Raw genomic sequence first — 72,089 nt, forward strand, 5'->3', positions numbered from 1 at the left:
ACAGATTAAGAAACTTGACTTAGGTCCACAGATGGTAGGACGTTAGTTAGAATTTGAGTCTAACTCCAAAGTTCATACTCTTTTATTTTGCCAACTGTTGCCAAAATAAAAAAAAATGTGGGAAAAAATTTTTATATGCAAAAAGGATACATAAATGCAAACATCATTATTATGTTAAAGGTTCTGGGGATCAGAGAACATAGGCACAGTATTCTTAGAGCTAGCTTTTTCTCACTTCCAGGAATAATAAGGATACCTGTGCTTTTGAAGTACATAACTTTGGGAGTAGGCTGTAAAGAAATTACATATCACTCTTAAGATATTATCGTGTAATGGTCGAATGTGGTTTGATAAAGTCAGGTATTCAGACAAGCTGTCTTTAGAGAGCTTCAATTCTCTCTGAAAAGTAATCACATCAGAGCCGGTAAGAGAACCAAGGTTATATAAAATTAAATTTACCAGATAAAATCATTCATTTCTATTGGAAGAAAGTGCAGAGGAAGGTGTGTTGATCCTTGTGGAGGATACATGCAAGATCTATCATTGTTCTTAACGCAATACTGAAATTAGACTTTTGGTGATGAACACACTGTAGTGTATATAGATAACGAATTACAATGTTGTCCATCTGAAATTCATATAATGTTACAAGCTACCTCAATAAAAAAAGAGAGAGAGAAAATAAAACAGAAGAAACTCTAAGTAAATATGTATCTTATCTCTGAATGGGAATATACTCACTAAATATAAATTAAGTAAAGGACAAAGTAAAAGAAAAAAAAAACAGTTTCTGACTTCAGAAAGCCTGGTGAAATTGACACAACTTCAGTGAAAGTAAACCTGAGCCTCAGACAGGAATTTGAAATTGTGTTACACTTAATTCTAAAAGTTAAAATTTGGTGTTAGTTAAAATCAGATTTTTATAATAAATGAATGTCAGCGTGCTTATACTTTATTAACTCAAATGATCTAAAGGATCGAAAACCTACAACATGCCAGATGGGAGATGGGGAGACAGGGAAGGAGGTGGAGTAAGGACAACATTGGTCTCTAAACAAGAGGGAGGGGGCGTGGGGAACAGATTCCAGTCTGTTCCAGAGGGGACGCCCATGTGGTCAAGACACAGTGTCGCAGGACCCAACTCTCATGACAGAGGTTCTAGAGCGGATTAGCACCATGGTCTCCAACCAGGAAGGTAGGATAGAACACTTGATTGTCAAGCAAAAATAGCTGATTTGTGAGAGATCTATAAATATGAGCTAAGGTCTCTCAAGCAGAAGGATGGTCCAGTCTCAGGGGAACAGGTGCAGCTGGTCAAATGATATATAGTAAGATCAGGACTCTAGTTCCAGAGAGGAGGGGACACCAGGCAGAGATGTGACTCAGACAGAATGAGAAGGGAATATGGGTCAATACCCAGACATGGGGGCTGGACCAAAAAAGTGGGAAGGGGAACACGGGTGACAATGCTTAGTCTTCTGAGTTACTCAGACACCCAGAATTCTTCCCTTGCACCCCAGATCTCAAGTCTATGGGCAGAAAAGAGCATAGTGGGGCATACGAGGGGGTCATAGTGTACAGAGTGAAAGAAGTTGAAATCAAGAACTCAGCAGTCATTACTAGGATGTCAGATTTATTCCAATCTCCAATAAGCCATTTAGAACATGGAAGAGGGCAGAAAAAAGGGAACCTTGATGAAGGCTTTAAAGTCACGTACATATCCTGTGAAAATTAATTCACATTCGTAGGAGAATGAGTCCATAGCCAGAAGTTGTCAGAAGTCTCAGCCTGGAATAGCTGGAAAAGACAGAGGCTGACAACAAATATGTTATACCAAATAAAATGAACACATTTTAAAGCACCTATCTCCCCGTCAGAAATTGCTCATCTTAGATCCTACATTCATTTAAACTAAACTCCATTGTTTTCTTTATTGTTTTAGATATGAAAGTGTCTGAAGAGATTTAAAGGCAACCACTCACATGTACTGTGTTATAAGCAGATGTCACAGACAGCTCAGCGTTCACTAAGAGAGTGTAAATAACCTTACTGTTGCAAAAGCCATGCTCAAAGGCTATGTCGAAGGCCCAGGCTTCAACCAGTTGTCTAGATATGTTCATTACTGGGACCGCTCCCTGTTGTCTATCTTGTTCGAAATGGATTGGCATCTTCGGGACATTGTTATGCCCTTTTTACTTTTTTATTACATTAACTTTCTTCCACAAAAGGAACTCTTGCTGACATAAATGTTTGATTAGAAGCTTTCACATATTCCAATATGAAAAGTTTCCTCTCATCCATGGCTCATGAAATATACATCAAACAAGTTCTTTGTGCAGCATAAAACAAATTTCAACTCCTCTTCAAATAAAATAATAACAGAGTTAGATATTTTCTAATTCTTATAACTGGCTTTCAGAGGTAGTTATTATAGCTTATGGATATACATGCAAATTCATTTTTTTAATAAATCTACTCTACAAGCCCTATGCATTCCAAACACCAATGATAATAATTTTCTTTGGCTTTAGCCCCATTTATCTGACCAAGGAATATTTGACTATGGTATTTTTTAATCATTTTACTAAATAATTCTTCATAATCCTTTTTATTCTTCATAATCCATAAACCTCAACTCTCATTTACATACTAAAAGCTGTGTGGTACGACAGGGTTCAGCCCCTAGATCTTTTTTTTTTTTTTATCTGCATTCATTCTTAGGAAATCATTTCCAGTGTCCAAACATTAAGTATCATCTGTGGGACTATAAGTGGGCATTTCTAGTCCGGACCATCTCTTGAATTCCAGATTCATATATCCAGTCATATACTCATCACTATTTGAGATATCTCCAACTTAATACGTCTAAAACTAAACTTCTGATCTTCTCCTAAGAAACGTCCTCTTTCCTCATTATTCTCTGATTCAGTAAATGGTAACGTTATATTGCAGTTCGAGCCAAATTCCTTGGGGTTGGTTATTCTTGACCCTTGACACTTCTGTTTCTCTAACATCTCACATGCGATTCATCACCATTTCCTGCCAACTCTTACTTGAGCACATTTTCATAAGCTAACCACTTTTTCCCAACTCCACACCAAATCCAAACCAAACATCTCTTCCTAAATTGTAATAATCTCTTGAGCAATTTTCTTGCTTCTACTATTACTTCCATTCAATCTACACTCCACACTGCTGACAGGGTAAACCTTCTAATGTAGGTCAGATCATGTCACCCATTGGCCCAAAACACTCCAGTGGCTCTTGATTACTCTGAGTTAAATTTAAAATCTTCCTGTGGTCAATGTGCTGCAGTATTCGTACCTCACTACTGCTCTTAATTCATCTGCTTCTACTTTTCCCCTTTTCCACTCTGCTTTAGCCACTGGTCTCCCTGCTGTTCCCTGACCAAACTAAGCATCCTCCAACTTCAAGGCTTTTGTACTTGCTATTCTCAGCCTTATTTCATTTAATCCTTACTATAATCCTATGGGATAGGTACTAAAAATCATCCATACTTTACCTAACTTATTTAGAAAAGCAAATTCTCAGGTCTCGTCGGAAGTAGAACCCCAAAATTTCTGATTTAACAAGGCCTTCAGGTGATTCTGATGTGTGCTAAAGTTTGAAAACCCCTGCAATATCTGGAGACCTTTTGGATTGTTACAACTGGAAAGGGAGGAGGGAAATGCTAGTAGCATCTAGTGAATAGAGACTGGGGATGCTGCTACACATCTTATAAATGCACAGGGCAGCCCCCACAACAAAGATTGTCTAGCCCAAAATGTCAATAGTGTTTGGGTTGAGAAACCCTGCTGTAGCATCTAGACCAATGTTTCTCAATCTTTTTCTGTTATCACCTACGTAAGGACCTTCTTAGACACTTTTTCCCTAATCGACCTAACCTCCATGAAATTTTAGCACCACAGATATACCCTATATAAGTTTATGTTTTGTAGTCTCTTAAAGAGTCACAAATAACTGATAATAACTAAGTTTTTTTATACCCTCAAAATCCATTTTACTCTGATTTAGAATGTCCTATGTTACGAAATAGCTTATTCGCCAAACAAGGCTGTAGTACCTGACTAACATAAGAAATAGGGCGTGGATTTGAATAGTTAGGGCGTTGGATTGGGGAAAAGAAATATTATTAATATAAGACTACTTTCCTTTGACGTTATGATGGCCTTAGAGCTTGGATATGATGATGGCTGCACTCATTGAAGGAGAGATACAGACTGCCTTGGTAAAGTACTGAGGATAAGAAGGCTCTGAATGATGAACAAGTCAAATGGAATCAGAGAGCCACCAGCTGACTACGTTTCCTGGGACAGCCTGAATGACAATCCCTTCACTAAAGCAATAAAGAATGTGTCAGTAAGGGGTTACCAACTCCACTGTGATGGAATTCGCAGAATTTAGTGACCTGGAATGTGGGAGGTGACAAGAGAAAAGAATCCATTATGGCTCCATTTTTGTCAATTAGATGGTATCACTCTCTCAGATAAGAAACCCAAAAGAAGGCATGTTTGAGAATAAAGATAATTAATTCATCTTGGGACTTGATGGTTTTGAAGAATCAATGATATGTTATAATAAAAATATCCAACAGAGTACTGAATGTTTGAATCAGGATATCAGGGAAGCATCTGGGCTAGGAATGCATTTCTTAGAGTCATCAGATGACAAAACAATGGCTTTGGTTAAATTAACAGGGAGTTTTGTAGCCTGAAAAGAGAGAAGAGCTGAGGAAAGAGACTTGAAATCACCAGGGATTAAAGGGAGGGCAGAAAAGGAAGCACACTGCTATGGTCTGAATTTTTATGTCCCCCAAAGTTCAAATTTTAAATCTTAACCCCCAAAGGTGATGATATTAGGAGGTGGGACCTTTGAGGGTGAGTAAGTCATGGAGGTGGAGTGCATATTAACAGAATTAGCATTCTTATGACAGACATTCCTGGCCTAGTTCGCCATGTGAGAACTAGGTGGAAAATGCTGGCTATAAACCAGAAAGAGGGCCCTCACCAGAATGTGACCATGCTGGTGCCTTGAACTTGTACTTCTCAGACTCCAGAACCATGAGAAATGTTTATAAGCCATCCACTACATAATATTCTCTTACAGCAGCCTGATTGGACTAAGACAGAAATTGGTACCAAAAAGCGGGATGCGGTTTAAAAAATATCTAACAATGTGGAAGCAGCTTCAGAACTGGTTAACAGGTAGAATTTTAAATTTCATGTTAGAAAAAGTCTGTGTTGCCAGGAATAGTCTATTAAGGACGATTCTGGTGAGAGCTCAGATAGAAGACAGAAGAGCTGTAGAGAAAACCTCGATCTTAGAGAATACCTAAGTCATCCTTGACAAAATGTTGATAGAAATATATGGACCATTAGGCCATTCTCAGATGGAAATGAGGAAGATATTTGTGGAAACTGGAGGAAAGGTAATTCTTGTTATAAACTGGCAAAGAACTCAGCTGAATCGTGTTCATGTCCTAGTGTTCTATAAAAGGTAGAAACTGTGAGCTCTACAATAGTATATTTAGCTGAAGAGATTTCTAAGCAAAGTGTTGAAGGTGTGACTTGGCTCCTCCCAACTGCTTATAGTGAAATGTGAGAAAAGGAAAAATTAGTTAAAGATAGAATTGTTGATCAAAAAGCAAGAACTAGAATTTAAAGATTTGGGAAATTCTCAGACTATCCAAATGGCAAAACAGAACAGCACTAAGAGTGTGGCCAAGTGACCTTTTGATAAGGAGATTAGCATGGGTCAGCCACCTCAACAGAGAAAAGGCTCTGTTCAAAACAATGAAAGAATGACCCTTAAGGCAATTCAGAGATCATCAGCTCTGTCACTCCCATCCAAGGCCCAGAGTGCACAGGTTGGGGGCATGGCTGCCTTTACCTAGGTTTCAAAGAATAAGACACCTGGCAGAGCCGTGGGCATGGGACCCCAACCTGGGAGAGCCACAGGGCCCCAGCAGAGAGCCATGGCCCCTGTCAAATTGTATAAGTGACATCGTCATTCTCTGTAGGTCTGGATGGCAGAACATTGAGTCAAGAGGATTATTTTCTAATCTTATGGGTCAAATGAGATTTGCTCTATTAGGTTTTGCACTTTCTTGGGACCTGTGACTTCTGTCTTCTGTTAAAAGATAAATTCAGGCATATTAAAATTTTTGAGTTTATTTGAATAAAAATCTATTTGAATTAGGCGGTGCCTAACCAGAGATAGTTAGAATCACCCCACCGACAGGGGCTGCAGAAAAACTTTATTTATAAAGAAGATGCAGAACCAAAGTAAGGATATTATTTGATTGTCTATAGCTTAAGCAGTTGCCTTATTTGGGCAAACCTAGTTGGTTGTGTTAGAGAGAAAATTACAGGCCCAAAAATGGTGTCACTTGTGGTAAAGCCCATGATACCAAACCTTTAATACCTAATCAAAATGCATTTTCAACCCCTTTCAGAAATGTAATCTTAATCAATCAGACTGGAATTTTCTGCTCAACACCAATGAAGTAATCTGTCAAGTGAGCCCTCTCCCTTCCCTCATTGGAAGAAGAGGCAACCTGAATGATAAAGCCCTTACTATTCCCTCTCCACACAACCACCCTCCTCCCACAAAAAAAAAAAATATCCAGTCCAGGCCTAAAAATAATCTTCACTTTTCTTTTGTTAATAGCTCCTTTGCTTCACCCTTCTTCGCATAAAAACCTTCCATTTTTATAATCCCTTTCTATTTGCTAGATGGGATGCTGCTCAATTCATGAATCACTTAATAAAGCCAAATACATCTCAGATTTACTCAGTTGAATTTTATTTTATAACAGCCATTTGTGACTTGTCCTTGGGTCTCAGTTTAACATTTCTTTCCTATTTTTCTCATTTGGAATGGGAATGTTAATCCTATGTCTGTCCCGCCAGTACATTTTGGAAGCACTTAACTTGTTTGGTTTCACAGATTTACAGCTGGAAAGGAGTTTTTCCTCAGGATAAATCATACCTCAAGTCTCTGATTTAAATGTTATTTAAAATGAGACTTTGGACTTTAGACTTTAGAGTAAGACTTTGGGGGTTGTTGGAGTGAAATTAATGTATTTTGTATGTAAGAAGAGCCTAACTTTGGGGGGCAGGGACAGAATGCTACAGATGGAATATTTTGTGCCCCCCAATTCATATGTTGAAACCTAATCCCAAATGTGATATTATTTGAAAGTAGGCCCTTGGGAGATGATTAGGATGAGAGATGGAGCTCTCAATTCTTTTTCTCTAAGAGCTTTCTCCATTGCCACAAGAACTTGTTCATCTTGAATGCCAGGTAGCCCCAAATGCCACATAACTGCACCAATGAAGGATGAGAATTGATGATAAATAACCGAATTTCCTCTTCCATTGGTGAGGCAATATTGAAGTATATTCAACATACTTTCTCAAAAGAACCAAGAGGTAATGAGCATCAGTTGTCCACACTGGTAAGCCACTCAATCACTGGCTTTTCTCTTTCTCTCTCTCAATTTCCCCTCACCTTCTCTTGTGCTTTCTGGGATCATATCTCAAATACAATGAACTATTATATAACATTATAAAATAATAAATTATTTTCCTGCCTCATCATCTGATTTTGGGTAAACCCAAACTAAGAAAATGTCCTTCCTTCTTTAATAAACAAGTATTTTTCAGGACTAGAAGTTAGAACTAAGGAAAATCTCCTAGGATGGGTTCAGAAATATGTAAACCTGATAAAGCATCTGAAAGCAGTTAGCTCTAGCGAAAGTTTCATAGAAATCTTTGTATCAGGTGCCTACTTACAGACAAGATCAGTTCTAAGCAGATATAGGGATCTTAATCTTTGACTTTTTGCCTTTGAATTTGTCATGTGTAGGTCACTTAGCATGAAGAAAAACAAAAAGTATTCCAGGAACTAGAGCCATGAATTTGAGAAAAGGCTTGGGTTTGAGGAGCCAGAAGGCTTATCTTGCTTTCTGCATGTCTTTGTTCAATCATTTTAGGAGGCTCATCATTTTCTGTGGGGTGTGTCATTGCTTTCATAAGCTTTTTCCAAGCCAACAGAAAATGGAGACTACTTTAAATTTTCATTAGCTTCATCATGCCTCATCCTGCTTGTCATCCTGCTTGCCTGCGATTAGAAGGCAATTACTTGATGAGTTCTTTTAGAAGAATGAAAATGCTAAATGATGTTCACTTAGCAGCAACTTAAAAATCTGATCTCATTTTAGACCCAGAGTTCCTGCTACAGGAGAAGCCCAGAGAGAGGCTGGAGACACTTCATCAAGATAGAAAAAAGATAATTCCTGCTGAAAGAGAACATCATTAAAAATTCCTAAAAGAATCTTTCTCTCAAAAATTTGACATTTATTATTAGTGTGAGTGATCCTTTCATTGATTTCTACATTATTTGAACAACCTTCTAATGTTAAAGTGACTTTATTTCACAAATTAAAATTTGCTAAAATATATCTTCATTCTATCCCTACTTAAAATAGAGTTACTCTTTAAGTTTATGATGCCCTGTTTGCAACTCATTATTTAGACTTTTCTATGACTTTTTGTGGCTCCTCCAGAATACTACTCACATTATTACTGTTGAATTGTTGTCCCTTACTCTTTTGAAGAGTAATAAAAAGAAATAGCTAAGCCAAATCACAACAGAGAAATCAAACTGAAAACTATAAGAAGACTCCTTGGAATCTGCTCAGCTAGAATGAAAACTCTGCTCCACCAAGTTGAACAGATGCTATGAACCATTAGCATGTTTAAACTTCGGGGAAACCCATTTCGGCATTCACTGCCTGCTTAAACTTGCCTGGAAGACTCAGAATAAAAAGAACATACACAATTAATAGACACTCCAGTTGGAAAATAGGTATTATAGATCCAAAAAAAGGAAGCAAAATTGGAGTCAGACCCATAGAACAAATGTTATGTGCAAGGTGTATGCCATCAGAAGGGAGACTTTCTTATGAAGACGGCACACAGGATTCCGCACAAAGAAAAGAAGTAATATTAACTACATGCCTACCTAATCTGTCTGCTCCCCAGAATTTCCAGTCCATCAAATATAAGAAGGATCATTTTGTTTGGGGCAGGATTTTGAACCAACGTCTTATTCTGAATGTCATTATGTTTTAAGACAGTGATCCAAAAATCAAGTGTTAGGGTAGACTAGTGATTATACTAACAGCTTAATCCAAGCTAAAGAGGAAGAAGTGATTGCACATCTGCTCTGACTTTAATGCCAGCTTTTGTTCCTGACACTAGCCCCCAGAGAGCAGAGAGTGGGAGTGCTTAAACTGCATACCACCTAAATTAATCAGAGTCCGCTAGTCACAAATAAATTCACCCAATTTGATATACCTCCATCTTATTAGGAAATAAAGAATGAAAACAAATTAGCGATGGAGTTCTGCAAAATATTTTGTTCACTCTTAAAAGTCTTTAATATTCTAAATAGTGTATAGATAGAATTCAAATTTTTAAATTTATTTGAAAAATATAATTTCCTCTATTTATTAGATAAATCTACTGCATTAATGGATTAAAGAGGAAAAAAGTTATGTCATTTTTTTTTTTCAAGAATAGCCAAACTGGAGCTCTCTAACTTGCTGTTCTTTAGTTGTGTAATTGTGGGCAAGTTGCTTAACTTCTCTAGGCCTCAGATGTTCTATTTTTTAAAGAGAGGAGATCATCCTAGACCATTTGTATGAGTCCTTCCAGCTCTAACATTCAATGATCAGTCAATGATCATAAGTCTTTCTAATTTGACATCAGATTTTAAGTTATTTCCTTTTATTCCAAGTCAGAGGCAGAAGTTTCTTTATAAAACTGAAAACAGAATTAAATGCTCACCCAGAATTACTCTGCCTAAGATTATCTCCTGAAAGTTTTGACAAAAAACAAGCCATTCAGATTTTTCAGGTAGAATTATAAATCAAGAAGCATAACTCATAGCTATATTTATACTACTATGTGCCCAGCAGCATCCTGCAAAGTGCTTTATACATATTGGCTCATTTACAGTGTGCGACAACTCTGTGAGGAAATCAACTCAGAAAAATCAAAAACTCATCCGTTATCTTGGCTTTAATGTGACTGGGGCAGGAACGGCTGGCTCAAAGCCCACACTCTTCAACACTGTGTTATAGTGACTTAATCAGGGGAAGAAGAAAATGCTTACATTGGGTATGACTTTTCAGTAGGAAAATCCAGATGCTTCTTTGGAAAGGTGTGTGTTAGCATTTCCTGAGCCAGGAAGTACTAACAGTGTACGGTAAAATCAAGACAGACATCCTCGAGATGAACTATTTAGTGCAGTCCCAATTCACAAAGATCTAATGGAAAATTATAAACAATATATTTGAAATAGTCATTTAAGATAAAAATGTAGTCCTGAATTTTTTACACCATACTGAGGAATTTGGACTCCATATGCAGTGAGGAGTCATGGTATTTTAACCAAGAAAAACATAATTAGGTATATAAAAGCATATCATTCTGGTGGTAAGGTTGGCAGTAGGATAGGACCAAAAGTGTAAGTGGAAAGATATAACAGTTAGGAGGATATAACAATTTCCCAACTTAAACTTGTATTATAGTAGTAACAGGGGGTTGAAACAGTAGGTTTAGAGATACTTTGAGTAGAAATTTCTCTTGTAAACTCCCTGGATGGCATTGTCACTATCTCCTCTCTAGTGTCATCACACTTTGTTCACACTACAATGATTATTATGTATTTGATTAGAGGTCAATTTCTATTTCTAGAATGATAATTTCTTCAAGGACAGGAAATATGTCTTGCTTTTCATGCATTGACAGCAGCAAACATAATCTCTGGAACTAACAAGAACTCAGTAAGTTGTTGAGAGATGCTTACTGATACACTCAGAAAATTGTTGAGAAATTGCATATGTATAATGTTTACTTTTGCATATATATTGGTTATATTATCTAGTTATTGAATGGAACTCTAGTCTAATGTTGCTGTAGAGGTATTTTGTAGATTTGGTAAGCATTTACAGTCAGTTGACTTTAATCGACTAAAGCAAAAGAGATTATATCAATAATAGGTGGGCTTTATACGGTCAGTGGAAAAGATCATAAAAGGCTTAAAAACTAATATCCCTGAGGAAGAAAAATTTCTGCCTCAAGATGGCAACATCATGTCCTGCGCAAGAATTTCTGACCTGTAGACTTGCCCTACAAATTTCAGACTTGCCAGCCCCCACAATTGCTAAGCCATTTCCTTGGAATGAATGTCTGTGTGTGTGAGTGTGTGTATACTTACAATTAAATGTTTTGGTTGAAGGAAAGAAGAGACAGAGTGGAACCAGTGTTTCAAACTTAGCAAATGCCACTTATCAAGATAAAGACTTCAAGGAAAAGAGACTAGTTCAGGTAGAAATAATAAACGCTTTCCAAACATGCTGAATATCAGACACTGTGTACGGGAAATTCCAGCAGATATGTAGAGGCAGCAGATGGAAATAGAAGTCTTACATCCATAAAAGAAAGTATTATAGTTAAAATATGTTATTCAACCAGAATAAATAAAGTTTCTGATTGCCTAGAAAGCACATATAACACACATTTATAGTGAGATTAAAATTTACGCACTATAACTCAAGTATAAAAAAGAAATATCTAGTTCTAGTGATTGTCTGAACATTCACTCAAAGTGTAAAACTTGCCTATTCCACCCAAAGTGTAAAACTTGCCTAGTAAATTAACTCAGTGTTTTCTCATTTAAAGCAGTTTTTTCTTGACTAAATATCCTCTCAAGTCAGATTTGAAATTCCCTGTCAGGGCTCTCTCTCTCCTCCACTGACTTTTCTTTCCCTAGAAGCATTTAGATAAAAGCGAAGTTTTCATATCACCAGGGCAGTCAAATGGGGGAAGAGTGAGGGTTATTTCTGTGTCTCACAATCTGTTCTCTAGGATCTCACTGACCTTCATTGAAATGTCCTCTGTCTGCCTAGTTATTGGATACTCTATGCCTGGTGAGCTTATAAGTGAGACCTGATCTACTTGAGACAGATCTGGAGCCAAATATACTAGAATGAATCTCAGGTAAGTCACTTAGTAGCAGCAAGTCTTTGGGAAATATGCTTAACTTGACCGATTTTACTTCACTCATCTGTAAAATACAATTCTTTACTACCTTATAGGGAAATAAGAGAATTAGAAAGCAATTATTCCTAGAAGACCCACTTCCCGCCAGAGACATTTTAGCAATAGCCATACCTAGAGATAAATTCTATGCATTAAACCAAGGGCTCTCCTTATCAGAATCTCAGGTGGTAGTGAATCTTCCAAGAGTTATTTTCCTCAGCTGAGCATCATGCTAAGATTTAGGCACTATATTGTTTAAAATTATACCAGCTGCTTTGTACATCATTTCTTTATACATTCCTATATACAATGATGAAGAAAAGATAAAACTATAAGAAGAGGAATTTATGTCTCCTAGTACACAATATTTTGTCCACAATCCCACAGGCTTAGGCTGAAAGACAGTAGTACTTTTAGAAGACAAACACTTTTGAGATAATAGAAAAAATAAATAAGTAGTCTAACATGTTACATTAAAGGGCTTTGCCTGGGTGTTCTACAGGCAGAGGGAGACCTCAATGGTGCTAAACCTTTAAGTAAACCGTATGAAGAAAATCATATTGTTAATAATAATATGCTCTCTTTCTCTTTGCTTCATAGCTGTTCCGTAGACTAAGCATTCTTTAGATTGCATCCAGGATTCAGCAAGCCATGCAAAAGACATCAATGACATGTGTCACGAACTCACAGCAATGACATCTTCAAAGCAGCCCCCTGGTGCGTCTCAGTGTTTTCTTAAGTCCAGGTCAGGGTTGTCAGCTGAACATATATAGTTTCAAAATTCCTACAAGAGAAAGCAAAGAAATATCACAGAACACAACAAGAAACATTCTCAGAGATATGATTCCTACACGTTGTGGATGAAAAGGAAGTACTGTAATAAACCTGACTGAAAGTAACCTCACAGGGTGATCGGATCATAAATTTCTAATGGGACAGATCTTGGGGTAGTCATGCCCCAGACATATAATTTCTTTAGTAAAAGGCTTATCTTTGCCTTAAGCAAGCCCTGTCCATTCCATCTGTGCATCTGATTAACATACCTTAGAAATGCCTCTTTTTCAGACCCTTCAAAAGCTTAACCACCCTCAAAAGAGTACGTAATCTTGTTAATTATTCCTGTAATCCAATCATAGCGATTTTCCTTCCTGCCTTGCTTTCTTACATGTTCATGTTATCTTCCTTATTTCTCGCCTTAATTCCAAATATATAAAATAAACTGCAAACTGTCTTCTGGGAACCATTTTCTCAGACTGTTGAGATCTGGCTTTCATTGTTTAGCTCAAATAAACTCTAATAAACTCATAAAAATTTTCTACAAGTTTGGACATTCTTACATCAACAATGTAAAAGAAAATGTTTTTTCTAAATGAGCAGAACTATAGTGGTTTAGCTGCTGCTCTCACTGCTGCTTTCTGAGAGAACACCTTGCATAGCATCCATAGCTGCCAAGAAATTTGAGATGACCCGTTTTAGCGGTACGAATGAGAAAGGGACTGGTCCTGGGCTTGAAAGAACCTAAACCCACTGTGAGACACAATTATAATGTCTACTGTGTTGGCAGTGTGTAAGCACTGCCCTAGATTTCCTTGCTCTCACTCCATTCATATTCTTCATACTACAAGCTCCTAAACGCAATTTGGAACCTCCCATTCAAGCTTCTAGAAGGAAGATCTTCTTTAGTGTGAATGCCTTTTTATTTTCATACGTGAAAGCAACCAAACATCTCTCAGAAGAAAATCAACTTTTTTTGCATTTAAAAAAAGAATTTATTCTTGTTCTTTTATTCTCTTTTGCTCCACTGAATGCTCTGAGTTACTTTATCTCCCTTCTGAAGCCATCAGTGTTATCGATTCCCTCATGTGAACATAACACTGTATCTGGCAGAAAGCAAGACAACATAGGGATAGCACAGGGACAGTCAGCTGTCTGATTTAAGCAATTGTATTTAAAGTCCAATTGCATTTGCATTCTCATGTGCTTTTGGACGGCTGCAGATTATAACAATAAGAAATAAGAAAAACAAAATATTCCTATTATAAAGTGAAGAAGGATTTGAGCAAAACAATTAAAATTTATAACATGGCCACAAAGCTATTAATTTTAATCTTCAGTCAGTGATACAATGAGAATTTCGCTTATCAAATTAATAAGAAATGAAATAAAAATTCTCTGCATCGAATACAGTGAAATATGCACACTCACCTTCTTGGGAGTAAGAATTCTCACTTTTCAGAAACCAATTTAGCATCATTGTCATTATTATTCAGTATCATTTTTAGTATTATTAAGGGCCTTAATGTACTCTGATCCTTCACAATTCTTCTCCTAGGAGTTTATTCTAATAATCAAAGACAAAAACTTACTTACATTATTTATTAAAGGAAAAATGTAGAAACAAATGTCTAAAAATGGTTAAGTAAGTTATGGTATATCCATATGATGGGCACTTTTTAAAATCATCTTTAAAAAATAAACATGTAAGAAAATGATCATGATATACTTGGTGAAAATATATAAGCTATAAAACTATATAAAATGCTTACTCTCTTTTGGGAAATAAATTCCTTTCTTGGAAAGCCATCTGTCAATGTCTCATAAAAACTTATATTTATGTACATAGGTAGATATTCATATGCATGCACATATAAATGTAATGCAATATAAAACATATGTACATATATATTTATACCTTTTAATTTGGTAAATCACTTTCTGGTCATCTATCCTAAGCCATTAATCCTAACAGATATAAAGAACTTTATCATATAATTACTAACAATTTAATACCAAAAATATTAGAAAAGAAAGATAAATGCTTAAGCAAACAATGATAGAAAGCAGCTCTTAAAGGGATAATGAAGATAGTGTAATAATATAAAAAGTGTTTGTAATTTAAAGAAAAGCAGACTGCAAAAATGTTTATAGAATATAATTACGAATAAGAAAAACACATATGCAGAGGAAGCATGACAAGTTATAAATAACTCAAAACAACAAAAGTGGTAATGTTAGGGTGAAGCAACCTTTGGGTTTTTCTCTTTTTTTCTATTTTCTTTAGTTTGCTAAATTTTTCTAATAAATATAATAAAATGTTTTAAAAGTATAGAAAAGCAGAAATGACAAGAAGTGTAACTGGCACACAAAGTCTCAGCTTAGGACAACTGAGAAATGAGAACCCAGGAGGGACGATGAAGCTCAGAATGGAATTTCTCTGCTTCTAAGAGGAGTGATTGGATCTGATGCTGAGATGATGAGGAGTGTACCTGGACAGAGGAGGACTCCGATGCCTCAAGAACTTGGGATCCTGAGAGAGTATTAGTTTGGCTTTGAAATGCGATGGTTTATCAGGGAAGAACACTGGGGATGGGTGGAGGGGAGGAGACTGATGTTAATACTTCTAACACGTGCCACTCTGAGTGAAGTTTATTTTAACTTATGTCTAGTATTTATAAAATACACACTGGAAGTTTGCTAATGGCAGGAAAAGAGCTGCCGCTGGAGTACATACCAAGTAGGAGATTGACTAGAGATCTCAAGACATTTAGGAGCCAGAAAAAAAAAAAAAGCAAAAGATAATGTTATGGTAGCCAAGGCTGAAAATTTTGAGCAGAGAGAGGGAAAAAAGTACCAGTGTTGTACCACAAAATACCTATTCCCAAAATGACGCGAAGCAGAACCAAATCTTCCAATTCTTGTGGCTATTGTTGACATGCTTCATTAGAGGGAGCAAATAAAATCACAGCATAGTGGTCTAGTCCCCAGCCAACAGTGGAAACCTGAAGAAAGTATGGAATGAAGTAAAGACTTGACCAGGAACAGCAATAAAATCTTTCACCCAATCATAAAATTTAACTTTGTATTTGTTGAGCTTTCACAGATGGCAAAGGCCTACCTTAGATAATAGGCATGAACCCATCACAATAAAACAGCATTAAAAGTAAAAGTTATGTCACAGAACCAAGCTAAGCAAATTGCAGTTCCATTGAGATGACATGGATTTGGAAGTGCTTCCTTAACTTACTGCTTTACCTTAAGAACTCCAAAACTGAATTAGTTTAATCCCGATATTTTTTCAAATAGAAAAGCATTGTATCCAACCAAGATGACAAAGAAGGAAACATAAAGGCCTCTGGAAGCTGATACATTAAAACTCTACCTATAAGTAGATAGAAATATACATTTAACACAATGTTTACTTTGAACATTAGGTGCTGACAAGAGAGATGACCATACTGAGTCAGATATGCAAGTGCTGAAGGAGAAAGGGAGATGTGGCCATGTCAGCTGGCTGCTTTCCATTCTGTGGAAGCATCATATGTTCTTGATTTCCATACCAGCTTCAATTGCTGTCCCCAGAACTAAGAGGGATATGAGAAATTCCTACGGCTGTCCAAACAGATGCCTGCGATGATAGTGAACACATCTCTGGGATCAGGCGTCCTGGTCTGGACAAGTCCTGCAGACCTTTGCAGAAGTCAGAAGTGTTATGGAGGTCCCAGGCATCAGAGTCTGGCCTGGTCATCTTGAGCCTCACAAACCTCTTAGACACAAAGGACTGGTTCTCTTTCTTCCGCTCATGCTCTAGGAAGGTGATGGCTGCCGAGCCCTGCAACCTTCCCTCCTCAGGACATACAATATGTCAACCACAATTGTGGGAATGATAAGGAAAAATTTACTCTTGGTAGCAAGCCACTGGATGGTTGGGAGATGCTCACAGAGGTTCTAGGGTTCAGGGAGCAGGTAAGGGGTCAGAGCCAACTGAATCTAGAGGCCCTGAGTGTCTTCTCCAGTTGCACCACTTCACGCTGAAGCCAGAGATGAATTATGTTTTTTGGAAAAACTGATCCTTGAAGTTCTCTCTGGAAACCGTCGAGACAAGCTTTCTGGTCCTGTAAGCACACAAAGTGCTCACAAAGACCCCTAAGTCAGAGTCGAACCTCAGGAAACACCCAGGAAGTGTGATGTCAGAGTGGCCAGAGCTTCTGAGGAAACTGATGCACACAGCAGCTTCGTCCTGGGAGCTGAGTGGAGGTGGGTCCTGCTCCAAGCCCACCCTCCACTGGGAACCTTGCAGAGAGAGCTGACACAGGACAACAACCTCAGAAAGTTGCAGGGATCTGGGGATATGTGTGCCCTTAGAGCTCTGCAGCAAATCATGGAGATGGTGGTACAGGTCCAGGTCTGGTTCCTGAAGGTGTCCCACTGAGGGCAGCAGGTTCAGTGGCAGACAGGTAGTCGCACAGGCTAAGTGGACTTCGCCAATGTGAGATGAGGAGGCTGTGGTTGGTGCGGAGCCAGCCAGCGTTACCTTGATGGTGGGCAGCAGCCCTTCTGCAGAGAAGATCTGCAATTTCTTTTGAACAGTCTGGAGATTACTGCAAGACTAGCTGATGGAGGCATTCTGCCCCAAGCAGGAGCGAGGGGGAGGCTCTATCTCAGGAAAGCTTCTCATATTGTCCTCTGTGCCTGGTGTGTTACTGGAGGCAGGGCTCAGCTCAGCTGGAGGCATCAGGATACTATGACTGACGGCAGGAGCCAAATGTCAGCCATGTTTTGCTTGGAGCTTTTGGCTCTATGGGGCTGCCAGGTTAGTGGAAAGAGTTGTTTTCAAGAGCTCTGGGAGACTAATGGGAGGTTTACATGTCTTCAGTTTATCCCTGAGATAGACAACTCTAAATCTGTATTTGGTCCCTCCCTGGCATTGCTTCTGAATTCAGAGAACTGCTCTCTCTTCATCGGTTGTATATGAATAAGAAGTTTCATTACTTGTTTCTGAGTAGACCCATGAGCTTGAGGATGTATTTTCATCTTTGTCTGTCTCATCTGAGTCACAGCAAGAATGAAAACTCACTTACAAGATGTAACACTCACTCGATACATAAGACGACCTATGGCTTTTCTGAGATTTGCCAGGGCCCAAAACAGGGAGCTGCGAAGTCTTCTTGTTTCTCAGTCTCTATCTTCCATTGGTGTCTCTTATCACTGGTAATGGCCACCTCTGGAGTCAGCTTCCCTTTCTAGAGCTCAGCCTGGATTCGGGTATTCACATGTTGAATTAAGTAAGAGAAAGGGGTCGAAGTGAGGATGATCACTGGCCTGTGCTGTTTTGAGCCTGTTTTCCTCAGGCTGTTCATACTCGTGAGGCAAAGAACCACCATGGAAGATGAGAAGATCTGGTAGAGCAAATAGCCTCTTGAGGGCTTCCCCTCTATGGAGACCTGGCTCAAGTCAGATGGGCACGACCATAGGAAAGACAGAGGAAAGTCTTCCAGGACTAAGTGGCACGGGGCCATCAACTTGATCACTCTGAATTTCCTCTGAGGCTGCAAGAGGCTCTGAAGGTAGAGGAAGCTAACCAGTAGCCTTTTGTTTTCCCAGCACCACCTCTGGCTGGGAGACAGCTTCTTCCCCTGATACCTTTTCAGATGGCTGTACCTTTTTCCTGCATGATCGGAGTCATTTGAGATTGGAAGATGCTCTTTTAAAAGGCACTCTGAGTGGAGGCAGTGCTGGTGGAAGTACATGGCTTCAATGTCATAATGCTTACTCCCTCTGAGAGCTCCAGACTGGTCGAAGGGCGTTCCCATGCATGGGGCCTCTGACAGGACTCTGTAATAATATCTCTCTGCCATGTCCTTGGTGGCCAAGATCAGGAACTCACTCTGACAGTGGAACAAGTCACCCAGGTACAGCAGACAGCTATCGCAGGCCATGCACATCCAGGCCACCACTTCCTCTGACATGGGGCCTACCTTATCACAGCCAATTAAGTGGACTGCGCTGTGAGGCCAATTGACATAACTCTGTAACCTCAGCTCATAGTGATCCTGAAAGCACAGGAAGAGATGTTCATAGATTGTGAGGCCACCCTTCAGGTGAGACCACAAAGGGCCTCCTCCGTGTTTGAAGGTGTTCATGCGTTTTCTGTTGGTCTTCGTTAGCAGCATAGCCACATCAGAGTATATTTTCCTCCATAACAGTTCTTCTGCTTTCCTCCCATAATCCACTGTGTACAGGAACATGATTTTAATGCAAACCTGCTGAACCACATCCCTAAGTGGCAGGATGTGAGGCTTGAAAAGCTCTTCATAGGCATTTTCTTTTCAAAGGAAAAGGATCAAGATGCTGCTGGGCTGCTAAGCAAATGTCCTGGTCGAGGAGTTTGGCCTTTGGGGCTCCTGCCTGACTTCTGTTCATTGGGCTAGACTCTTTCCCCATTATGCTTATGTGTGCCTTCTGAGAAAAGACAAAAACTACCTGTTAGTACTCACCCATAGCGATCGAAAATAATAACAATAATAATAACCAGAACAACAGACGGGGGTATATAAAGCCCTCTTACACGAAGCAAGCAACTCCTGCTTGTATTTCAGATCTCAGTTTAAATATCATTTCTTCTAGGAGCCAAATCTAACTCTCTAAGTAGGTTGGAGGATTCCCTTTCACACTGTGATGGCTTCCTTTGGGTTTCTGGGACTCCAACGGTTGTATTTTTCTTGACTATGTTTCTCCTACATAGCATATTTATTATGATTATCTATCATTCTTTCTCTCAAACCACACCACAGCACTAAGAGCAAGGCTGGACTCAGTTAACCATTTAGTGTCTAGTACCTAACAACATCTAGTTCAAAGAGATGCTCAGTAAATAATAACAAATGGATGAGGGTCATTTCAAAAGTCAGTTTCTCAAATTCAATGATGATAATATACAAAAGCACTCCATTTTACTATTTAAGATATATGTCTGAGAATTAAATAAAATTTAATGTAATCTTCATTACTTGCAATACAAAAGAAAGAAAAACTCCCATAACAAAATTTAAATTTAACCAAAGCTGTGGATTTTATTTTTTGGAGAATTTAACCTAAATTCTTGTTTTAAATATGTGTAGTAAAAATATATTTAAATAACAAATATATTTAAATAATATTTATAGAAAAATTATAAAATTCCTTACCTCTGAGTATTTTCTTTTAGGCATTCAGGATGGAGAGAGAAGAGAAATACAACTCATAATATAATATAAAGAAAATTCTTACAGAAGAAAACACAAAGAGTAAATACAAACCGAAAAATGGGAACTCTCTTGCATCCATGCACCAGCTAACATATAAAAAAGTATTCTAAGCAACATCATCTTTAATAGATAAAAACAAAAACAAACAAAGCAAAAACTAGTCTAATTAATTAGACTAGTCAAAAAATAGTCTAATTGTGTGTCAATTAATAAATAAATTATAATATATTCATACAGCAGAAAAAATAAGTGAAACGCACTACATACACCTGTGTAGGTATGTGTAAGACAAACACAGTGTTGAACAAAAGCAGCAAACCATAGAAAAATATATAAAATATGATGGTATTGATACTAAGGCTCCCAATAGGCACAACTAAGCAATATATTGCCTATGGAGACATACTTAAATAGTAAAACCAGAAAAAAAAAGTAAAAGGGTGATTATCACAAAAGCTAAGATTGTATTTCAATGGGACATTTAAGAAAAAAGGTTGAATCAGGAGATGTATACAGTAGGGGAAAGGGGAGCTTGTAAGGTGTTTCTGGCACTATAATGTTGTCTGCTTCTTCAACTGGGTTATATGGGAGATAGGTATAACATATTATACTTGTAAGCAATTTCACAATTTAAAAAATCTTAAAATATAATTCATCATGTAAAAAAGACAAACCACTAAGCATACCACAGAATTTTATTATGACAGCTTCAGGGGATTGCTAGATTGACTCTTGTGGCTAACTTGAATAATAAATGTTATTAAACATTAAGTGATTTTGTTTTCTTTAAATAGACAGATTGATTGAAACTAATCAAGATGTTCAAATGATCAAAACAATTATCTGTGTAGAGTAGGAACTACAAGAAAATAAAACAAAAATGTAAAAAAGTAGAATCACCTCTCAAATAATCTTTCAAAATACAAATGATTCCCAGGTAGTTGAGATAAATTAGGAGTGGTCAGTCACCTGTACAATTAGGAGGGTGTGTTATATAAGATCCCTTTTAGTCTAAGTCTGATATGTTTTATAAATAATTAGACCACAAATTTTCTAGGCACACAACACGGCCTATTTCTAGTTGTTGTGTGTTGATAAATTATTGTTTTGATTTCATGTTCTCCCATTATGGGCTGTGAAATTCAAGCTGCAATTAAAGATTAGCTCTCAGGTATAAATGACAATGTTTTTATCTATTACTATAAACTAAATTTCCTGTTGCAAGCACTGTGGCTTTATGACATAGTCCCAATAAAAAAGCTTAATGTCTACAAATTTTATACCTAACTCTGGTAAATAAGGTGCCATCTCTCAGCAGCTATGTTATAGGATAAGACTGTTGAAAATAACAAGTATCTATAGGTATATCACAGGGAAATCTCACATGATAATAAAATTTGAAAGAAGTCTCTAAGATATTTGTAAAGCAAAATATCTCAAGTCAAGATCACAGCAACGAAAAGTGGTTCCACTGTGTCTATGAGCCACTGTTTTCTGCCATAACCCTTATTTTAAGAACATGGACAAATCAAAAATATCCAAGAAAGTGTTTGAGATGATTATGGATATAGACATCATCATTTTAAAATTTAAAAAAAAAAAAAATCCTGTATAGAATAGGTATATTTATCTTAAAGAAGAGAAAAGAGAAAACTAAGAGGAAACCATAAAGAAGTCTTAAATATTCAAAGAACTATGATAAGGAGAAATACGTCTTTCTCTGTATGGCTCTAAAAGAAGGTCGATGTATCTTTAAGGAGATGTTAAAAGGACAGGTTTCAATTCAAGAAAAAAATAAGAGAATTTTTAATTAAAGCTGTCCAAGAATAAATGGATTCTCTGATAGTAATCTTCTAGCCATGAAAGGGTTTTAATCAAAAACTGATAGGCCATCAGGCACATTATAAATGAGTTTGCTTTTGTGTGGTAGATCAACTTAAATGACTGCTAACATCCTTTTTAAATCAAACTTCCTCCCATGATGATTCACAAAACTATTTTCAGATCTTGCTTACCAAAATGCTATGAGTTTATATAAAAACTAAAGCCATGTTATCTTAACATTCATTTTGGGCAAATAAGTTAGAAAATAAATATTTTTCTTTCATTTGATTATTTTGATTGTACTCAATGGTATAACCATCATTACCAAATTTGAATAGGATTAATCTGGAACACAACCTGTGCTTTTAAATAAGAATTGCCATAATTTAAAAATAGCACAGATGAACAAAGGAAATTGTGATTTCTGTTCAAAGAAGAATTGACACCAGCAAGTATCTGTGTATTGATGGAAGAGTGTGCACGATCATTGTCTGGAGGCAAACGCTTCAGTCAAAGTGAACTACAAGGACAGACTTCTCTCTTTACAGTATGAAATCTGAACTTTCCTGTCAGTGACAAGGTTAGAGCAGTACACCACCCACTCAGAAAATGAATCAGACACAAAGAGCCAGATTCTCCCAGAATTTAAAGTACTTCAGAAAGCTGCCTTGACTCTTTCAGAACACTAGGAAACAACAACAACAAAAAAGGAAAGTATCCAAAAATAGCTTTGTAGCTATAACAATTCAATATATTTAATGTCACTACTAATGTTGGGACAACAGAAAGCATCCCAAATGTCCAATAGTAGGTATTCTATAATCATTAAGCTCATTGTGTCATAATTATGAACCTTAAAATAGAAATAACAGGTGCTAAGTAGACAACAAAACATTACAAAACAATAGATGTGCTATGTTTAAAAAAAAAAAAAACCTATGTAAAAATATTAGGAGGCCAGACAAGATAGCAAACTACCATGGGATGCTGTCTCTGCCCCTGCGTTTGACCCTAGAGAAGCTGCACAAATGAGAGGGACATAAAACTCAAAACATAAAACTGCACAGATGACATCATCTTATATACTAAAGACTAACAAAAACCTGTTAAAACTAATAAATGGATTCGATAAAGTTCAGGATACAAAATCAACATAGAAAAATCAGTTGTGTTTCTATATACCAACAACAAACTATCTGAAAAAGACATTAAGAAAACAATCTCATTTACAATAGCAAAAAACAAAAAAGGAATAAAAATCTTAGAAATAAATTTAAACAAAGAGGTGAAAGATTTATACACTGAAAATTATAAAACATTGATGAAAGAAATTGAAGAAGATAGAAATAAATGAAAAGATATCCTGTGTTCATGGATTTAAAGATTTAATATTATTAAAATGTCTGTTCTACCCAAAGTGATCTACAGATTCAATGCAATCCTTATAAAAATTCCAATGGGATTTTTCATAGAAATAGGAAAAGCAATCCTAAAATTTGTATGAAACCACAAAAGATTCCATATAGCTAAGGAAATCTTGAGGAAGAAAAAGAAAACCAGACTTGTCCTGACTTTAAACTATACTCCAAAACTATAGCAATCAAAATAGTGTGGTACTGACATAAAAACAGGTGTGTAGAGCAATGGAAAAGACTAGAGAGCCCAGATATAAACCCATGTTTACACAATCAAATAATTTTTGACAAATGTGCTAAAAATTTTCAATGGAGAAGAGATAGTTCTTTAATAAATTGTTTTGGGAAAACTGGATATATACATGCAAAATAATGAAATTGGATCCTTATACATCATATACAAAAAACAACTCAAAATTGATTAAAGACTTAACTGTAAGACCTAATAGTATAAAACTCCTAGAAGAAAACATAGGAAATATGCACCTTGACATTGATCTTGGCAATGATATTTTTGGATTTGACACCAAAAGCACAAGCACAAAAGCAAAAATGAACAAGTGGGAATATATCAAACTATAAGACTTATGCGCAGCAAAATAAAAACAAACAAAATGAAAGGGCAACCTACAGAATTGGAGAAATTATTTACCAACCATATATCTGATGAGGAGTTACTATCTAAAATATATAAGGAATTCATACAACTCAATATCAAGAATAAAAATTTTAAAATGTGCAAAGGACCCTGAAGACATACAAAGAAGACACACAAATGGCCAACAGGTATATGCAAATTCTCAACATCACTAATTATCAGGAAAAATGCAAATTAAAATCACAGTGAGATAATATCTCACACCTCTTGGAATGGTTATTATCAAAAAGACAAAAGATGATAAGCATTGGCAAGGACGTGAAGAAAAGGGAACCCTTGTACACTGTTGGTGGGAATGTAGATTGGTACACTGGTACAGGCACTATGGAAAACATTATGGAAGTTCCTCAAAAATAAGACTATCATATGATCCAGGAATCCCACTCTGTTTATAGACAAAGGAAATAACATTCTTATCTCAAAGAGACACCTGCACTCCCATGTTCACTGCAGCATTACTTACAATAGGCAAGATAGGAAACAACCTAACTGTCCAAACAACAGATGAATAGATATAGAAAATACGAACTATATATACGATTAAATATCACTCAGCCTTTAAAAAGAAAGAAATCTTGCCTTTCGTGACAACATGGATGAACCTGGAAAACATTATGCTAAGTGAAATAATCCAGATGCAGAAAGACAAATATTGCATGATTCATGTGTATATGGAAACTTAAAAAAAGAAAAAAATCAAACTCATAATAATAAAGAGTAAAATGGTGGTTACCAGAGGATGGAGGTAGAGAGAAAAGTAGAGATAATGATCAGAAGATACAAACTTTCAGCTACAAGATGAATAAATCTTGGGACCTAATGTACAGCATGGTGACTATAATAATAAGGTGTTGTATACTTGAAAGTAAATCTCAGGTGTTCTCAACACACAAAAATAGTAACTGGAAGGTGATGGATATATTAATTAGTTTATGGTAGTTATTTTACAATCTATACAGATATCAAAACATCATGATGTATACCTTAAATATATATAAATACAATAGTTGAAATTAAAAAAAAACCACACAAAAGGGGAACCAAAGTGCAGAAAGAATAGCGTTATAAAGAAAGCACCTTAAAAATATAGGGTGAGGTGAATGAGTCCTGCGTGACACCATTTATATAAAATAAAAGCACAGATAAATAAAACAGCACAATATATCTTTCCAGAAAATGTATATGCATACATCTCAATGAACATAGTTAAGGAAGAGTGGGGGTGTGAAATTAAAGTGGGGATAAAAATGAAGGAGAAGAAAAAGAAATGAGAAAGGCCTCACGCAAACCTCTGATATACTCTGCTACGACAAAACGTATGATAAACTTAGTTCTCTGCCTCTGAGAGCCAAAATTGTGATTCTTTTTTATAGGACACCATTTTAAAAAACTGTAAAGAAATAAACAAAATAATAATAGTTGGTGTTAATATAAAATAAATTTATGGGTATATGGTTCCATAATTTTAAAATATTGTAATTTTTTATTTTTACAATACTATTTAAGAAAAAAATGAATGCATTCCTCCAGGAAGTAGTTTATATGCTGAGATAACCTGGCATTAATCAATTTATGCACATGCAATATTGAACTGATTTTTTTTTTGTTATGCGTCACATGAAAAACAATGCAATGCCATTTTACAACATTAATCCTCCAGATTACAATACAGACTTTCAGTCAGTAAATGTCATGAGAAAAAAAGAGAAAATTTATCTTCATTTAAATTATCTAAGCTTTTCAATATTGTGTGTCAGTTGCTTTGTTTCATTCATCAAAATTTCCTTTTCTAGTGTTCAACCAGGTTAATGACGAACAACTTTTATATTGTAAGATCAAATTGCCTGACATTTCTCTCTGGATATACGTGAAAATTAGAACTGTCCCAACCTGCATTTTTGACAGCATATGCAACTTTTTTAAATATTATGTTTAAAATTTGTGTTATCATGCCAAAATATTTTCAATTGAGTTTAAATTCACATAACATAAAATTTAAAGTGTACATTGAGTAGCATTAGTATATTCACAATGGTGTGCAACTATCACCTTTATCTAGTTCTAAAATACTTTTATCATCTACAAAGGAGACTCCATACCCATTAAGCAGTTATTTTCTATTTCCACCACCACTACCCAGCCCCTGGCAACGACTAATCTGCTTTTAGTCTCTCTGGATTTACCTATTCTGAACATTTCCTATAATTGGGATCATATAATATGTTTGTGTTGCTTTTTATATCACTTCTGAAGGAAACCTTAATTTTAATGACTTTAATTGCCTGAGTCATTAAAATCTCTGATTGGGACGGCCCTAATGGTTTAATTCATATTTGTTTTCAAATAAGTATCATTGTTCATTTCTATAAACTCCAGACTTAATGGGTTATTGAGAAGCTAAACAATGGAGCAAATACAAATAATATGTACCTGCCTATATCTGGCATCCTCCCTGTCCACTGCCCTTTAAAACCCTATAATCCACTAAGTCAGATTCCTTGAAATGTCCTGAATCTCATGAACACACCATATGTAGTCACCCCTTCATGTCTTTGTACATACTAATCCCTGGAATGCATGTCCCTTCTGAGCACCTGAAGAACCCCTACCCATGACTAAGTTAAAACATCACCGGCTCTTCAAATGCCCCCATTCAAAAGCTCCTCTGACCCTTCTTCCACCACTATATTGTTATTCTGCTTCGTTTGTACCTCTCCTACTGTACCTACCATGTTGCATTATAAACAACATGTTTATATGCAAGTCCTCTACTTACTGGATTTTTTAGTATTCCTAGTGCCGAGAACGGTATCTTTAACTTTCTAAGAAATCAATAAATTGTTGAATGGATAAAAATGAAAAAAAATGGACAAGATGTTCACACATATTCTGTGGATCATAGTTAGACAACCTCTGATTAACAGCAGTGGTTCTCAAATCGTGGTCCCTGGACAAGCAGCATGAGCATCACCTGAGAGCTTGTCCCAAATGCAAATTCTTGAGCCAAACTTGAGACCTACTGAGTCAGAAACTCTGGAAAGTAGGGCCTAACAATCCATGTTTTTAAAAGCCCTCTCGATAATTGTGATACACACTCAGGTACAAGAACCATTGATCCAGAAAATTGAGAACAACAGAATAGCTGTCTTAACTTGGCCCCTAGGAAAATATACTCCCTGGTTTTCCAAGGACCTCAGAGGCTGCTCTTTCTAAGTATCCCCAGTGAACTTTCCTCCTGCCACTCACACTGGATGGCCTGTGGCTTCATGCTTCAGGTGTCCTCTCTGTATATAGACACCCTAGGCCCATGTATACATTCTACATACTGATGACAGCAGATTTATGTCTTCAAGGTCCAGACTCATATCAGTCTGCTTTCTCACTTTTTCTACTTGGATGTCTACTCGGTATCTACTGAACCCTTATGCTGTCCCTTAACCTGTGACTCCCCACTATGCCTTCCATATTATAATACCTTGGACCAAAACCCTCGAAGTCATCTTGATGCCTTTATTTTTATGACACTTTACAATCAACCCTTCAAAACATTTGTTACTGAAACCTTCAAAATATATCCTGTACCATTTCTCATCATCACTGCTAGCCACTGGAATCCAAGCCACCATCATCTTTTGACTGGATTACTTCACTAGACAAATCTCCCTGCTAACATTCCTGCTCCGTCACCACAAACACAAATACATTCAATTATTCACATAGCAGTCAAATATTAGCCAGATTATTTTATTTCCCATCACACATTTTTTTAAATCCAAATTCTTTCTCTCACTTATAAGACACTACCTTATCTTGCCCCTACGACCACCATCCTCCCTGTCATTCTGATATCCTTCCTTTTTTTTCCCTCAAATACTAGGAGATTAACTTTAGGATCTACACTTATACTATTCTCTCTGTTTATAATAGTCTTTCCATGGCTCCCAGGAAGGACCTCAATACCTTCTTTTTCGTTCCTGTCTCTTGAAACTCTTTCTTAAACAACACCTACCCTTACCATTTACCCCATTACTTTGTGTTAGGCTCTGTTTGCACTAGTTACTTATTGTTGCATAACAAATTACCCCAAAACTCAGTGGCTAAAAACAACACATATTACTTATCTCACAATATCTGTGGGTCAGGAGTCCGGTTATGGTAGACATGGGCCCTCTGCTTCAGCGCTGCTCACAAGGCTGCAATCAGGCTTCCACTCGGCAAGGATCCGCTTCCAAACTCACTCCGTGATTGCTGGCAGAATTCAGTTCTTTGAGCGTTGGACTGAGGGCCTCAATTCCTTGCCACATGGGCCTCTGCAACATGTTGTTTGTTCTGACAAAATCAATAAGGGAGAAAGTCTCTCAGCAAGATGGAAGTCACAACATTTCATAACATACTCATGGAAATAACATCCCTTCACCTTTTCCATATTCTTTGATTAGAAGAAGCAAGTCACTAGGTACAGCCCATAGGCAAGGGGGGGAGTTTATACAAGGATATGCATATCAGTAAGTAGGGTCATTCAGGAGCATCTCAAAGGCTGCCTATCACATGATACTAAGCATATTTCATGTGTGTGAATGTATTACTGTAAGAGAGTTATTTTAAGATAAGGATACTGAGATAGGTGAAGTTAAATAATTTCATCAATTTCACATAGCTGGTAAAGATTTGGTCAGAATTTGAACTCAGGTCTGCCAGACTCCACCATTATCTTAATGATGACACTATCCTATAAGGTCTGCAATATGTTGCAATTTTAGAGTTGAACTTTTATAAACAAAGTTGCCCAACTTAATATTTTCCCTATTTGTCAAATATGTGGTGACAGAAAAAAAATCTAACTGTGGGCAATGAACACACAATGCAATATATATATGACATGACATTGTTGAATTGTACTCTTGAAACATTGTATTTTGTTGATCGATGTCACCTCAATAATATTTCATAGTAATAAAATAAATAAACAAATCCAAAAATAAATAAATAATAAAATAAAAATATTTCCCCTATTCAATTTTATTTTTTTTGTTTTCATTAACCTTTTCATTAGCCAACCTCATCGACTTATTACGATTTTTAATATCTAGTTCTGTGACCTCAGCAGAAACGTACCTAGATACTTAGAAACCACAATCTTTTCACTTTCCACTTTCCACTTTCCATATAATAGTAGCTCAGTTTAAATGAGTGTTAATAATTTCCTAAATGGTGAAAATGACACTCATGGATGAAGTAGGAAACATCTGTTTTAGTCTCAGATCTTAACTCCTTTGGGCTTCTTTTCTCTCATCTGTTTAAGAGAATTGTACTAGAAGTCCTCTTAAGGCTCTTATGTCTTAATGATACAGTGTAATGTTGAAGACAGAAATGGATAATAAATTCAAATAACTCCCCACGCCCACCCCAATCCTAACTCTGAATCCATCAAGACTATTCTTGTCCTTCTGTTGAGGGAGGATGAAGAGGATATAGTTAGGCACAGATATACTTCACGATTTTTTGAAATTATTTACCAAATCAACAGAATTTCAAGCAGATGGTGTCTGTGGCCGTATGTCCGATATGAACTGAATAGAGAGATGAAGTTTGACTCTTCTTTTTTATTGTTTCCAATTTTCTATTTTATCTTATTTCCTGGGGAAATTCCCATGTGCTTTTCAATTGACAGAAGCTGGAGACAGAGACCATTACTTCTCAGGTCTGCCTTCGTTTCTATTTTGACCTCTTCTTTTCAGAAATGTTTATAAGTCAAATAAGAAAAAAAAAACACATTATGAAATAAAAGGAGACCACTACTATATATGTCTCTCAATATATCTTCAATTAAATTTTTTAGGACATATAGCTCAGAGATATTATGAATGTATGGTAAGGTCAAAATGGTCTCATTTGCAGTTAAAATAAAATCTAACTTTAATAGACTGAATTCAGCCTGCCTGAAAGTGATACTTTTTTCTGACTTTTCAAATGATCTAGGTCTTCTTTGAATTTAATCAACTATTATTATATATCTTATTTCAAGATTGAAAAATCAGAGGAAAAATACATTTAAGAACACAGATACATTTTAAAGCTAAGATACATTTAAGAGCACAGCATCTCAAAACAAATGCGACTATCACAGTTACCCACTTTCCCCAGAAGTAGTTGAGTTCTAATCAGTATTAAATAACATGCCACAATCAAGCAGATGTTTCTTATGCTTGAATGGTTACCCAACCAAACAATCCAGCAAAAAGAAAACAGTTTGACGAAAGCTGTGTATACAGACCAAGTGAAGTGAAAGGTTTACAATTACAGTATCTTGCACATAGTAAATGCTCAATGAACACTGAATATTTGAAGAAACATGAGAAAAACAACCATCAAGGAATTTATGACCTAAAGAGTCAAGACTATTACATGTTTATTTCCAAAAATGTTTATGGAGTTCCTATTAAATACCAGGAACACTCATGGTGCTGAGAAATTGAAAAGACTTTTTTTTTTTAATCAATAAGACAGGGACCCTGTCCTCAAGTAAAGAGGCTGTACAGAGTACTACGTAAGATGTAATGGAAATATAGAACATTGGTAGCTCACCCTGAATTCAGATACCACGTGAACCAGGTCTTAGAAATTAATTAAAACTAGAACAAGCATAAAAGGAAAATAGAAATTCCAAAATGGTGGAATCTCAGCAGCAAAGCAAAGAAAAACGAGGTGTCTCAAAAACAGGACAGGAGGTAAGGAATAAGAAATGGAAACACCAAAGGCTGGTGCTTTAAAAATCATGACACATTAGACTCCACTTCCTTCAGAATTGGCTGATGTTCAGGCATAAAGTTGTTTACAGGTGAATTCATGACACCTTTGACTCTTCTACTGTCTCAGACCTTACGTAACAAACTTCCAGCTGCTTTTCTAACGAACTGTCAATCGGCAAAAATAAAGGGCTACAGAAACATCCATTTTTATGCTATTCCCTTTTGGGTTTCATGGAAAGACAATTCTGTGTAAATGCACAGTTGACGCTGATTTGGAAATCTTAAAATCAGTCCATTCTTGTTACAAATTTTTTTTTTATAATTATGATTTTATTGATGTTCATATTGTATAAAATAATTCATTTAATAAAGTAGTACTTTGATTTTACAACAAAAATAAATAAATTAAAACCATGACACATTTTGCAAATCTTTATTTATATAATGTGAAATGGATAAAATGCTTATGCCTTTAAGGAAAACAAAAAATAAAAATAAAAAAAGTTTAGATAATATACAAATCTGATGAAAAATATTAGTGTTTTAGATATTATATTAGTTTGCTAGGGCTGCCATGACAAAGTACCACAGACTGGATGACTTAAACAACATTTATTTTCTCACAGTTCTGGAGGCCAGAAGCCCAAGGGCAAGATGCCATCAGGGCTGGTTGCTTCCAAGTCTTCTGGTTTATAGATGGTCATCTTCTCCCTGTGTCATCTATGATCTTTCCTCAGTGCGTGTCTGTGTCCTAATCCCCTCTTCTTATGAGGATACCAGCCATATTGGACAAGAGTCAACCTTAATGATCTCACGTAAATTCAACTACCTTTTAAAAGATCTTATCTCCAAATAATGTCACATTCTGAGGTACTAGGCTTTAAGGCTTCAACATGTAGATGAGAGGTGGGATCCGATTCAGTACATAACATATTCATTTACATTGAGTTTAAGAGTAGAATATCCAAAAAATTGATGACCTTAAATCATCGTAATTGTAAAATAAGAGTACGTCAGAGGTCATATGCATAGATGTAGAGGTGAAGTGTCTCTCCATGGAGATGATAGCTGAAATTATAAAAATGGAAAAGCCCACAGAAAGAAAATCTGCAGATAGGAAGCATCAGCAAGCCAAGAAAAATGTACTAATTTCTCTGTGTTCTTCATTTTAAGTACCTAGAAACAATCTAGATGTAAATCATGAAGTGCTGAAGTTAGGGAAACCTTTTTGGGCTAACCTCCTCTTTATTCCACTGGGGAAAATAAAGACCTAAGGGTTGAGTGCCTCCTCCTTGGATGGTTACTTTAATAACCACTATTCCAGTTATGTTTTTAAGGACTTGGAATTTTGTATGGGCTTGGTGTATGTAATTTCTAAATATATAGCTATAGATGAATTCTGAATATATTATCTAGAACTATGTCACCCAGTTTGGTAGCTATGAGTCACATGTGTCTATTTAAATATAAATACTTAAAATTTAATAAAATAAAAAATTCAGTGCCTCTCTCGCACTTGCCATTTCAAGCACAGATGCGGTTAGTGACTACTCTGTTAGACAGTATAGATATAGAATAGTTTTGTCATTGTATATAGTTCTATTGAACAGTGCCAGTCCAGAATATTCTAGAAATCATGTAGATACTTCTAGAAAGTTTGAGGGAGCTCAGTTTTATAAGTCTCTCAAATTATAAAACATAGCAGGTGGTATTTCAACTACAAATGCCACATGTACTTTTTTGGCAAAAAGAAGCTCCTTTTAAAATTTTCCTTCACATTGTTCATCTTCACATTAATTCAAGTGAAGTTAAACTTAACTTTTGAAAGACCGAAAAATAATAAAGACACATTACTGATTTTAATCAATGAGTAACACTTTTGAACAACCTAAAATGGTCCAGCATAAATTCTAGATTATTCCCCAAATTCTTCTTTCCTGAAGAAACTCTGTAGATTTTTCCTCCATTTCTAAAACGCTGTAGTCAAGTCTGTGAATGGTGGGTGATTATTTACCATTTTATTGAAATGTTGAGTTATCCCTGAGAAATTTCTTCACTCATATGTGAATTTTAAACCAAGAAATTAAAGTCATTAAGGCTGCTCCTAAATTCATAAATACGAATTACATAACAATATGAAATACAATAATGAAATACATAACAATATGAAAACCATAAAAATGAATCACTATGTTTTTGAACTAGCATGTAATTTGATGACGTTTATGTTTGCACAGAAGAGAGTGAACATTATGAGAAGTAGCAGGCATATTGGAACAGTGAGCATTTGAGAGAGATTTGGCTTTCAAGCAGGTTCGAAAGCGCAGAGTGTTTTTCAAAGGGTACTATGAGAATCCCTCAAAACAACAGAAAAGAATGCGGACTCCAGAATCCTACCCCAAACCTACAAAGCCAGAACCTCTACGGAGAGAATACTGGAATTTGCATTTTTAAAATGCCCCTTGGATAATCTTTCTGTCTACTAAAATTTGAGAGGAATATGGAAGTTGAGATCCAATGTCAGGTTCATATGTCTAGTGTAATAACTCAGGAAATAATTAGCTGTTCTGGCCATGAGAGTTTCATATCAAGGCGTGAAAAAGCCCCTCATCAAGCAGATATTATTACATGTCCTTGTTTTTCTTTTTAGAAACAAGAATCATAACTTTAGTTTAATTATAATTAGAAATTCAGAATATCCTACACACTGCTGAAGAGATATATAACCTGCACATCCAATTACGTGATCGTTTGGGATAAATGAAACTGAAATGAACAACATCTGAAGGTCATTTTTAGTGTTATAATCTTGTATCCTCTCATTAATGTGCAATTTTTTTAATTTTAAATATCAGAGTAAAAGGAGACTGGACTAAAAATATGTCTAAAGAATTAAAATCATAAGTAAATACTAACAATCAAAAATGGCATATAATTTTGAAACACTAGTCTGTTATTTAAAAAGAAAAAAAAGTGGTAAGATATATTACTTGAGATAACATGGAAATGTCTAAAATTAGTCCACTAGTTTTATCCAGTGTTTTAGCAAACAATAAAAAGAGGATGAATACATTTAATTTATTCAGTTGATCTTATCCAGCAACTACTATGCAGATATGCAGAGAATGCTTCTGAATTTTGGGAAAGGTGATTAAGTATTTTTTTCAGTAAAAAATTTTTCATAAAAGAGGCTATTACATATATATGTGTGTGTGTGTGTGTGTGTGTGTGTGTGTACTGTTAAAACTTAAACCGAAGTATATTAAAATTTTTAAGAGTTTATTTGAGCAAAAATCAATTTCAATGGTGCAGTGCCAAGCTAGAAGTGGTCAAGAGTGCTCCTACACAGGAGTCGGGAGAAAAACTTATACAGAAAAGGTTCAAAAACAAAGAAAGGAAATTATTTGATAGCTTAAAGCCTAGTTGGCTGCTTAGTAGTTTGATTTCATAATCTTGAGGCATTTATAGGCTTAGATTCTGGTGTGCTTACGTAGGCTACCTCTGCATTACAGCCACCTCAGTCTAATGGCCTCCTTGTTTAATTAATTTAGAAAATATATATGTTTATATCCACTTTAGCTATGCATAGATAGATAGATTTCACACGGCTTATTTTACAAAGGTGTATTCTTAACGACTGAGATCCCACATGATTAGCTTTGCTTCATTTCAACACTCTGTTTTGTTCCAAATGTCACTTTTGTTCTTTTGTGTATCTGCAGTGGTTGAAAAGAGAGCTTAAGGAGATGTGAATGAGGAAATACATGCTATAGCCTTCCATAAGAGCTACCTGAGCACCTACTATGTACCTGGCACTCATCCATGTCCTTTCTTGCACATTTTGGAGCATTTCCAAAAACCCAGCCAAGGCAACACTGGCACTGGACTCCATCTTGTGCCAATGAGCAAGCCAAGAAGAAATACCCAGAGAATCTCATTTACACCCTGAGATACTGCTGGTGTCTGAGTCGTCATCCACTTTCATGGAGAAAGGGGTAGAAACTGCACTTATAAACAACTTTCCACTTGCTAAATCATTTTATTTGGCAAGTGTTCTCAGTGTTGCTGACAGAGCCCGGAGACTGGTGAGTAATAAAGAAACATTTTTTTCCCTTCTTTTTAGAAGCCTGAACCCTATTCTCAGTTGATTGCTGTTCAAACAAAATGAAATGATGACAGCAGTAGGCTAAGAGGGTTCATTCTATTCTCTTTTTTTAATGCTGGCAAGAAGATCTATCACCCACCTAAAAAGCATTCAGTCCCTGAAAACAAGACCTTAATGCCTCGTCAAAGCTTGAGGAAGCGGCTGGACGGTTTTGGAAGTTAGCCGGTTAGGTGTGTCTGCGGGGTCTGATGCTTTCCCCTCTCTTTCACTTCTTTTCTTCTCAACTGTCTGAGTTCTTTTATCCTTGGCTAAACAGCAGCCAGGGAGCCTGAGGCAGTAAATAAGATCTGAAAAATGCCTATTAAATCAACTAGAGGCCAACTCCTTTACATAGGTGACACATCACAGACCTAACCCTGATCCCGGTCGGTCAGTTTATAACTAAACACCATGAAGCACAAACTCAAAGGAAAAATGAGGATTATCAGAGAAAACTTATGTCACTGCAAAGTTGGTTTTCTGTCTCCCTTGGAGGCAAATACATGATCTCATTCATCTCTCAAACTTTAGTAGACACAGGGCACCGTGGCACATGGTAAATGTTCTGAAGCAGCTGCAGGTATAAATGAGAATGAATGAAATCATGCCAGCTTTTTTCTTCTATTACTTTAAAGAATCCCTTTTTGATTTTATTCTGTTTGATTGTGACCTCATAGCCAGAAATGTCATCTTTCATTCCATTTTATCCCTCAGCACCTCAATTAAACTATTATAATTGTTCTCTAGTTAAATGCCCAGAGTTTTTCTAGCCTCATCACTACATACTAGCACTAAATTCATCTTCTTCGATACTGCTTTAATCATGATAATTCTCTGCAGAGAAGCCTGCATGGCTCCTCGTTCTGTGGTAAATGAAGTCCAAAACTCCATACCCAGCATTTAAGACACATAATTCACTCAACCAAATTTCTTGTTTCACCTTTTTTCCCCATTTTAACCAAAGTTCTTCCAAACTTCACATCCATCTGCAAAAGTGCCCTGAATTGTCTGTTTCACTTTATTTATTCAGCAACAAAAGTTTACCCAATGCCTATTATTAGCAAAGAATTGTGCGAAATATTCGTGGTCCCAAAAACTTATATTTAAGTTTTCACCTATAAATTATGTTATATTCACTGTCATTTGATTTAAAGGGGGCTTTCTGTGAGCCCCATTATAGACCAAAGCTTCCTGACATATTTTTCTCTTATTTCTCTCTCTATGTCTCTTCTTTTAAAACTTAATTTTTACCTAATATTTGCTATATAAAAATCATTCTGAGGTGGATTTTATTCATCAAGAGTGTTAGGAAATTAGAATTGTTTCCATACTGGAATCAATCAAAATGGAAATCTATAAAACATAAGGTAGAAACACAAAGATAGTAATAGAGGCGAAATTTCCCAAAAATTTTGCCTTGGGATACGCTACATCAGGTTTCACGATTTGTAATCTTTGGAAACTTTTACGTCCAGTATAAAATTATAATCATGTCAGACATAAAACCTTTTAGAACTCACTCAACAAGCAAGAGGATTTTTCAATATAGTCACTCAATTCTAAAATATAACTATTTATTAGCAAAGGATATCAGATATATCAAACAGCAAAGAAAAATTTCATCTTTCCTTTACTTATAACAAATATTGTCTACTTATCTCTAGATGAAGTAAAATGAGTATACATCTCATTTTAATAATTAAAAGTCCTAACTGCAGTTGTAACCATGTGCAGTAAGAGCAGTAATTTTTACAAAGAAGTATTAGTGATGCCAAGTATTTTTCCGCCAACCAACTTCATTCCCAAATCTGTGACTTTCAGGACTCTTTGTAGGATACAGGAAAACTCTGGATATAGGAATCTATTTTCAAACTATGAATACTGCTGACCAAAATATGTCCAGAAATTCAAAATCTTTTTTTGTGAATTTCAAAAGGATCTAAGGGATGTTCATTTAGCCAATTCATTTAGAAAATATTTATTTAATATGTATTATATCCAGGCGCTAGACTAAAATACAGTTTCCATTTCAAAGAACTTATTATCTAGTGAGATAATTAGACATTGATGAGATAGTATCTATAGTCATATTTGAACAATGAGCTTTTGGCCTGTTGGGAATATCTGTACATCAGAAAACTGTGATTAAAACCATTGACTTCACACTCAGTTGTATGAAGTTCAAATACTGATTCTCAGTCTTACTTTCCACATGACCTAAAGAGGTCACTGTATCTCTCTGGTTTACTAAGTTTCTTCACTTGAAAAATAAGAATTAAGAACGCCTACGTTGTAGAATTGTTGCTATGATGAAACATTCCCCAGCACAAGGTAATTGCTCTGTAAATAATTATTGTTGTTGTTTTTGTTGCGATTGTTAGTAGTGGAAGTGGTCATATTTCAGTAGCGTTAGGCTCTGAAGAACATAAGGGGTTTAAGCTAACCCAGAAGAGGAGAAAATGTATGTCAGATAAAGAGAACAGCAAGTAAAATGAGGTTTGAAAAAGTATGTATGTATTCAAAAAAAAAGGAAAGTAATTCTATATTCTCATATTGGGTCCTGTTAGGACACTGGCCTGAGAAGAGATAAAAGATAAGTTAGAGCAAGGTTGTGAAAATTAGAATTATTAGACCCTCCATCCAATTCAGATTGAGATTTTCAGTTATCAGACTAAGGAGACACTGGTGCCTGGAAGTTTTGCTGAACCAAAATACAAGGAACAGAAAATTTATTGGGGGGAAAAAAGTACATATCAACTGTATTCCCTCTATTCCACAAAGCATGATTTATAGGCACTTGGTATCTCAAATATTTTGAAGGATGACACACAAACCACACACACACACACACACACACACACACACACACACACACACATATTCTCTATACCAAATGGAAACCTCTAAACTGAGATGTACTTTTACTAAATGTGAGAATTTTTTTTCCTTTTGAAATAAAATCTGTTCCAGTCTCATTATTTTCTTTTTTCAGAATGTCATTACTGTTGACAAGAGGTAAGAAATGAAAACAGAATCACTTACTGATGGAGCTCTGTAGACAGAAACAGTATATATTCATTTAAATAATTAATATCTCAAATAAAAAACATTGTGGCAATATATTTCATTTCAAATCAACACTTCTACTCTATCAATGCTCTGAAAAATGTGGGAATCAAAAAGGATATATCGAAATTTTTAGATGACTCTCTTCGTTTTAATTTTTTTCCAACTTTATTGAGATATTATTGATATATAACATCGTAAGTTTAAGATATGTGAGCTGTTAATTTGTCACACTTATATATTGTAAAATCATTACCTAACACCTCCTGTCACATAATTATCATTTCTTTTTCATGGTGAGAACATTTAAGATCTGCTCTCTTAGCAGTTTGCAAGTATTTAAATACAGTATTGTTAACTACAGTCACCGTGTACATTAGATCCTCAGAACTTACTCATCGTATAACTGGAAGTTTGTACTCTGACTAACATCACTGCAATTCCCCTGCAGCCACTTTTAACCACTATTTGACACTGTTTCCATGAGTTCAGCATTTTTAGATTCCACATATGCATGAGATCATACAGTATTTGTCTTTCTCTATCTGACTTATTTCACTTAGCACAATGCCATCACAATTCTTCCATGTTGTCACAAATGGCAGGATTTCCTTCTTTTTCATGGCTAAATAATATTTCACTATGTATTTGAACACATTCTTTATCTAGTCATCCATTGATAGTTTGTTTTCATAACTTTGCTTTTGTGAATACTGTTGCAATAAACATGTCAGTGAAACTCTCTCTTCGAGATAGTGATTTCATTTCCTTTACATATATACCCAGAAGTACGATTGCTGGATCTCACAGTAGTTCTATTTTTAATTTTTTGAGAAATCTCTATACTATTTTCCATAGTGACTGCATCAATTTACATTTCCATCAACAGTGCATAAGGGTTTGTCCACTTTCAAAATTAATATAATCCAACTGAAACTGGGCAAAAAAAAACCCTGCTCAAAAACTAAGAACCAAGTATATCCAAGATATAAGGTCTCTTGGCTAAGATTCGAGTAGCAAAAAAATTTTTAAACGTCCCAGGTGTGTGAAGTTTTTAAGAAGTAAGAGAGGAGAACATCCACCGAGCTGGCATAATTACTTACAGAAATGTCAGCCAAATGTTTCTAACATCCAAATAAAGTCAGACTTGAACTTGATTTCCGGCTATGTCAGGGGAGCTTAGGCAAATCATCTCATATCTTTGGGTGTTACTTCTCAGTTTTAGACCATCTACAATAGAATCACCTATAATGCTTTTTAAAAATGAAAATTTATGGGCTCCATTCCAGACTCACTGAATTAGAATATCTGCAGAGCAGAAACCATTCATCCAAATTTTTGACAAACTCTCTGACAATTCTTATGAACGATAAATTTGAGAACCAACATGTTTGAATTTCAATTCCATTTTACAAAAGATAAAGGATTTTTTAGTTAAAAATAGTTATTAAGCATCTATTAAGCACCTTATTCTGTGCTAAGTGATATCAAGGGATGTCAGAACCAATTCTTTCCCTCCAGAAGCTTACGATGGTGGGGAAATAAAAACTCAGGACAGTTATGTGATGTCGCAGTGAGTGCCCAATGTGGACCAGGCACTTGCAATAACGCTGAAAAATGTTTTGTTTTGTTTTGTTTTGTTTTGTTTTGTTTTGTTTTGTTTTGTTTTAAGTAAGTTGAGCCTGGCTCAGGCATGCACTTTCTGCTAAAGGTGATAAGGTGAATCCATAAGGCAGAATAAAATCTGAAAGATATGAGAGATATAGACAGTTCTGTAAGAGTTCACTCACGCACACTCTCATCATCAGCCATAACTGCCATATGTGAGAATTGTACGTTCCCAGAACTCTACTTCCCCCAGGAGGCAAAAAAAAAGAGAGGGAATAGTTGCAGGATTCATCACAGCAAATTTCTAGGCCAGGACTGGGGCTTCATTCAAGAAGGAAGATCTGTAGAAGAACATGACACTGCAAACCTATAATGAGCTGGTCTCATCAAAGTTTTCTGATTTCACCCTATCTGAGCCCCCCAAATAGAGAAGAAAAGAACCCTAAAAATCCAGTCTTCCTCTACTCTGGGAAATCTCTGGTCTTTAAGTCTCTGCCCAGAGTAGATAAGGGCCCTTCTCATGTACACCCATAGCTCCACAGGCTTCCGCAGTTAATAGCCTTGTGCCTACAAGTATCATGGCACTTACCTGTACTATGACTGTTTATTTGACCATCAAACCCACTGAACTATAAACTTCCTGAAGGAAACAAGTATGTCTTTAGCTATATACTCAATATTATCAACCTAGGATACTCCCTAACATATAGTAGATACATGCTTGCTGAATTTATATGTAAACATTGTTACGGGAACAAAAGAGGTCCCTTTGTCTATAAGCTAATCCTAGTAGAAATACAGCAAAGAAAGTAAGGATTTATTTCAGAGAGGTGCAAGTCCCGGAGACCCAGGCGGAAACCCAGGTGAGCTAAGGCTCTTGACAACTTGGCCCTCTGGAGTCTGGGGAGTACATGTTATATAGGGAAAAATCAGTTGTTATGGAAACTAAGGGAGCCAGAGGCATGGTGCTACTGATTGGACTGCGGATGGGGCTGATCATCGTGTTCAGGTCTGGAATCGGCCTGGTGCCGCCCTGTCCAGTCCCATGGCCAGTGGTGGTATTGTTCTCCCTTGATGGACCTGTGGCTGAAACACATCTAAGGCTAAGATTAATCCTTAGTGTAACCGAAACTTATTGTCTTCATGACTATAGACCTGAGTATCGAAAAATCTTATGTCCTAAGGCTTAACAATTAAAGGAGCAGGCATGCAGGGAGGAACCGTGGAAGAAACAAGTAAGCCACGATGTCACTATCTGAGCAAAACCAGCTTAAATCAAATAAACAAACAAACGAACTATGTTAAAGAAATGAAATGAAGTTTGTGTGCAGTTACAACATTATAATTGTATGATTGATGCATATATCATATAATTATATGTAAATCTGTTTATTTGGTTAAATGAAATAGAAAAAAAAAACCTGTAGAGGATAACGTTTGAATGGGTTTTGAAGTATGGGTAAGACTTTTAAAAGGCAGAAATGGGGTGGGAGAGAATTCCGTATGTTCAGAAAAACATGAAAAATGACCTAGATGCAAGAGAGCAAAAGATACTACATTTGACAAGAGCCAAGGGATGTATGTAGATCAAAGGGATAGAGTCTGAGTGGGTGCCATGTTTTATCAGAGTTTGTATTCACACAGGCAGTGGGTAGCTGTTGAGTAGAGTAATACAATAAACGGTGAACTTTTATGAAAATCAGTCTGTCAGCAAAGTGTATGACGGACTGGAGAGAAGAGTCATAGCCATCGCATGTGGCTATCACAATAGCCAGGCCGAGAAGGACTGTATTGGTGGCACTCGGAAAGGAGCAAAAGAGAGTGGGTGAGCGAGACACTGCACGGGTAGATTCTATATAATTTGGCAATTCCTTGGGTATGGGAAACACAGAAGAAGGGTGAACTTTAGAACTGGTACCCCAGAAGAGCAGTGGCTCTCAGGGTGAGGGGCTCGGTATTCCAGGAAGACACCATTTAAATCTTAATCGAGAGCATTCAAAGAAAGGTAAGGGCTAGAGGTGAAGATTTCGAAGACTTGGAAGACGTACTAATACAGGTAATGAATAAAGTCACGAGAACGAATGAGACCACAAAAGGAGAGAGAAAACAAAGGCCGAAGGACAGAACATCAGTGAATGCTTACGTTTCAGGGGACTGAAGACAACCTCACTGTGAACACTGCTCTGATGTGCAGATGGTATTAAACATCTTTGTGCCCCATCATGTCTTCAATCTCTCTGACATAGTTCCTGTCAAAATATTTCACTTTTTCTTGTTTATCTGCCTATCTTCATTCTTAAACTATGAGCTTTTTAAGGACTGGGTCATGAGTTGTATTTATCTCTCAATCACCAGCACAAGTTCCTACACCTAGCATTTCATGGGTTCCCAAAGGGTAGAGGGATGGATCGGTAGATGGATGGATAGATGGATGGATGGATGGATGGATGATGGATGGATGGATGGATGGATGGATGGGATGGATAGATAAATGGGATGGATGGATGATGGATGGATGGATGGATGAGTTTGATGGATGGATTACAGTAAAGGGGACAGAATGGAGGATGAGAGAGAGAGAGGGATAAAACCAGAACAGAGTTATAAAGATAAAGGAAAGAAAGAATTTAAAAACCTATAATGTTCCTCTTCATCTCTAAAATGTAATAAACCTATATCAAAGAGTTCGAAGGTTAACCATCTCTAAAGCACCTCATGGGAACATTCTGTGTGATATTTCCTGCTAGTTAAAAATATACCCAGAATTTCAAAATCTGACCACTTCCCGCTTGTAATATTTTGGTTGAAGACACCATCAACTTTCACCCGCACTGTTGTAAATTTCTGCTTCCACCCTTGGCTCCCCATAGCCTGATTCTCAAGACAGCAGCTAGATAATCATCTATAAACAGAAGTCAAGTCTTTCCATTCCTTGGTTCAAATCCTTCTATGATTTCTCATCTCACTCGAAATTAAGCCAAAGTCTTTAAAATGGCCCATCAGGCCCTACATGACCTCCCCACTCTCACCCATCAACCCCACACTGCTACCTCACCAACCTCATCTCTGTCTTCCCCCACCGCTGTCTCTACGCCAGCCACACTGGGCCCCTGGTTGTTTCTCCAGCGTTCCAGGACCCCTGCGCCTGGAGTTCCCTCAGCCTGAATACTCTCTCCTCAGTCCTCCACGTGACTCATTCCTTCATCTCCTTTGCTCAGCTAGCAACTTCTGCGAAGAATTCTCAGAGAGGCCTTCCTTATCCACCCTATTTAAAATCGTATCCCACCCCAACACGCCCTCTGCTCCTTCCCTGTTATTTTTTTTTTCCCTAGCATGTGTCACTATCTGACATACTCTGTATTTGGCTACCCCAGGCCCCATATCTGCAAATCCCATTCATCCTTCAAAACACTCCAGGACGTAACAGCTGAAGCAATCATATTAATTGTGCGTGTGCAGCTTTGCAATTCAGACATAGAACAGTTAGAATGAACAATTATACTCTGAATACTCTGAGTTTCATATGAACTAATGTAGCTCACACGAGTGAGTTCCAGTGATCCCAGAAGCCTATTCCTGCCTCTAAACTCTTATCAAGTCCTGGTATTAACTTCTGCAACTGGGGGAAACTGGATGGACAGGGCAATGACTGTCACAAAAGGAATGTTCATAATCTCATTTGTTTGGGCCAAGTATAATTTTAAACTAGAATAAGTGTGTTTCCATCTCCCATTTGTGTGTGTGTGAGAGAGAGACAGACAGACAGAGACAGAGACAATTTCTTAATTCCCAGAATCTGAAAAAAAATTAATAGCTGGACATTGCAAAACCCCTGGGTAACCAAAGATGGTCTAGGAGCACCCCCAAGCGGTGCTGCTGACTTCCAGGAGGCTCTCTTGAAGCCGGCCTTTGAGAGGTTGAGGGACAAAATTCAAATTCTGTGCTTAAGAAAGGTTAGTTTTTGAAAAGAAAAGCCTTTGAAATTAGAAAAATATATTTAAAAATAAAAGAAAGATTTGTTGGGCAGAGAACAATGACTCCAACATAGAGTGAGAAGAGAGCCTAAATCGCACTTCTCAAACATGAGGCTCCCTGGCACGGCTGTCATTCAAACTGATGGATTCTCCTCCATTGAATCGATTAGGAAAAGGGAAGCTCATTTCTCAAGTACTGTCTATGGCTGACTTGTGTTGTTGTTTGGGGGGATTGGGGTTTTTTTCTTTTCTTTTCTTTTCTTTTCTTTTCCTTTCTTTTTTGAGGAATAACTTCAGCACTGCACGTTGATCATTAGCAAACCACTCTTTTGATAGCATCACAGAGAAGAGATAAGGCTTATAGGTTTACACAGAGCTCTAAAGGGCTTTGTGCTTCTTCCTTCTCCTGGGTTTGGTGCTGCTCATCTGCACATGAGGATGGGGCTGAAACAGGAGGCTTTCTGAGCCGCAAAAGCCTCTGAAGCTTTATCCCCAGCTCTAGCAAAAGCAGTTATGAAAGACCTCTGTAATTAGAGAAAATAATTTGTATTTTAGTATGTAAATTAAAAGTGCATGTGACCGATTTTCAGATCTGATTCTTGAAAATCGGTTAAGTGGTTCTTGAGAAACAGTTATTCGAAATTATAACTAGAAATACAGATATGGTGAGGGACAGAGAGGAAAAGTGGAAGAATGAGAGAAGACAAGAGCTTATGAGTGAGGGGAGAAAAGAAGGTAGATATATGAAAACTGTTTTTTTCTGTTGTAAGCCATGTATGTTTTTATGTTGTTTACTCCTGCCATCTAGTGGTTATGATATAGTAATGCTTAAGTAAGATCTGTGAAATCACAAGACAGTTGATCTTTCTAAATAAAGATGTGATGTCAGTCACTCGGACAATTTACAAGTTCCATCCCTTTCTCTCTGGTCTAGACGTGAATGTGAATGTTCTGCATCTATTAATTTCTACAGCATCTCACCAGAGAGCCAAGGCTCAAATGGGGAATGAATTCTAAGAAGTTCCACGATTTCCACTCACCCGGTGTCCCATATTGGGCAAATTCCCAGAAAACTGTTGCATTATGGAATTTGGCATTTCAACAAGTTCCCTTTCCTAAATATTGAATGACCCAATATAATCCTGTTAATTGCAAGATACTATTAAACTCGAGAGTTAAATAAAACTGAAACTGAGGGTCCCTATTGACTCAGGACTGGTCAAATCCCCCAGTGCGGAAGACCAATCCCTGCACCAAGAGAAAAAGAGGGTTCTGTACAAAGAATTCAACACACATGCCAAAGCTAGAGCCAAAAGGAAAGTTTATTAAATAAGGAGGAAAGCAAAGACTAGAGAAAGCAAAGATAAAAACCCAAAAGAGGAGAAAAGCCCCTAGTCGGGGGATCCAGTTTATATACCAATCTTTAGTTCCCGTGAGTTACGGTTTAAAGACTTTGTTTGCCCATTCCCTTTGATACGGGCATACAGTGAGGAAGGGGAAGGGGAAGAGTATGCAGCCTGAAAAGGTAAGAGTATGTAGCATGAAAGGCCTGCTGGCAGTTCCCAGCCTTTATTCCATAGGTTCCCTGAGGTTTTAGCCTTAGGGAATGAACGATTTTATTTTATTAAGTGGCAGCCAGGGCAGCCACTTAAAGACGCTGCTTTTCCTGTTTCCCCTGGTGTGGGGAAATGGATTGTTAGCAAGCCCAGCACAAACCTTCCTTTGTTCTGCAGGTGTCCCCCTGGCCTGGCTGCAGGGCTGATCGGCATATCGCAGTCTCTAAATGGAGCTTGATTTAACCTTTCTCTTGCCTCCTCCCTACATTATTATGACTTTGATTAAATTTAGCTTTAAATCCTAGGTCTAGAAATCATATTCCTCTCTATATATACACACCTCAGAGACCTGGCCTTTCCCCCCAATAATCAACAACTCCCAAGGCAACAAAAGACAGTGACCTGGACATGACCGATAGTTACACAAAGTCTGGACCTCTGTCAGGCTACAGATAAAACCTTGACCTAAATTATGTTTCAGCTCCTGAGCCCTAAGGTTTAACAATCCCATGGCTACTTTCCCATGAGAGCAGATAGAGGGACACCAGAGCAGACCTCAGAACAGTCCTCAAGACCTAAGAAACGATTTATTACCCTTTCACCTCTGACCAATCAGCTCCTAGCATGACCCCAAACCCCCAATCCACAGTGTCTTGTGATTTTGTCCCATATAATCTGTAACCTATGCCAGCCATCGAGGAGCTGGAGTTTTCAGAGCATCAGTTTGCTCATACTCTGGATTGGCCAATTCTCTAATAAAACCTTCCTTTTTATACAGCAAACTTTTGTGGGTACATTTCTTTGGACCAGTGGGCACAGGAAGGTGGATTCAAATAATGGGGTCCTGGTAACAAAACTGTGGTCTCTAAGTACGAATTCAACAATCAAAAATATTCCCTACCTTTTCTGATGTAAAGAAAACCTTAATTGGACATGATATAGCCTTTAGTTCTAATTTTGTCTTTTCAAAAAACTTGCTTCAAAACTTTTTTCTCAAAGACAAGCTTTTTCTATTTAAAGAAAGGAAAAGTAATTTTTCCTTTTCTCTTCTAAGTTCTTGGCTGAGAGCCCCCTGTAACAGAAGACAGATTAACAGGAGAAAAACATAAGTTTAATAACATGTATACCTCTTGTGTGGAAGATATCCAGGAAAACAGTAACTCCCCCAAAAGGCCCAAGCCACCACCTTAAATACCATCTCCAGATAAAGACAAAGGAAAACTAGGGAGGAGCGGAGGGGGGGAGGGGTGCAGTTATGGGAGGTTACCAAGAAAAGCACAGTAAACGGAAGTCAGGTGGCTGTGCAGACTCCACTGATAGGAGTTTCTAGAGGTTTAGAGTCCTCTTTCTCTTCCAGGGACAGAGAGGGGAACTCACTCACAAATGGAGATTCTTCTTACACATGTAAATGTCTCTTACAAAAGAGTAACTTCTCAGTTTTCAGAGCTTCACCTGTGTCTGCTGCTTCTTAAAAATAACCAGCTCAAAATAACCAATATCCCTTCACCATGGCTCTGATCAACAGGACATTGTAGGAGGCCCCGTTGCAAACTCGGCAGTGTAGACTCAGGTGCTGTGTTGGAGTCTCTTGGAGCACTGTGACGCTCGTGATGCCCTGCAAGAGTGGTGAAGGGCTTCGAGACACCGTTTTACAGGAGTGGAACGCCTGCAGTGAGGGGCCTGGTCTTTGCAAGCATCGTGTCAGAGGCACGGGTTCTACATTTTTTAAGGGGGACGAACAGAAGGGAAGTTCGATCTGAGAAGTAATGAGCTGCAAGCATGACTGGCTCACTCTCTAGAAGAGTTTCGAAATGGCATAACACTTTCTCAGGTCCAGATGTGTGGATGACAGACACAGAGAGGAGGAGAGGCAGGCTGAGACAGAGAAGCCCAAGGCACATTTTTAAAAAATAATTTGGAGAAGTCAGGGGGGCGGGGGTAGGAGGGGAGAATGTTTGACCCAGAATTTTAAAAAACACAATGCAATTTTTGAAAAATGTTAGTTCAGAGACGCAAACTGTCAAACTAAAAAAAAAAATATCTTCCACAGCTGAAAGTCTATTGTAAGTAACATTTTATTGAGCCAAGAATAATTCATGGAGGTGGCAAGAGAATTAAAAATATTAATCAAGCTTCATTCAGAGACTGCAATATGCTGATCAGCCCTGCAGCCAGGCCAGGAGGACACCTGCAGAATAAAAGAAGGTTTCTGCTGGGATGGCTGACAACCCATTTCCCCACATAGTGAAGGAGAAACGGGAAAAACAGTCTTTAAGTGGCTGCCCCACACAAATAAAATCATTCATTCCCTAAAGCTAAAACCTCAGGGAACCTATGGAATAAAGGTTCAACATATTCTTACCCTTTCTCATTACATAGTCTTCCCCTTCCTCACTGTATGTCCACGTCGAAGGAAATCGGCTAACAAAGTCTTTTAAACTATAACTCACAGGAACTAAATAACGATATATAAACTGAATTCCTCAAACAGCCAGGGTCCCTCTCACTGTCTTTCTCTCCGTATTCTTTCTCTGTCTCTCACTGTCCTTGTCTCTCTTAGTTTCACTCACTCTGCCTCTGAGAGACCACACTCTGTCTGTGGAGTGTGACCCCTTTTCTAATAAACTTTCCTTTTGACTCTACCTTTGGCGTGTGTGTTGAATTCTTTCTTCATTCTCTGCCAGAGGACCCTCTTCTTCTCTCGGTACAAGGCTTGGTCTCCCCTCAACTCGGGGAAATTTGCCCTGTCCTGTATCAAAAACGCTAGCAAAAGTCCGGTCTCGGAACATGGAGTCTACACTACCAAGAGCATGGCTAGGTGGAAAAGGCAGCGTAGCCATCGTCCCAGAGCTTTGCAAGCATTTTATACGTCAAGTAGGGAGAAGAGAGGAAAAAAAGATAGTTGGAAAGAATCTACACGATTTATAGGCAAAGGGTGGGAGAAGGTGAGAGAGACCAGCTCTGGGATTGCAGAGAACACAAGCCAGGTCCTCGGAAAGAAATGTTCACTCTTGTAGATCAGTGGGGGGCGGGGGGTGGGGGCGCAGCAGTCTGGAGCCCTGGTGTGGGGAGTGGTCTCCCGGAGTTAAATGGTGTCTGGCTAAAATAATCTGGGGAAATAGCCACCTGGAAATTAATCCAAGATTCCAGTAGGGTAAACAGGAATGAGAGGAGTCTTTTGTGAGCTGGTCCGCAGCCATTCACAGACTGAGCTCTGTCTCTCTCTCTGAATTCACAACATCGAGCCACCCTGACCTTCTCAATGTTCTCTGTTCTCTTCTCCTTCCCGCCATAGGACCTTTGTGCCAGGAACTTCCTCTACCTGCCCGTTGTTCTCCCACGATGCTTTGTGGATCAGATCTCAAGTTAAACATCACTTCTTCTAAAAATGTTTTCCTGCTACCTCATCTAATGGTGCACCTCACCCAACACTCTAGTTTCTATCAAATAAAATATTTCTTTTTCTCCACAAAGATAATATCGCTATTACAATTTTATTTTGTTTGTTTATTATCTGCCTTTCCTCGCTAGAATGTCAACTCCCTAAAAGTAATGTCTTCCATGTCTCTTTATTGCTTAAATCTATCAAGGCCCCAACAGGAAACAGGTGAGTAACTGGAAGAAGTTTGATAAGGAACTATTTACCAAGTGACTGCTGCGTGACTTCTGTCTGCACAAGGGCAGTGCTGCTGTCACTCCTAGGCCTGAGGTCACAGTAGAAGTATTCCTGGAACCCGGAGAAAGGACAGGCTCTGTGGAGAGGACCACCTAACAGGAGCAGGGACCTGCAGTCGAGAGGCGCAGCCAGCTTGTGGTTTCCCTTCAGAAGGGAGCTGAGAAAATAAATGTCTCAACCCTTCTCCTACATCCTTCAGATCGCCTGCTGAGGCTCCCTGGAAGTAAGTCCCAAAGAAGCTAGCAGCTCCTACAGGGCAGTCTCCAGAGGCACAGAGCAGGGTGGAGAAGCCCGAAGAGCAGGTCTTCAGGGGCAAACAGAAGTTCTCCAACCAGTGGCCACACCTCCATGCTGAGACGAGGGCTCGACACCAAATACATGCTTAATAAATATGCGTGCAGTCAATGAATAGTGTAATGATACGGAATTCAAAGCTGAATGACATTTGGTTTCAGAAAAGTATATTTTCTCTGAAGACAGCTGCAGGGGAGGAAAAGTAATTTTCCTTCTACCCTTCTAAGCACTTTTGGCCCGTCTAATAATCACATTGCCACAAGATAGATTAACAGGAGAAAATAACTGAATTTATCACGTACATATATATGCATGTTCCATAAGAATATGGGATCTCTGGACAAATCGGGCAGTTAAGGTTTATACGCCAGCTCTGAACGAAGGAGAGGGAGGCAGGGGTCTGGGGCTTTGAAGGAGAAGATGACGAGAATTCACAGGTAGATGAGAAAAGCAAACATCTGGTAAACAAGTTGTTGCCAGGCCACCTAGAAACACAAGGGGACTCTAACAAGCAGACTTTGCCGGTTCCTCGCTGTCTGCCACACTCAGTTTCCATCATGCTGAGGTGATAGCTCCCTTTTTTAAGCAGCTTTTTCTACCTGAATTTCTTTAGACAAGTAAGTGGGAGTAAAAGGCTGTTCTTCAGTCTTTCATTTCTTAAAAACACCAGCCTAAAATAATCAATATCCCAAAAAGGCATATTTGGGGGTCACTAAACTCTGTTCCTCTTCATAACCTTCAGGCAGCAGCAAATTAAAGAGACCCACTTCCCAGGATGGCAGGAATAAGGTAGATTAACTGGTAAGCCAGGGACAAATGTTTGGTTGTGCAGTGTATCAAAGAGAAAATGGAAACCTAGCTGAGGTATTATATTGCAGGACATCAAAATCGGAAGTGAAGGTATATACAATAGGGAATAGAACAGACTATCCATTGACACTGTACAGGCACCTTCAGAAGGCTTCACAAAAAGCCCCATATATGCTGCCTTATTCGGGTTTAAAGTCTCCTGACAGATAGCAAACCATGTCCTCATTTTATAGATGAGAAAAATTCACCTTAGTCTCGTGTCTGTCCAAGGTCATACAGCTGGCCAGAACACATACGCAAACACAGAAAAAGAGAAAGAAATCTGTTGGCTAAAAGTTTCCTTTAAAAGATGGAGGAGATGAGGCCGAGGGAACTTGAGGAAAGACCTTAATCTTATCAAGAGTTTTAATATATCGTTATCCTCCTCTACTGCAGTAATTGCCTGCTTTTGTGGGAGTCTTTAAATCAAGTATATTAGTCTGTGAAGTAAAAATGAAATAGAACAGAGAATGTGAAAGAAGAATAAGTCAAGAATCTGGATCGTCTGTCTGAATAATACAAATCCTGGAGCGATGACACCTAAATAACCATGATGCCTCTAAAACTATTGCTTTCCTTCCTGCAACCTAAATCTTGGCCCAGAAGAGAAGGTAAGGAACAAAAAAAAAAGTCAATTTTAAGTGACAGCAATCTCCATGAAATAGTGAGAAAATAGGGCTTTTACTTCTCACGTATTAAATCTCTTAAATAGTGGAATTCTGAACTAGGAGAGGCCAAACAATATGACGGAAAACTCATTTTTAACTATTTATATTTGTATTCACCTTGTGGTAATAGATTTAATCTCTTTCCTCATCATTTTTTTCGTAAAGTCAGAACATTATTTTTCATATTCCAGTTGTGCGAGGAATATTCTTACTAGGAATAAAACTAGCCTTTACAGAAAAGTTTTGGCACTTCTGCCTGCCTCTTGGCAGATGTAATAAAGCTCAGGAACAGCCCTAGAAACCCTGACTGAGAAAGGAAACAGTGCTATGGTTGGTATTCCTGGGGATTTTGAAAGCAATGGCAATGAGCCATGTTCTTAGCCACAACAATTAAACTATAATCTTCAGACTGTTACTGAACTCAAGTGGTTCATTTTGCCTACACTCATCAAAGCCAAAGTTTGCAGCAAAGAAAATAGAGGTTTATTTAAGGAAATGGCACCAACCCAGAGACACAGGTGAGCTGGTGCTCTTAAGTCCTGATTCCTTGACTGTATGTAGGTTACAGATTATATACGGCAAAGTCACAAAACACTATGATTTGGGAGTTCAGAGTCATGCTGAGAGCTGAGTGGTCGGAGGTGAGGTAGGGGTAATGAATCATTTCTTCAGGTCTTGAGGACAGCTCTGAAGTCTTTTCCTGAGTCTCTCTGTCTGGTTTCATGGGAAAGTAGCCAGGGAGCCATTCCATCTTAGGGCTCAGGAGCTGAAACATAACAGGTCAAGGTGTTATCTTTAGCCTGCCAGAGGTCTGGACTATGTGATCGATTGTCAGGTCCAGGTCACTGTCTTCTGCTGCCTTGGGGGTTGCTGATTACCAGGGGGAAGATCAGGTCTCTGAGGGGTGTATAGAGAGAAGGATATGATTTCTAGACCTAGGATTTGAAGCTAAATTTAATCAAAGTCATAAGGACCTTTGGTTTCAAGAGTAGCCTCAATCAGTCCCAAACTTCTTACACCATACTTCCGGTTTTAGTGTACCAGGTTTGTACAGGTAAATGAGATACACTCACATGTTAAGCTATCAGTGAGAGCCATTTATATAGCTACCACTGAATGATAATGAAAAAAAGAATCCTCCTAAATAGCATTGTTAGGTAGTTAGACAGAGGTGAGTGACGGGGGGAACAATGGAACAAAGGCCCAGCCCAGAGATCACCCAAAGAACACCCCATTTGTGGTTAAAAAAGCACTCCTGCATCCTGAGAGACAAAGGACTGGAGGGCCATAAACCTAGCTGGTTTGGTCTGGCCACAGATGCTGGCGCAGAAAGTACTACCCTAACCTGCCCATAACCTCAGTCTCATTATACCATCAGTATAACATGCCTATGCCCAGAAGATCATGAATCTAATTATAACAGACTGAATTGTGGGTAAGCACATGCACAGTACACAGGGAGTTATACAAGAGCCAAATGCAAATCTAAATGACCTCATGCTCCAATCACCCAGGAACACCTTGGTTAAATCCCCACACACATGCCACCCACCCCCGCCGCCGCCCCACCGCAGCCCTAATGTAATACAGACCTTCCCACTTCTGCATTGTTACAGCCCTCTTTGCCGAAAACCCGCTCCTCCCTTGGAGCACACTCTGTCTTTTATCTCTTCTCTTTTCTCCTCTTAAATTCCACAGGGCTACAGCCTTCCTCGTGTGGCCTGTCTCCTAAAACATACTTGCAATAAATCTTATTCCTTCTCAGTCTCGCTGAGCTGGAATTATCTCTGCATCAGCAGGAAGAACCGAGAATCCCATGTGACCTGAGCAGCACCGGAGTTCAGATTGCCCCAAACAGTACCAGTATTACTAAATGCACTTCTACAAAATCTGGAGGTAAATCCTTAAGGACATTGTTTAAAATCCACTTTAGAAAAGATTCAATTGAAAGAGTTTCTCCATGAGTAATGCAACCATTGACCTGCATCATTCAATGTGCTCTATCACAATTAATCTGAAATCCTTGATCCCCTGTCTCCGTGTAAGTTGAATAGCAATGTATTAAAACAATTGGACAATGAACCTTCTCACTTTATTATTCACCACCTGCATTCCGTAGTTGTTATTCATAGATAAGCTTGTTCTTAGACCAAAAACAATTAAGAGCGCAGAAACTTAATTCTGAAGACTGAGCAACAAGAAATAAATAATTTACCCCAGAATGAGCAAAATCTTGATACTGAGGTGGATGCTCATTTTCTTTATAATATGGACTGAACCTTTTATCCCTCCATCTTCCAAGAATGATTTAATTTACCACAGTGTTCTGTACCTTAAACAGGACTTGAAGAATTAATTGAGCTCAGGAGATGAACACATGTTTTTTGTATGCTATTTAGAAACATTGTTATTCTCTGGGGGGGCTCATCTAATTGGCTCTAGGAGTGGGCTTTAGATTTGAAAAGAATATGGGATTAAATACATCTAGCAATTACCAGCAATTAGCTCAGTAGCAAAACAAAACAAAACAAACAAACAAAAAATAAATTACAAAATGGGCAGATGACCTGTATAGGCATTTTTCCAAAGAAGACACGAATTACTGACAAGTACTGAAAAGGTACTCAGCATCATTAATCCTCAGGAAAATGCAAACCAAAATCACAATAAATTCTGGCCTCATACCTGTTAGAATGGTTATTATCAAAACAGATACGAGATAACAAGTGCTGGTGAGGGTGTGGAGAACAGGGAATCCTGAGCACTGGCTGCTGATGGAAACGTAAATTGGTGCTGCCACTGTGAAAACATTATGGAGCTTCCTAAAAAAAAATTAAAAATAAAACTACCATATGATCTAGCAATTCTACTGGGTGTATATACAAAGGAAATGAAGCAGGACCTTGAAGAGACATCTGCAGCCCCATGTTCGCTGCAGCAGTATTCACAGTAGCCAAGATATGTCCATCTACAAATGAATGGATAAAAATCATGATTACACACACACACACACACACACACACACACACTATTAACACAAATGCATTGTTCAGCTTTAAAAAAGAAAGAAATATCCTTTGTGACAACATGAATGGACCTCAAGGGCATTATGCTAAGACAAAGAAAGACAAATAGTTCGTGATCTTACATATATGTGGATGCTCAAGTAGCCAAACTCACAGGATCGAGAGCAGAACGGAGATTGAGAGAGGTTTGGGTGTCAGGGAAATGGGGAGATGTTGGTCCAAGGGTACAAACTTCCAGGTGTAAGATGAAGAAGTCCTGCGCTCTAATGTACAACATGGTGACTGGTTCACAGTGCTGTGTCATGTACTTAGAAAATGCTAAGAGATTAGACCTTGCACATCATACCACACACTCAGGGAGAATGAAAATTATGAGATGATGGAGATGTTAACTAATCCCATGTGGCAATCTTCTTGTATTGTAGCCGCCAGTCCCCGATAGACACACGGACCACCAGAAGTCAGTGAGTTATAGGAAACACACTCTTTATTCAGCCAGCTGGATCTGCCAGGGGTACGCAGACCCCAAATTAAGCAGCCCCGAAATGTAAAGGTACAGGATTTTTAAGCCCTAAACCCCATTCTTCATTCTGTTTGAACACACAAGTCTATTTTTTTTCTTTTTACTGTCACCCCACAGGTCAGTTGTGCAAGCAGGGGATACAGAAGCAGAAAGCTTATGGTTAGAATGTTATGTTCCCATGGGTGATAGCCTATGTTCCCATGGGCGATAGCCAAGCAGTAATTTTCCAGCCAGCACACTTGCAATGTATATGTATATCAGATCATCACATTTTATACCCTAAATGTGCACAGTGTTATGTGTCAATTAAATCTCAATAAATCCAGGGAAAAAACCTCAGAGTAGATGTCCCTTTGCTTAGCAGGGTCCATTAATACCTTCTCGAGTCCACAAAGATAGACTTAGAGCTTTACTTAGAGGAGGGAGCTACACTGCTACTGTTCTGAATTTAAAAACCACAGGCATTGGGAGGTGTGCACAAAAACAGCAGTGAATTGTTCTGGGGAGGGGGCGGGGGGGGCGGGGGACAGGCACATGAGATTGACAGTACCTGAGAGCCTACAGGGACAAGGCCAAGGAGGAATTCCCTATGGAGACAGGAGGTGGCAGATACATTTTGAGAACTCTGACACCACTTTAAATTTTATCCATGTAAGAAACGTCCAAACCTGTAGAAAATTTTTATAAGAGTTTATTTGAGACAAACTGACCCCATATGCCAGAGAGCAAGCTCTCAAATGCTCTGGAGAATAACTGTTTTTGCAGTTTATTTTACGTATTTGAAACTGAGAAAATTTAGGGACGATTACAAGAGGGCAGGAGAAAGCAAGGGAGGGTTCGGATGACAGTCTAGTTAAGATTCTGTGCTCTCTTGAGAGTGGTCATGCTTTAGAAAGAAGGCTCTGCAATGGATTTCAAAGGTGTGTTAACTTAGATGCATAAAAACAATGCACAGGGCTTGCTTAAGGCAAAGATAGTACATGCTGAAGAAGTATATGCCTGGGGCGTGACTACCCACCATGACCTGCCCCCTTAGAAATTTCCAATCAGATCACCTGTGGGGTTACTTTCCGTAGAACCCTTTTTCACATCTACAATTTGAAGTTGGTTTATCTTCTGCAGTATTGATATCTTCTACTCCTAAACTTTCAGAGCTGGTCTTGCCTTGCTTGGATCGGTGCTTGGAAGAGCAGGGAGCGGGCGGCAGGGGCTGGCATGAGGCTGCATGTGGCTCCGGCAGCAGGGAAAACAGAGAGTGGGGTGCAGTGCGAGCTGACTCAGGAGTGGATGTGGGTCACGTATACCAGAGCAACAGGATCCTTGAAATACGGGAGGCAGACACTCGGGTAACTTAAGCAATAACAGCAAAAGGTTGATAATCGCTCTGAGAGTTTCTATGGAAGAACCTAGAGGAAGCATATAAATTATTCTAGGCTATAGTTTTTCTCAAATAGTGTACATGGACTTAAAAGATCGTCACAGTGTAACAAGAGTGAAAACCAGCCTGACTGGTTACGAGCATGGCTTTGGGCGAGTTGCTGCCCCTTCTCATCTGCTTTGTAGAGGCAATAACGCACATTCTCTATCTCAGCCCTTCCGTAAGGGTTGGATGCCTTCTTTTGCATAAAACCTGGCTCAGTTGAGCACTAAAGAAATGTTGCTACTACTACTGCCTCAGCCTTCAGAACTCTCATCCCCTGCTTGCTTCACGCTCATGCGACAGCCATAAAAAACAGCTCGGGGCGACTCTGAACGCACCAAGCTGTATTCTCCCCATAACCTCTTGCCTAGGTTGTTTCCTCTGTGAAATTCTCCTGCTCCCTGCTCTCTTCACTTGGATTCTAGCCATGTTCGGGTCTCAACTTCCAAATTATATCCTGAGAAGCTTTCTCAGACCCTCCAACACCAGAGCCCCTTCTGTGAGCTTACGTAGCACCACGTACTCAACAGGAATAATGAATAGTGCCTACTGCTTGCAAGTGACTTCTTTACTGGCCGGTATTTATCTTAGTTACACCAGACTGTAAATCCTTTGAAAGCGAAAAGCGTTTCTTGCTCACCGTTCTACCTGGTAAATGCTCCATAAATGCTTCTTTGATAAATGTTGAAAGCAAAGAGACTAAATGAAATGAAGCAAATGTTTACCATTCATACACATTTTTAATATTAAGCACAAAGGTTCATAAACCCCTAGTAGTTCATCTCCTCATATTTTGAATGGTAACATCTTCAGAATGAATTTTTATTATCTTTATTATTTCCGAAGATGGTATCAACTTGGTAAGTAAAATGAAAATAGAAATTTTTCCAGATAAGCAAAAATCTCTGCACTTCTTGTGTGCCTCTGTGCACGCTGTCTAAGGCAGACCAGGCTGAACTACCTCTCCCAGTCAGGGTGTGAGGTAGAACAGATAGGGACAAACATGATGCTACTTCTGAGAGCACCTTATGCCATTTGGAAACTCATCAATGCCCTTGATGATGCTAATCACGGTGGTGACAAAAATCCTGAAAGCAACGAAAGTAATGTTTAGTAGAGTAAGAGTCCTAAATGCTCACATTTAGGCTATAAATTGATATTTGATAGGAAGAAAGAGGAAAAGCAAGAAATCTCATCCTCTTCTACCTTTTTGAGAACTTTAAATATTTATCATCATTTTTATTTTTGGTTGATCTTTCCCTTTGAAATATTTTTAATTCCCTACCACTAAGATATATTAGACTATGAATTATCTGAATTGTATGGTTTGAAATATGCTGTTGCCTTCCAAAATTCCGTTCTGGTTTTTATGGGAAACGAATTGTCTAACGGGAAACGAATGCAGAATTTGGGAAACGAACGAACGTTAACAGCAACGAGCAGCCCAACGAAAGTTAAACGAACAAACGCAGCACCCATCTGGAACGGCAAGTCAACGGTGGCAAGTTCTGGGTTTTTCTTCTGATATTGTCTGTTTGTTTGCTTTTCTTCCAGTTTGTCGCTTTTCATTTGATATGCAGATGAGTGATGCTGCGAGGTGTGATGCTTTTACTTAGCAGTAAAAACTATTGCCACCGAGAGAGACAGGGACAGGGACAGAGAGACAAAGTAAAGGGAAGGGATCCTTCAAGCTCACGTCTAACCGACATCTTCACTTTCTTCTCCTTCACAGCAAAACTTCCCAAATGAAACATCTATAGGTCGTTACTTTGCATTCCCGCTACAGACATCCCAGAATGACTCCTGTCTCCATCTCTCTGCCACGTCAATTAAGCTGGTGGATGTCTTTCAGTCTCCTCTTATGTGACTTCTCAGCAGAAACCAATGGGTTATTTTATGTCAACATGACTGGGCCATGGGGAGCCCAGATACTTGGTCAAACATTATTCTGGGTGTTTTGTGATGAGAATAGCAATTAAAGCCAATAAAGCACGCTGCCCTCCCTGTTGTGGGTGGGCCGCATCCAATCAGTTGGCGGCTAGAATATAATAAAGGAGACTGACCCCAAGCGAGAGAGAAGCCCTCCTGCCTGACTGCCTTCGAACTGGAACGTTAGCTGTTTTCTACCTTCAAACTCTAACTGAAATATCGGCTTTTCCTGGGTCTCAAGCCTGCCAGCATTTTGACTGGAGCATACCATGGGCTCTCCTGACTCACCTCAGGACTTGTCAGACTCCATAATTGCATAACCTAATTCTTGTAAACAAACAGCAAATGAAAATGATTGGTTCTGTTTCTCTGGAGAACCTTGACTAATTCAACAATCTTTCCTCTCTCCCGTCTCCATTTCCTTACCTCCTCTCTTTAACACACTCTAATCTGAATTCCGTCACCACCCATGCCGCTGAAACTTTCTTGCTAAGATCATCCAAGATCTCCAGGTAGCTAAATCCAATGGATGTTTTCAGCCTTACCTTTCATGGCCTTTTAGCATATTTGATACAGTCGATGGCTTCTTCCTTTTGAAAGGTTCCTTCTACAGCCTCCATGACACCACTCCTAAGATTTTCTCTGTTTTTCAACTCCTTCTTTGTTCCTTTGGCAGGCTCACCCCCTTATCTAGGTCATCAAGACTCTCTTCTTAGGTTACACTGTCTCCCTAAGCAATCTCATCTATGATCATTTGTACCTCAATAACTCGAAAGTTTTTATCCCCTGCTCTCTTTTTTAAGCTTTCGTTTCACAAACTCAACTACTTCCTTGGAGCTACCATTTGAATTCCAAAACGGAAGACTGTCAGCCCATCCCCTAGACTCTTCCAATTTTCCTTATTTTAGTTACAGGTGGCTCCACCCCTTCAGTTGCATTCCAAAAGACCTGACGTCTTCCTTGACCATCAACTTTTATCCACCATGTCAGATCCTTTACCAAGTCTTATCCAGTTACTTCCTAAATATCTACTAAATCCACTTACTCTGACATTGCCTCTGGTGTGACCCAAAACATTACGTCTCCCTCCAGTACTGAAAAGCTGCCTCCTAACCACACTCTCACCAACACTTCTTTCCAATTCATTCTTCAGATGACACCCAGACTGTAACACGCCCGCCAGATTAAAAAGCCCTCCAGTCACTTCCCAGTGCCCTTGGAAAAAAAACCAAAAACATTCCCAAAAATAAAAAATAAAAAAAAGCTTCGTATGATCTGTCCATCACCTACACTTCACCTCACCTTATGCCCTTCCGTTCTCCAGCGATCAGGCCACAGTCCTCTTTCAGTTTCCCAGTGGGGTCATATTCCGTCCGACAACAGCCTTTGCACACACTCTTCCCTCCCCCTGAAATGCTACTTCCTCAGAAAGCTTTGTCGAACCTTCCATGTGAAGATCGATCACACTTTTATCGCTCTCATATATCCTCCTCTTTTTTGATAGTGATGATCACATTTGCTCTCCTGATCAAATGATCAATATTCATTTCCTTTCTAAGAACATAAGCAGGGACCTCATCTGTCTTGTCATCATGGAAACCTCAGCCCTTGTGCTAAAAAGACACTCGGTAACTATTAATTGACAAAGGAGTCTCTTTACACTGGCTTCCCAAAAGATCACTGACATGCTTCTTTCTCCACTATGATGACTAAGTAGAAAAGAAATTAAATATTTATTCCTCTGTTGCAACAATTACTTCATTTTGATAACATAAGAACTCTCAATAAAATTATACTGTTACTTGTCTAAAAAGTTCTGGAGACACCTTCTCCTGTTTCCTAGTTAAGATAGAGCAGGGGTCCCCAACCCCTGGGCCACAGACTGGTACCACTTCATGGCCTGTTAGGGACCTGGCCACACAGCAGGAGGTCAGTGGCGGGCGACAAGCAAAGCTTCATCCGTATTTGTAGCTGCTCCCCGGCGCTAGCATCACCGCCTCAGCTTCACCTCAGATCACCAGGCGTTATATTCTCACAGGAGCCAAAAAGGTTGGGGACCACTGATAGAGGACACAACAGAGAAGGTAATATGAGGTAAAAAATGGGCTTCTAGCCTGTGCACTAGATGAGCCATTAAAGGTGGTTTATGGAGACAGTTTGTGGAGGACTCCGATGACAGAACCAGGACACCTGAAGTCAGATTTTGGACCTTCATCTTACGGCTGTGTGACCACAGCAGGTCGCTTAACCTCTTCAGCCCTCAGGTTCCTCATCTATAAAACAGAATTAGAAATAGCCTCTACTTCATAAGGTTGTTATGACGATTGAAAGACAATATATGTAAACCACTTAGGACAGAGCCAACCATATAATGGTAATGATTATTATTTAACAGTTATAGACCATTGCTACTTTCCAGCACTGTGCTAAGCACTTTGTGTGTATTAGTTCTGATTCATTTATTATACCAATAAATTAAGTGGAATGAAGTGGATTTTTTAAAGAGCCTTTTGAGTTCCACCATTTCAATGATTTTAAGCAGACTAATTTATGCTATGGATTAAAAAATCACACTGTTTCTTCGCTACTTCATCAATGAATCTATTTCCTTGCGTTTATACCGAATGTTTCCCCAAACAGCCCCGTGTATTATCTCATTTGGTGTTTACGACTCTTTAAGAAAAAGCCTCGGTCTCCTAGGTTGTCAAACAAAATTATTGGGTTAGACAATCCTTATTGTTTCTTCTAGATCTAAACAAAACAAAACAAAAAACTCTCAGCCTTCAATCAAATATTCTCCATCCTTTAAATCATCATCGAAAGACTACTATCACCTTCAGAAGATTGTTTACCATGCAATACCAACAATTCTCTAATCAAGAGAACAAGAATTAACCTACTTCTACGTGGATCTATTGTAGATAATTTCTTTTTTAACATTGTGAACTTCAAGCCCAAACCATTCCTGATTTTTTTGTGTCTATATAACTAATGCCGAGGTCTGTACATTCTATTGGAAAAGATAGATGGTTGATGAGAACAGCATAATGCCTCACATTCTAAAAATAAGACCCTGGGAGAGAAAAAAAAAAAAAAAAAAAGTGCCCTGCAATTTTAAGATTTACCACAAGAGGGCAAGGTTGGTCCAACCCTGGAAACATAACCTTTCTTTTTGATTTCTTCCTTCTTTCTTCTCCCTTCTTTCTTTCTCTCTTTCTTTCTAATGTATTAAAAGGGACACAGTGCAGTGAAGACGAGAGGGTAAATTGGTAAAAAGTTTTCCGAAAAATTGCATGATTTTGCAAAAATCGTAAAAATGCTTTTATGCTTCAACTTGTAATTGAAGCATAAAACTAGTTCATCTTCTTGAAATATTCCCATAAAGTATGCACTCTAAAGAAATAAAAAGCAACATACAAGAAAATGGTCCTTGTAACATTTTCTACATTAGCTTTTAAAAGGGGAAATAATCTAAATGTCCAACACTGTAGACATAAGTAAATAGATACATGGCATATCAAATGGGTGGGATACATTGCAGCTTTTAAATGAATATTTAGAAAATAATGTAGCAAAATCTTAAAATAGTTATCTTAAGTGAAAAATTAAAGAATAATTTGTTTGAGATCAAAGGTAATATTTAAAATCGTGATTTTATATTTAGTGGGATCAGAATGAAATGTAAAAAATGAAAAACATACTTTTTTAGGAGGGTAGAATCATAGGTATTTCTTATTTGCAATATTATTGTTACCATGTAGGTAGGATAAAGCATGCATTTTAATCCCTTTACCTGAGACAAAATCAGTGATGAGTACTACTCATTCTTCGGGCTTTCTTCAAGACATCTTCACCTGAGTTGTCAAATAGGGCAGACACTGCTAGTTTTTACTCAGTCTCCATTCTTCCCTCTATGTTTATTTACCAAACCCACAGCCTGGTCACCCAGAATCCTGTTAATTTTGCCCTTCTCCCCTGAATCTTTGCAGCGACGAGCGACTATGCATCCCAGTTCTGGAAAGAGATGTAAGCAGAGGTCACTGGTTGAGGCTTCTGGGACAGTCCTTTAAAAAGCGACAACTTCAGCTGGCATCCATCTTTTGTCTTCGTCTCTTGTCCGTAGCCTGTTCCGTGTTCTAGGCTAAGAAGCAGAGGCCATCCATGCCTGTAGGCAGAGGAGCCATTTTGCAGCCATGAGGATGAAAGAGACACACGAAGAATGGGAGAGCAAAAAAGACAGAGGGAGCCGTCCGTGGCGGCGTCATGGAGCTGCCGTGCCTGCCTGCTGCACGACGGCTCTGGACTTGGGTGAGCGAATCGAACGTCTGTGCCTAAGTCACTACAGTCGAGTGTGCTTGCTACACGCAGCCAAACACAATCTTAATTGATACATCATGAAAGGGAACAATAGAAACATGAAGTGAGCCTAGAAACGTGATGAGAACCGCGATCAGCTTGAAGGGGACAGCGAAGGGCGCGTGGGAGGCTTGGAAGTGTAATTCTCTGAGACACCCCTCGAGGAGCCTCTCGATAAAGTACAGTTACCAGATCGCCAGCACATCATAGCGAGAACTGAGTCTGCAGAGTCTAAAACTTTTAAGATCTCGGAGGAGCGCCTTTGATTCGAATCTGGCTCGGTGCCAAGCTTTCTGTTTTGGGTGTATTGGAAAGAATATGTCACATTTTTAAAATCCACTCCTAAATGATAGTGGCACAAATATTCAAGCTGTTGTAGCCACCAGCCCCCAATAGAGACATGGACCACCAGAAATCAGCGAGTTATAGGAAACATGCTCTTTATTCAGCCAGCTGGGTCTGCCAGGGGTACACAGACCCCAAATTAAGCAGCCCCGAAATATAGAGGTACAGGGTTTTTAAGCCCTAAACCCCATTCTTCATCCTGTTTGAACACACTAGTCTATTTTTCTTCTTTTTACTGTCAACTCACAGGTCGGTTGTTCAAGCAGGGAGTACAGAAGCAGAAAGCTTATGGTTAGAGTGTTATGTTCCCACGGGCGATAGCCAAGCAGTAAGTGTCCAGCCAGCACAGAGCTACATGAAACGATGCTCCTTACAGCATTGTTTTCATAACAGACACAGTAACATTTAAATGCCCAATAAGGGAGTAAATACATTGTAGCATTATATAGCCATATTTGGGGAGACTATATCAGTTTTTGTAGGTTCTGACCTGTTAACACCTTTAGGGTTCATTGTTAATTTTTAAAAAGAAGCAAATAGCCAAAATAAGATCTCATTTATTGAAAATAAAAATATATAAATAATTGATATGTATGTTAAAAAGCATAAACAGAAGACTGGAAGGATGCATCCCAAATTATTCGCCTTTCAGTGGTCACCTCTAAGGGACGGTTGCCCGTTCTGTGTTTGTATTGTTTGATTGTGTACAATTGTGACTTGTGTCATTTAAATTATTTTTCAAAGAGCTTCAGCACTCCCCTCAAGTGGACTTGTTTTGACAGAGTGTTTTCACCCCCCTTTGTTAAATATAAATACATCGTTCTTAAGAAACATTATGTATATGTTTTTATAGAACTTGTTTTTGAACATAATGTTTTTGAGAAACATTTTTGAACAGGGGGAAATGTGTTTAGACATGAAAAGTGAGTAATGTAAAAAGGTGTTTGGGTTTAAATAAAAGCCAGTAGAGCTAATACTCCTTGCTGGTGTCCCCTAGTAGAAATTCTGGCATAAAAGCTGAGTCGCCATATTGTGATAGCCTGCTGAAATATGAAAAGGTTAATGGCTAATTAAAACCCGAAACTGGACAAAGGAAGTCTATACCTTAGGCCTAGTTTCTGGAACCCCTAACTACGTTCTGTTAATCATGAAACTTGTAACAATGAGCTCATACGCTAACTGCCAATTTTAGCCTGTGTAACCCTGCTTGCTTGCGTGGCATGAAAAATAATCAATTGTATATAAGCTGAAAATTACTGTTTGGCCATCGCCCATGAGAATACTGGCCTTTGCCCATGGGAACATAAGCAATCACCCATAGGAACATAACATTCTAACAACAAGCTTTCTGCTTCTGTACTCCCCGCTTGCACACCTGACCAGTGGGTTGACAGGTAGTGAATAGGAGAGAAATAGACCTTTGTGTTTAAGATAGAATGAAGAATGGGATTTAGGGCTTAAAAACCTTGCATCTTGGCATTTCGGGGCTGCTCCTTTGTACAGGACAGCCGCCGGCTAATGAACAGACTTTGAGAGCATACTTGGTTTGGTCTATTCTATACAGGCCACAACAATATCACCCCCGAGCCTGAGCACTCACCTCCCTGCACCTCTAAAGGAGGACTCTGGATTGGAGTTTTTACCAACTAGGAAGTGACTCTAGCCTCCCAGGTAGATGAAAATCTTGCTAGCAGAAGTGCCTGACAGAGCAGCTGAGAGCCAGCAGCAACCAAGGTAATGAGACATCGATCCTTCCCCATGAGAAGTATGTCCCCCTCTGTCTTCTCTCCTCGAGGCCTCGCTGCCTGCTTCAACAGTGAATAAACACAAGTGTCGCACTGACCTTCAGCCTGTGTGTCATCAGTAACAGTATTGCCTACTCTTCAAACACTGAAACTGACGGTTTTACATTTAATCTTGACTCAGAAAAAAAAATAGCAATGCAAATGTCTTAAAGTACTACTTGTTATTTAGGGATCGAGGAAGGGAGAGAAGGGACAGACAGACAGACAGATTCCAGGATCAAATAGATTCAGGTTCAAATCCAGACTTTGCTGCTTGAGGCCTGTGTGTCCTTAGGCAAGTGAACTTAATCCCTTCATTTTCACATAAAGTGTGGTGTGGCCGGATGAAAAGTAGCCACCAACCCCTCCCCAAGATATGTATATCTTAATTCCTAGACCTATGATTGTCACCTTACATGGCAGTCTTCGCAGATATGACCAAGTTAAAGATTTTGAGATGGGGAGATTATCCAGGTGTAAAGAAATGCAATCACATACATCTTTATTCCAGGGAAGCAGAGGAAGATTTGACACAAAAGAGGAAATGCACTGTGACCACGATGTAGAGTTTGGAGTGAGGTAGCCACAAAGCGAGGAATACCAGCAGCCACCAGAAACTGGAAGAGGCAAGGCGCGGATTCTACCCTAGAGACTCCGAATGTGTTGCTAGCTCTGCTGACACCGTGATTTCAGCCCAGTGATACTGACTTTGGACTTTGGACTTCTGGCCTCCAGAATTTTGAGAGAATAGATTTCTATTGTTTCTATTTCTATTGTTTCAAGCCATCAAGTTGTGATACTTTATGACAGCAACCATAGGAAACTAATACAGTGAGGGACATAACAGCTATCTTGTAGAGTCACTGTGAGAAGTCTCGATTATCTACTCAAAGTTCATAACACAGTGACAAACACATAATGATCAATATACTATGTTATGGTCATTGGTATGATTACTTAAATAAATTTTAAAATAAATAATTCCAGTTGGGTAATTTGCCCACTCCCTGCCTATATATACTCAGACTGTATCTGGAAAACTGTAAAGCAACTGTAGCAGAATCAGCAGAGGCCAGAACAATAAAGAAGCACAATCATTCATTCATTCTTTCGACCAATATGTGTTGTACCCCTACATAATCGCAGGCATAGGACCAGGCACCAAGACACAAATACGAATAAAATACGGTTCCTACCGTCGGGAAGCTGATTGCCATGGAACCAGTGATGCCATCACGTTTTAAGCGTTCTGATAAAGGGGTTTCCCAGGGGCCGTGGACCTCCTATCTCCCTCCAGAGGAAGAGAAACCCTCACAAGAACATGTGGAAATGGCGTCTTCAAGAAAAAACAGAAGTAGAGTGGGAGAACCTAGAAAAAACGTTAAGGCAGAGAAATAGTTTGGTAAAGACGCAAAGGCAAAACAGCACTCAAACAACAAATGAAGGCTGGGGGCGGGCGGGAAGGGCAGCAGCAGGAAAAGAAACTGAAAAAAAAAAGAGTTAGGGATAACATAATCAAAGGACTTACAGACCCTACAAAGGCTTTTGTTTTCTTTTTTAACTTACTTTTTTTTTTAATGAGTGGTGCATACATAGTCAAACCACTCAGGAAAATACAAATGAAAAAGAAAGTCACGTCCTGGTCTCCATTACTGTTTCTTCCAGTTTTCATCCTCCGATGGGTACCTTTAACACTAAATAATGTGCTTTTATTTCTATTTCTCAATCAGTCCACTTTAAATATTATTTACTGATGCTTCACTATAAAAGATGTAAAAGCTAACACTTTGCTCTTGCTCCCTCTTCTCCCCTCTCCATGAACCACATTTTTAGTTATTTTACCGTTTGTGTTTATGCTGTTTATTATGTGCTTAAATCTCTTTTTCTTGACCAGTCAACTTTAGACAGTCTTATCTGCAGACTACCTCCTGTAGGTGATGAATTTAAACTCCATGAGAGAAGAGACCATCTGTCTTCATCATCTTTTGATAGAAATATATCACATCTGCCTGGCTTATAAAAGTAGGTGAGCTATACGTGTGTAATTAACGTGTCCCCCTGTACACCTTTCCCCATCTTTCCCCCTCCGTCTTCCATCCGTTTCTCACTATGTCATCCTTTTACCTTGTCCTAGGTCAATAACCTGTTTTCTCTCTGATTTTTAAGATCTTTAATTTATCCGTGGTGTTCTAAACATCGTGAGGGGATGTTTAAATAAAGATCTACTTAGATTATTCTGCTCAGTTGTCTTCTTCAATCTGAATATTTTCATCTCTCGTCAGCACTGGGAAGCTGTTTTTCATTTTGGTTTGATGTGGTTTGGTGTTTTCGTATTTATTTGTTTGCTTATATTTATTATTTCTACTTTATTTTCTGTGTTCCCTTTTGAGAATTATTATTCAGATGTTGGCTCTCTTGTAGTGACACTTTATGCTTTTTTCAATTTTCGCTTATAATTTTCAGTGTCTTTGTCCTTTTGTTCTACATTCTGGGGAAGCTCCTTGACTGTTTTACTCCAGCCATTTAGTTATTGCTGTTCTTTTTTTTTTTTTTCTATGAACTCTTCACTTGTTTCCCACTACTTTTCATAACAATCTATTCTTATTTTATAGGTACAATATCTCTTAAATAAAAATTACTTAAAAATTTTTCTCTCCTACTATAAATTATCTGATTCCTTAGAGATCAAGTTTTCTATTTGTCCCCCTACTGGATATCCTCAAAAAGTGGTGAATTTTGGTTACCTATTTATATTTATGAATGATGATTGGCTGATTCATGGACCTGGAGTCACAGGTCTATGCTGTGGATGACAGAGCCGATGGATGCAAACTCTGCGTAGCTGAGATTGACATACCGGCTTCAGCTGGGGTATGCAAGTGGAGAGCAGGAAGGCAGATTGCTCCCCAAATGCCAAGACAAAGAGAGTTTAAATTAGGAATGCCAATCCCCCACTGAGAGGCTTTATTCTTCCCAGGAAAGGTGTTCTATTTCTTTGGGGCATGCCTGTCTGGTTTCGATCTGTGAGCAAATGCCAGCACTGCACACCCAGCAGTGAGAAAGAGGGTAGAATAAACCAATGAGAACTGCTGGTCATCAGTTCTTAGTGACCTAAATCAATCATCTGATGTCTGCCCTTCCTCTCGCTGTTCAATCTGATTGATAGATTCATCATGAAAACAACGGGCTCATCTTCCACTAGTTTCACCCTACATGCACTGAGCCACGAGCCCCTCTTTTTGCTTTCCCAGCAATATGACCCTCTCCACTTTCAGTGTCCCAGAAGTTAGTTAAAATTTGGGGTGTGCTGATATCCCTACTCCAGTTCTCTGTGCTCCTGAGACCGTATTAACCTTTTGCAATTTTTTAAATCATCATTTTAGTGGATTTTTGAAGAAGAAGGAGAGGTAAACCTATGTGGCCAATTTACCACCCAAATCATAAGCCAAGCTTGGACTTCCCCTGTGGGCAACTGAGTCTACTGTGATATGGTAATAAGAGTAACTAGCTTTCTTTCTGTAGTTTCGCACGAAGAAGAAAAGTTCAGGGCATGAAGCATGGGGAGATATTTTAATTATTTTCAAAGGGCTGACATACATTTATTCATCGATGCAATAAATATTAGTTGAGAATTAATAAAGCCCAGGAATGATGCTCAGTATTGTCATACAGATAATGAGAGATAGTTCTTGATCTCTGGCAGACAGAGCTTTGTGTCCATAGTGGTCAAGTGAAGTTAGAGTGAAATTACGTGAAGGCGTCAAGAAAGACTTCTAAAAGAAACACTGGAGTCTGCACAGCGAGGCAGAATGCATGGAGAGAAAGGGTCAGGTTGTGAGAGAGAACGGGGCATGTTCGAAACTTCGTGCATCGTACCTGAGCAAAAACATATGTGAGAAGCAGGAAAACGGATAAAAGTTGGCAGAAGTCATCTCAGTAGAATGCCATACTAGGAAGTCTAAACACAGTCCTGATGGTGATAAGGTGATACTGACATATTTCAAGTAGGGAAATAATATGATCGAACTACCATTTAGTGATTACCATGTCATACTTGGGAGGAAGAATTAAAGGTGGGTGGGGTGGGGTGAGATCTGATGCTGTTAAGAAATTTTGGAGTAATCTACCTAACTGATAACTCAAGATACAGGTAACACTCATCTGACAGTTTTATTGTTCCAAATAAAGATAACATGTATATAGAGCAGTTACTATTGTGATGAGAACAAAGCAGCCATTAAATAATGATAGAAGTGTACAAACCTTATTCTATTTAGTTCTCGTAACAATCTTGCGAGGTGTTATTAAAAATGTGTTAAGAGTGAAGAAACTGAGGCTCAGGATGTTTAAATGACTCATCTAAAGACTCATGACTCCAAAGTCTGATCCAAATTGATCTGACTCGCAAACCGGGGGCCTCCAAACCATCGCTCACTGGATCCAAACAATTCTTTTGGAATCCAGATATCTACTTGGCAGAGATGCTGATGGAATTCAAATGCATGAGTACAAACACCTTCAGAATTTTCGATTCTGCATATCCATTGTTCTCCAGAATAGGGAACAAACCTACAGAACCAGAGCTAATCCAGAGAAAATCCAACAGCAGGGAGTCAAAGAGGTGACATGGGCACTGCAGGTCCCCAAGATTACCTGATTTCCTCCATTCCCATTAGCTAGCAGCATCTACCACATTATTTAGGACAATTAACTATGATTCTCAAAAGAACACAGTATGTCAGTTCTCTCTCTCTTACCTCTCTGACGGACATAAGAATGAGTTTAAGAGAAATGATAAAATATCTATGAAAATGAATCCCTCGGTCTGAGCTCCATTATAAATCCATCTTCATTTTTTTTTTTTTTTGGTCTCCCATCCTCCAACACCTTGCTAAGGTCATCATTTTCATATGATTTCTGAGGATAAAGAGCTCCCGAGGAACCTGTGTTAAGCAATCACCCCAGGGGCCAGCACACACAAGCTCATGATATTTACTTAAAGTTCTCATTTCTGTGGATATGTCAAGGTCTTTATAAACAGAACTGACTTTTTCAGGGCTGGCAAATTAGCACCGTGTCCAGAATAATCATTCCCACAAGGGGAATGACATGTTCTATTTTCCATCCCTGTTCATTGGTGACAGGTGCCATTTCAAGTAATTTGCAAAATAAATTCTAAAAAGTGCATAGAAATAATGCCTAGGGTATCTTTTTCATGAAGTAAAAAATTCTCTATGTGTTGTGAATGCTGAAGGAGAACAAGATCTATGGGATCTATACTCGAGATAAATTGAAAAGAAACTCTCTTCTTTGATGGATTTTGTTTCTGCATGTTTCTCAGGCAAGACTATGACAGAAGAACTTGTAATTTGAAAATGGGGTGATCAAGAGACCACCCAGGTGGCTTCATATCAGAGGAATAACATACCACACACTGATTAGGGAGTAACAACTGATTTCGAAGAGTTCTGTGACAAAAGCTCTTCCTGACGGTGAAAAGAAGAAATTAACTTTACATTTTTAATATAATAAAAAGAAGTCTACCCAGAAATTCCACTCCTAGGTATAAATCCAAAATAATTGAAAGCAAGGACTCAGATATTTGTACCTCAATGTTCACAGCAACGTTGTTCCCAACAGCAAAAAGAGTTCATCAACAGATGAATGGATTACAGAATGTGATCTATACACATAATACAGTATCATATAACCATAAAAGGAATGAAATTTTTATATATACTACGATATAGATGGACCTTGAAAATGTTATGCTTACTGAAATAAGCCAGACACTTAAAGACAAATATTGTATGATTTCACTTATCTGACATACCTAAATAGACAAATTCATAGAGACAGAAAAGAGAATGGATGTTAATAGGAGCTGTGGGGAGGAAAGTAAGGGAACTTATTGTTTAATGTGTACATAGTTTTTGTTGGGGAAGATGAAATGTTTTGGGTATAGATGGTGATGATAGTTATACGAAATTAGGGATATATTTCATGCCACTAAATTATGCACTTAGAAATAGTTTAAAAAGATAAATATTATGCTATCTATATGGTACTCTAATATAAAAAAAATAGATCTTACCAATCTCACCATAAAAAGATTTAGAGTCTACAGAATGTGGAAACAGTTTCTCCAGGACAACAAATTATAGCAAAACGAGGCATTATGGGAGCATTTTTCAAACATTTTTAAATGAATGGACCCTTGAAGAATCTTTGGAGTCTATGGAGCCCCATCCTAGGGGAAAAACAAACTGTCATATATAATTTGAAAGACAGAAATTATGGCACCCTGAAGCATCCTTATCGACCTCTCTGTGAGAGCAGTCATGTGAGACTTCACAAGATTCCTACTTATCATGTGAGACTCAAGAAAGCCCTACGGCCAGCCAGCCATTGAGGATGTCAGATGACTTTCACTAAAGGAAATCTCACCAGTGTGTGATCTCCCACTGCAGCTAAAGGTCTAGAGAAACTCTGAAATCATACAAGGGATAAAAGAACAAAAAGACAACAATTATCAGCCCCAAAACTTAGGGATCCATAAGTATGTTTTCAGCTTTGTCTGAAACGAAATGCCTTTCTCACAACCTAAGATCGCAAATAGTGAATGGCGAAAAAGTCAGCATGAAGGATAAAGTATTAAACAATATGACTTCATCTCATTAAAATATAGAATCATGTTAATAAGCTACTACATTCATCTTTGGATCTATTTTTGCCTGCACACAGCTGTTTTTTTTTTCTTCTAAGGAGACTTAATAACATCCTTTCTGAATGAAAAGAGGTTTCTGTATCCGGTTGTAACTTGAAAAGGAACAACTAAAATTATACATTTCAGAGTAATGTAGGAAATAAACACCCTTCATTACTGGTCACAAAGTTCTATTTTTATACTACTAGTTAATGCTTACTATTCTCTCTGAAATTTCTACAATTGGCAGCACTTTTATGCATTTAGTAGAAATTGGTACTTTATAATCCTGAGATGAGAAGGGTAGCAAATTTGAAAAGTTTTAAATAATAATTTCCTTTGTTTCTAGCTCTCAACTTATTAAATGTTCAGCTTCTATGTTGACTCATTCTTAACAAATCAAATAATAAAAGCATTTGAATGCTTTTTCTCCTGCATATCTATTAAATATACAAATCAGCTCCTAGAGATGAAAAGAAAAAGAGAGAGCAATGAAAAGTAATGTGAATTGTATATTTAAATTTTTAGGATAAATAATGTATCCCTTTGATATTTTTGTGACTGAAGAGTGCCACAGTCAAATGACACATGTAATTAAGTCTAGGTTAACAATGGTCCTTGACCATTCCCCAATCTAAATATAATACTGCATTTTATTCTAAGTTCATATTCGTCCTACCATATCATCAAAGAAGTTTAGCCTGAAGGAGCTTTCTGTAACATCTGTCTCCTGAGGCACCCATTTTCCTTGCCCTGCTGATCTCATTTCCTTTTATCTGTATTTACTACTTTTTCTCTTGAATGAAGACCAAGGCCATAGGAAAAATGGGCTAAGAGACGCTTTTAAAGGTTTTTATCACACTCTGTTTAGAATTCAGTTAGCGTATAGTCAACCAAGACTTGCTCCATTCGCACAAGTGTAAGATGAACATTTTTACTGTGACAATAACAAAATATGTGATTATTTAAAGATCCATTTTCACAAATTTGTGTCTCTTTTAAGCCATGATTTTACAATGGTCTGTACACCATCTCCAGAAAATCTCTCTTTTTAAAAGCCTAACTTTACATAATTTGGTAAGTGATACAACTAAACAGTGCTTTCCAAAAGGTAGTATATGTTGATGTGGAAGATAATTTTACATAGGGCACTGTTAGATTTTTGTAGTAGTTATATTTTTATTTTTATGGACTCCTATCTATTGCAAATACCTCTGCATTTCCGTTTATAGTAGAAATGTAAAATTTCCTTTTTGAGTAGTTTTATTTAAATTAAAGATGGGTATATCTTAAAGAAAACTATTAAGAAAATGGGACTACAGGTACATCATTACAGCAAAAATTGGGAAAACACTGTCAAA

At 38.2% G+C, this 72,089-nt stretch overlaps 1 long non-coding RNA gene across 1 annotated transcript; it reads right to left on the bottom strand.

Moving 5' to 3' along the window:
• Positions 1-18,963: 18,963 nt before the first annotated feature.
• LOC120595537 (uncharacterized) lies at positions 18,964-52,479 on the bottom strand. The gene is made up of 3 exons (XR_005650892.1): positions 52,232-52,479; positions 28,182-28,384; positions 18,964-19,373 (listed from the first exon to the last, which is right to left on the bottom strand). It is a non-coding gene; the product is annotated as an uncharacterized LOC120595537 (long non-coding RNA).
• Positions 52,480-72,089: the final 19,610 nt, after the last annotated feature.

The sequence above is a fragment of the Pteropus medius genome, unplaced genomic scaffold (assembly GCF_902729225.1).
Source record: "Pteropus medius unplaced genomic scaffold, Ma_sr-lr_union100, whole genome shotgun sequence".
In the NCBI taxonomy this organism is placed as follows: Eukaryota; Metazoa; Chordata; class Mammalia; order Chiroptera; family Pteropodidae; genus Pteropus; species Pteropus medius.